The sequence below is a fragment of the Crocuta crocuta genome, unplaced genomic scaffold (genome assembly GCF_008692635.1).
Source record: "Crocuta crocuta isolate KB4526 unplaced genomic scaffold, BGI_CrCroc_1.0 scaffold334, whole genome shotgun sequence".
NCBI lineage: Eukaryota > Metazoa > Chordata > Mammalia > Carnivora > Hyaenidae > Crocuta > Crocuta crocuta.
Window position 1 is genome coordinate 991155 of NW_027533260.1, and position 68929 is coordinate 1060083.

Consider the following 68929-nt stretch of genomic DNA (forward strand, 5'->3'; position numbering starts at 1 on the left):
TCTCTCTCTCTCTCTCTCTCTCTCTCTCTCCACTTCCTTTGCTCATGCTCTCTTTCTGTCAAAATAAATAAATAAAACTTAAAAAAAAGAAGAACTCNCTCTCTCTCTCTCTCTCTCTCTCCCTTTCCTTTGCTCATGCTCTCTTTCTGTCAAAATAAATAAATAAAACTTAAAAAAAAGAAGAACTCCTTACCCTCTTCACTGGCTTCCTCCCCCCGAAAGGTCAGGTACGATCACCTACTTTGTAATACACTTGGCTTTTTCTTGCCACTGTCAGGTCCCTGGAACTGTGCTGGGTGTTAGTAATAGTGGCTGAAGATACTCACTGCCCCAGGCAGGGTGGGGGTGGGGCTGGGGTGCTGAGCACTGGCTCCCATGTCTACCGGTGTTAATCAGGCAGGCTCCTTAACCCCTCTGAGTTTCATTATCCCTCCCTACAGCAGGGGGATAGTGATGGCACCCACCTCACAGCATTGGGATGGGGATCAAAGGGTGGGGCCAGTTTTACACGTGAACTTGGCCAGGGCCAGAGTTCCTCATCAAACCTCCACCTAGTGTTACGCGAAAGGTATTTCGTATGTGTGACTGACATCTTTAATCAGCTGAGATAATTCTCAATAATCTGGGTGGGCTTGATTCAATCAGTTGAAAGGTCTTTAGAGCAGACTGGAGGATTCCCAGGAGGAGAAATTCGGCGTGGGGACAACGGCTTCACGTGCCTGAGGGCCTCCTGACGGCCTGCCCTCCGGATGTCAGACGTGCCTAGCCAGCCCCAGTCACATACGCCAATTCCGTTCAATAAACCTTTTTTAAAAATTTATTTTTGAGAGAGAGAGGCAGAGAGAGAGGGAGACACAGAATCCTACGCAGGCTCCAGGCTCTGAGCTAGCTGTCAGCAAAGAGCCCGATACGGGGCTTGAACCCAGAAACCGTGAGATCATGACCTGAGCTGAAGTCGGATGCTTAGCTGACTGAGCCACTCAGGCGCCCCCACAATAAGTCTCTTAACATGGATGGGCTACTACTGGTTCTGTTTCCTGGGTTGGACTCTGGTGGATACAAACGGGAGCATCTTGATGGGCTTAGAATGGGGCCTGGAGCAGACAAAGAGCTGGACAGAGGAGAGCTGCCAGACGGTGCCCTCAGCTTCACGGCAGGTGTCAGGTAGCTGTGAACACATTCCCCCCTCACAGCGATGCAGGATGTTATGCTTCCGTTCCTCAGATGAAGCTGGGGATGGGGGACCCCACTGGCGTACGCTCAGGGCAGCGCTGGGATCCTGGAGAGGCAGGGACAGGCAGGTGGCCATCCTCTAAACCTAGCAGGGGCCAGGCACACATAGGGTTAACTGAGAATGGACTGGGATGGGGGAGGGCCTGTGAGATGGGTGGGGAGTCAGGACCAGCTCCTGCAGGGTCCTTCCCAGGCCTGGCTCGGCCTTTCTCTTTTCCCAGGAGAAGAAGCTGGCTTCCAGGCAGGGATTCAGGGATGGCTGGGAAGGACCCTCCCCTTTCTGAATGTCAGCTTCCTTGTGGGAAAAAGTGGGGGACTAGTCCCTGTCTCATAATGTGGAGGTGTGACTTTAGGGAGGTTGCTTAACCTCTCTGGGCCTCAGTTTCCTCCTCTGTAAAATGAACGTGATGTCCAGACATGTTCCACAGGGTTGCTGGGTTGTGGGAATGAAGGGGCTTGATGGGGGCTTGTTCCTCCCTGGATGCCGGCCAGTGCCACCATCGCAGGGCTGCTCCCATCCTCTCCTGAAGGAACAGAGGAGGGTTATTTATAACGGCCACCTCCCCTCGATCTGCTCTTTGGGTTGAGTGAGCAAACGGCAAGATGAAGCCTGTGATGCTCCTGACTGCTGCCCGCATAATCAGACCCGGGAAGCCTGTTCCAAGGACCCAGACCTGCTCTCTGGTCCAGATGTGGTGTCCGGAGGGGCGACAGTCACCTGGTCTTCTGCGGGGACAGATAATGGACCCACGGAGAAGGGGTCTTGGCTGCTTAGGCCAGTTAGCATCCACCTGCGAGCCTCAGTGGGCCCCCCCACTCACAGCACCCCACCCCCCTCCGCATGCGTCTGTCCCAGTGTGGACAGGGAGGGGCCTGATGCGCCTGCAGCCACATAGTGCTCAGCGAGCGAATGAGAAAGTGTAAGACAGACAGACTGGGAGGAACACAGGGAGCGGGAGAGACTGAGGCAGGGAGTGACGAGGACAGGTCGGGGGATTCACCAGAGACTCTGGAGAAAGAGGTAGGCCCCGCCGCCACTCCTTGGCCGATGAGGTGCCTTCCAACCTCATCTTTATTTGTGGAGCTGCTGCGGGCTCCCCGCCACCCCCACCCTGCCACCCACCCGCGGGGACAGCACGCCTTTCCTGAACTAGTATCTCTGCGTCCATGAATCCTTAACCTGCTGGCCGCTGGGCCGCTGAAGTTGAAGGTGCCATGTGTGTCTTCTAGGCGTCAGTCCCTCTAGCTTCTCCGAGAGTGGGCTGGGTGACTGTGGCCTTTTGCCCAGCTCCTTTCTCCCTGTCGTCGGCCCCTTGTGGGAGCGCTCCGGCCTCCTGGTTTCCATCCTGTGGCTTCCCCTGCCCCCAGCACGTCTGCCCAGCTCCCAGCAGGGGCCTCACGCTCTCTTCCCAGGGCTGGCCCCTGCCCCTCCCCCTCCCAGATGCTCCCCAGATGCAGCCCTGGCTGTGTCGGCCCCTGCGCAGGTCCTGGGCCTCACCCATCTGTGTCCCCAGCCCACAGGGACACACACGGGGCCACTGCAGTCATTTGTGGCACACGAGGGGATGAATTCTTGGAATGTCTTTCTCCACCCAAATAATTCTTCCTCATCCGTCCACACCCAGGCCTCTTCCCAGGGTCTGGGGATTGTTTCCACAGGGCAAGGTGCTTGCATTCCGAATGACCAACCTCCTCTGGGCAGGGGGTGTGTTTGGAGAAAATGGGTCTCCTCCAGGTCTATGCTCCTGATAGACTTGCAAGTGATAGGTCCACATATGGCTTTACACGGACCCATGCTGCTTTTTTATTTTTAAGTTTATTCATTTTGAGGTAGAGAGAGAGCATGCGACTGGGAAAGGATGGACGGGGAGAGAGAGACAGAATCCCAAGCAGGCTCCATGCTGTCAGCACAGAGCCTGACGAACCATGAGATCATGACCTGAGCCAAAATCGAGTTGGACACCTGACTGAGCCACTCAGGTGCCCCAGGACCCATGGTGCTTTTTAAACAGTTACTAACATGTTTGCATCCAGAAATTTCACACTATAATCTAGGTGTTTGGATTCTTCTGAAAATACAGACAGATAGATAGACAGGTGATAGACAGATAGATAGATAGATGATACATATGGGTAGATGACAGATAAAACAAAAACCAGAAGACCCAGTAGTTCAGATCTTACTCCTGCTGGGAGGGAAGAGTTGGAGCTGAGTTCGCTGCTGCTGGCGCCCCCTTCAGGTGGGGAGCCTGATCTCAAGGTGGACGAGGTCCTCACCAGGCCAACTGCACCCGTTTGTTATCTGCGGGGCCAGTGGGGGCTCTTGAATTTGTAACTTCTGCACTAGAGTCTTATAAGGTCAGGAGAAAATGGCCGGGGCCAGGGAGAGCTGCTCCAGGGACCAAGGGTCCTGGGGTGGACGGGTCTTGGGCAGTGTGCTTGCAGTGTGCACTGAGGCACTCTGAGCCTCAGTCTCCCCATTTGCAATGTGGGGGTGTGGAGGACGGGCTTCATGACCCCCACTGTCCCTGCAGAGAGGCCTCTGGGGCTTTCAGGAGCTTCCCTCCAAAGGTATCCATTTCTCTCTGCAGAGCGCTGAGGCTGGATTTGCTCGGCAGTGCCTGAGGCCTCAGGAGGGTGACTGTCACTCTGAGTCACAGTGCCTGTGTGGCCTCTGAAATAGCATTAGCCCATTTCCTAGTGCTGCCTCCCCCAGACTCCTCTGTCCGTCCCTGCTGGCCCAGTCACTGCTCATGGGCAGGAAGCAGGCATGTCCCTGGTGGGGGCGGACCGAGAGGCCCAGCACACAGGAGAGCAGTCTGGCTGGGCGAGTAGGTCTCTGAGTCTTCGAGCCATGCCTGTGTCTTGATCCGTCTGGGAGTTTGTCTGTCCACAGTCTGTCCTTCTCTCTCAGGAGCCCTAGGCTGTGAGAAAAGCGGATTCTGGCGTTCCCCTGTCCTGGCCAAGCCCTTCCCCTTTCTGGGTCCCCAAATAGCTGAATCGGGTCCACCCACCGCCAAGTTCGTATGTTGAAGCCCTGATCCCCAGCACCTCACAGCAGGATTGCATTTGGAGACAGGGCCTTTAAAGAGATGATTAAGTTAACATGAGGCCATTAGGGTGTCTTAATCCATTATGACTGGTGTCCTCATACATAGAGGAGATTAGGACAGAGATACCCACAGGGAAGGCCACGTGAAGACACAGAGAGAAGATGGCTGCCTGTAAGCCAGGGAGAGAGGCCTCCAAAGGAGCCAGCCCTGTGGACACCTTGATCTTGGTCTTCTGGCCTCTGGAACTGTGAAGATAAACCTCTGGTGCTTAAGCTTCCCAGCCTGCGGTACTTTGTTACCGCAGCTCGGAGCAGACGGATAAGGCCCCACCCTCTGGTATTGACTGGTCTCTCCTGGCAGGGCAGCAGCCACTTGTGGCCAAGGCTGCCTCCCCAAGTGGGGCAGGAGCTGGGCCTGGAGCCCCACGGGTCCTCACCATCCATGGCACGGATTTGGCTTGAGGAACCAGACAGATACTCTGTTAAGGCCCAGCCGTGTGAGTGGCCACGACTGGGAATGCATAGGAGAGACTGCCCCCCTCTGGCCTCTGACCCTGGGGAATTGGGTTCGCAGGTCCAGGGACCCTCGAGAAGCTTTGTTTCTAACCAGTGCTCCCTGGTGGTGCTGCCAGGCAGTGGGTGAGTTCTGGCAGCTCGTGGAGTTCAGCTGGCCACAGCTGGGCAGCAGCCCGGCTGGTGGCCCTGCCGAGCCCAGGGACTGACCTCCAATCCAGGCCCAGGCGTTTTGGCTTCAGACTCCACAGTTGTCTCTGGCTCCTCCGGCAGCCCTGGCTTCTTAATTGGGGCTTCTCTGGCCTTGGGAATGTGACTGTCCTCCCACCATTGAAGAATCTTCATTCTAGGGCAACAAGCCCTGTGAATAACACTGCTCAGTCACCCCCCAACCCTCGCCTCTTCCCCGTTCCCTGGGCAGGGGGCCAGAAGACGAATTTTCCCTCCATCTTCTCATTCTGTGACCAGCACTTCCCTCGCCTCAACAAGTGGGGATACAAACCCCTTTTCTCTTAAGCTGGACCCTCTTCCTAGCCTCTTTCCTGGCCTCATGCCCCAGAGCTAGCCTGCCTCCCCGCTGCTCCCGGCCCTCCCATGGCTCCCCAGTACTCCCAGCACAAATTCTCAGCCCTCCCGCATGCCTCTCCTCAGCTTCTCTTCCAGTGCTGTAATGTCTCAATATATATGATTTTTTTCTAGACAAATCTTTTTTGCACCTTTCCTCTTAGTATTTCTGGCATATTTGTGCGTATGAGTATACAGGGAGCTTCCTTGGTCAGTCAGGAGTGGGAAGGAGTGAGGGGGAAGCATGTGTGGGAGCTTTTACTGTGGTTTCCATGGGACTGGAACAGCACAGTACGCGGGCTTAGGACTGGCCCACCAAAGGACCAAAGTACTCTGCACCTGGACAGGCCATTTGTTGAGGATGGGCCTGTGACTCAAGCAGGGACAATCAGAATCTTCTCTGGGATTGATGTATCACCAAGAGGAAGACAAGCTCTCTTTCAGCTAGAGTTGCTGAGATTGGAGGACATAATCATGGGGCTGCTTTGCCATCTTGCCACTAGGTGGAAAGAGCCTCCAGAGGTCAAGTGAACACAGAAGGAAGCAGAGCAAAGACACGGAGGCAGCAGACTCTTAATAATGTCATGTGTGGGGCGCCTGGGTGGCTCAGTTGGTTAAGCATCTAACTCTTGATTTCAGGTTAGGTCATGATCTCATGGTTTGTGAGATCCAGCCCCACATCGGGCTCTCTGCTGATGGTGTGAGGCCTGCTTGGGATTCTCTCTCTCCCTCCCCTCTCTCTCTGCTCTTCTCCTGCTTGTTCTCTCTCTGTCTCAAAATAAATAAATAAACATAAAAAAAATTAAAAGAAAAAAGGTAATTAAGGTAAAATGAGCTCATGTGGACCGGCCCTAATTGATAGGACTGTATTTGGATAGGGCCTTCGATGAAGTGTAAGTTAAACTGAGGCAGTGAGGTGGGGTCCTAGTACAATATGACTGCTGTCCTTGTAAGGCTGACAAGGGTGTGCATGCACACAGGGATGCCCATGTGACGATGCAAGAGGGTGGCCATCTTCAAGCCAAGGAGAAGAATCTCTGCAGAAACCAATCCTCCTGGCATTTAGATCTTGGGACTTTGAGCCTCCAGAACCATGAGAAAATGAATCTCTGCTGTTGAAGTCTTCGACTTAACAGATGGTCAATGTGTTCCTGTAGCAGATTACAGATGGCTGCAGGTTTCTGGCACTCTGCCCATGGAGAAATGGGGTCTCAAATTTTCTCTTCCCCTTGAATCTTGGCTAGGCTCTGACTTTCTCAAAGAGAATATGATGGAAGTGACACTGTTAATTCCAAGCCTAGCCTTAAAGAGGGCTGCTGACTTCTGCCTTGGAAGAGATCATGATAAAAGAGGCCTTCATACCCCATGGAAAATAAGAGGGGCCCAGATGAGCCCAGTCTTCTGGCTGTCCCCAGCAAAATGTCAGGCACATGAATGAAGGCACCTGTGACCCTCCAGCCCAGCCAGCCCAGCCTCTAGATAAATACCACCAAGTGACCTCTGTGGATACCACAGAAACTGAAGAATCATTCAGGTGGACCCCCATTGTTTAAGGGCACTAAGTTTAGGGGACTATGATAGAGCAACAAATAACTATTCCCTCGTTCCTTGAGCTTGCCGAGTTCAGCTCTTGTCACTCATAACTGGAAGAGTCCTGACTAATGTCACTTATCTCCTTTAACTATTATCCCATATGCATCATCCCCCCCAAACTTTTCCACCTAGGACAGTTTAAAGTGCAATAACCCCATGCTCTGCCTAGTTCTGTTCCATCCAGCTTTTTTGTTAAGTTTATTTATTTATCTTGAGAAGAGGAGACCATGGGCATGTGAGCAGGGGAGGGGCAAAAAGTTGGGAAGAGAGAGAGAGAATCCCAAGCAGGCTCTGTGTTGTCAGCACAGAGCCCAATGTGGGGCTCAGTCTCACGAACTGTGAGATCATGACCTGAGCCAAAATCAAGAGTTGGACACCTAGCCGACTGAGCCACCCAGGAGCCCCTGTTCTATTCAGCTTTCTTGTGCTCTCATCCAGTCTTGTGTTTCTGTTCTTTGATCTTACAGATGGAGGCTTCAGATCCGAGACACCACACCCACTAGCGCTTGTGAAGACCCTCCTGGTTTATCTTCCTTACCTCCCACCCCACTGGGTACAACAGCTGCCCACTTGATGTACCCTCTCCCTCTAGTTTCCACAGTCTGTCTGACCTCTCATCCCGTCACCCTTCCATAGCACTCTGCCTGCCAAGACCCAAACCCAGATCAACACTGCCATTCACGCCTTCCTTTCCAATACCGCTGCTGGGAGGAAAACCACACAGCAATGACGCTCAGTGCCACTGACAATGAGTAACCTGCAGTCACAATTGCTGTTGGCATCACCATCCCCACTCTTCCTGATCCCTTCCCCTCACCCCTGCCCCCACCCACATCACTTTCAGCAGACAGCCTCACCATACTTCTTCATGCTGTGTGGGGGGAAAAAAGCCCATGTGTAGGAGGGCCTTCCCACCCTCCACCAGAATCATAAACGCCACGTAAAGTGAACAAGAAAAATATAGAACATCTGCCATTGGATCCTGAGAATAATTTTGAGAGTAAGGATAACTGGCTGCCTAAGACAGTGCCATTTCAGTGGCTTGGTGGAGAGCAGACAGCAGGGGATTGAAAAATGTAAGGGTGAGGAGAATCAGGCAGCGGGTGTAAGCTATTCTCTCTCAAAAAAAAAATTGGATGGTACATAGAGGGAGTTTGTGGGGTTGAGGTAAGAGAGATTTGGGCATGTTTATATCCTTTAGAGAAAGAGCCCCTGAAGAAAGAATGACTGAAAATTTAGGAGACAGAAAGGATGATTAATGGAGTGTGGAGGAGATGGATTCCCAGCCAAAGGAGGTGAGGCTAACCTTGGACAGGAAGAGGGATGCTTCTTTCTCTGAAAAAGGCAAGGAGTAAATCATCAGTGCCAGTGGCAATAACTGTAGGTGTTGGGGAGTTGCTTTTTTCCCTATAAAGCAGGTAAAACTTATTGCTGAGAGTGAGGGGAAGGAGATAAGAGAGTTGGGGAAGGAAAGAAAACATCTGTGATACTGACAGAGCATCATGTTGGAGAGAGCTCCCCAGGGTTGGGTGGGAGGATTTCTAGGTGGTATGGATGCTACCCTCCCCTGCAAAGATGGGAGATTCTGAAGTGGTAGAGTCCTCTTGGCATCTCCCTTGTACAGACCTCTAACCTAGCACTTGTCTACATCCTTGGAAAATACGGGACACAGAGCAAGAGGTAAAACAGGAAAAATAAAGTCTGAGGATATTAAATGAGAAGCCCACAGTGAAAGGAAAGGGTGGTTGCAGTAATGTATGCAACAATGGCTGAAAACTTTCCAGAACAGATAAAAGACACCAAATCACAGATGAAAAAGGCCAGATGTACAAAACAACAAACAAACAAAAAAAGATATCCACACTTAGTCACATCCAAGTAGAACCATTAACACTGACAATATCTGAAAGCCCAGACAGCGGCAGGGCCCTTGAAAAGGCACCCATCCCAGGTGCCAGAGAAAGTTTCCTGGAGTGCATGATGGGAGGGCTGTGAGCTGAGCCCTAAATGATGAGTAAATGTCAGCCAGGTGAGAGAGGGGGGCTGGGATGGTAGTCAATGTGCAGAGAAGGGGACCAAGCAGAAGTCACAGTACTTAGAGAAAACGTACACACAATCAACGAACTTGATTTAAAGGCTGCATATCAATGGAACACTGCCTTCGACAAATATAAGATACACATTTTTAAGCCCATGTGGAATATTTATAAAAACTACACAAAAACTGTGCCACAAAGAAAATAAAGAATTGAAATCATGCATAATATATTCTTTGTAGCTATTGGATTTAAGCTAGAAATAAAGAAAAGAGGATTATTAGAAAACACTGGCATGTCTGGAAAAAAAAACCATAGGTCAAAAAATCATAATGGAAATTAGAAATATTTAACTAAGTGATACTAAAATACTTTATATTAAAATTTGTGAGATGCAGCTATCGTGGTGCTAAGAGGGAAATTTATAGCCTTAAAATGCAAAGACTGGAGAAGAATGGAAGGAAATAAGGGACATAAATAAATGTAGTAGGTGTTGAAAAAGGCTTGATGGTGAATTTTAACTTGATACTCACACGAGGAGGACAAGGAAGAAGAAGAACAGTGCCGATGCAATGAATCCATACACAATGCCCTGGGTCAGCCCTTTCATGAACACACTGTAAACTGAATGCTTATCTGAAATCAGAGGGAAATGAGAGTGTTTTTTCTCCTAAGGCTGTGAAGTCTGAGCTACCCTCTTTCCCTCTGGCCCTGTGCCCATCCTCATCTTGGTGTTGCGGTTCAAGCTCGGTCAGTAGTCCCCTGTGTACTTACCTGGTAGGAGGAAGATGCTTGAAGTATGGATTCCATATTGGTTCTTCCCCTCACAGCGGAGACTCATGACTATTTCTGGCTCCCCGATGAGGCTGATGGTGCTGTTGGCCCAGGGGCCAATTATGGTGGAAGTTACCTGGAGGATGTTGTTTGTGCTGTTCACATTCACAGGAACACCTTCCATCAGCCATTGCACAGAGGGTGTGGGGATCCCATGGAAGGAACAGTTGCACCGTAGAGTCTTCTCCAAGGAACAAGATGAATAGAGCAGCCTAGTGGGTGCTACGGGAAGGGAGGGTCAGCAATCAGCAAGATTTCTGACTTCCTTTCCCCAGTTCCGCCAGCACCCAGCCTTCTCCTTATTCATGATTCCCAAGGAGATTTGGAAAGACTTTCTGGAAGCCCAGAGGAGCCAAGCTCCACAGACCAGTTCCCCTACATCCTCTTTCCTCATCTATCTCTGACTCTGGCTCAGCTCTTACCTCTGGCCTTTCAGCCATAGAAGCCCTGAGAAGATGTGACACCTTCCCAGACTCCTCTCAGCCAACCCCACCCCAAGACTCAGGAATTTCTCTTGGGCCCACCATTTCTCCCAGACTCTGGATCTTCCTTTGCCCACCAGTACTCACAGACCGCCCGGAGCATGACCATGCTACTTCTGGTCAACTTAGCTAGGGAGAAGTTCAAATGACATCTGGGAGTGGTGCCATAATCCTGAGGTTTCGGGGTGAAGTGCAGCACCAGGAGGGGGAGCTGCTGGAGCCAGCTGCATTGGAAGACATGGTTGGGCCAATTCCACGAAAGTGAAAGGGCTTTGGTTTCTTTGCACAGGTGCCTTTGATGGTACAGGTCAAGGCCACAAGATCTCCAGATACAAGAACCTCTAGGTTGTGGAGCTCTGGTTTCTCGGTCTGGTCTGAAGGGAAAGATATATTGGGACTGAAACAAGGGACCCTCATGGACACTTACCTGATGCACCATATTTGCAGGTTACAAAGTGGTTTCTCACCTACAGCTCACTTGGTACTCCTCCCCTCTACCCCAATAACCTCATGGAACCTGGGATTGATGGATTTTCACAGGTGTATTTCCCTTCTCTGCATTGTCTAGGTGAGCGAACTGAGGAGACTTGCTGAAGGAGGAAGAGCTTGAACCTGGACACTGGACTCTGAAGACTAAGGGTGAGTGCCTTTTCTGAGCATCTACATTGCCTATGATTCCTTACCCGTCCCCCAATCCAGACCTCCTAGGGCCAGCTCCTATGCTGTCTTCCCTTCCAATCCAACTCCCCCCTCAAGCACTGCCCCTTCCCAGATCTGTGATCACTTCCCCCCTCCTCCTCTTATTTGCTGGATGTTGTTGTGTAAGTCACTTCCTCTCCCTGTGCCATTTTTACTTAGAAAAATAAAGTCATCAATTATACCTATGTCACTGTATTCTTGTTGTAAAAATGAAATACCTAAGGTTTAAAAAGCCCTGTGCCCCATGAGGTAGAAACCACACAATTACCAGAACATCTTCTTGGAGTTCCTCCTTTACAAACCACCCACTGCAGGAGACTGAATATCACCTGATATGGAGAGTTCAATATCCTCCCACAGAAAGAACTCTTGTGTTCCAGATCTGCACAGAATAAGTGTGTCATGATGTCCCCTTTAAGTACATTGTGGATCAGCAGGGTACAGTCTTGTGCTTCAAGATTCCAAATAGTGTGGAATCTGCCCTTGGTGTTATCATCTATAGTAGCATTGGGTTGATTTATAGCTACAGGGGAGCTGATATTTTTATTAAGCCAGTAGGCCACAGGCACAGAGTTGCTTGGGGATTCCTTGGGAAGTTCAAATATTCAAAAGATTATACTTCTTCCACTGGTACCTTCTTGACTTCCACCAAAACACAGAAAGTAACCCCATGGGGAGGGATTCCAGTTGAAAAACTGACATATCTAGTGCCCTCCAGTATCCTACTTGTGCATTAAAGGATTAACCTTACCCTAGAAAGGTTTGGCCCCTGCTCAGCTCCAAGGAGGAGCTCTAAGTCCTTGGGATGTCTACCTGATAAGAGTGTCTATTTACCTCGGTGCATGGACCATGCCAGATAGTCTACATGAACAATGTGATTTTTGGTGGGGACCTATGGTATCAGCTTGACCTCTGAAGTAGCTGGAGACTAAGGTCAGCCATGCCTATGGGACCAGGCCCCCAATAAAAACCCTGGACACTAAAGCTTGGTGAATTTCTGTGCTGGCCAACACTGTGCATATTGCCAAACATTATTGCCAAGAGAAGTAAACACTGTACGCACAACTCTACTGGGAAAAGACAGCTAAAAGCTCATTCTTGGCCTCTCCTAGGTCCTGCCCTACCTGTCCCTTCCCTCTGCTGAATTCAATCTCCATTCACTTGCTATAATAAACTGTAACTAAATATAACAGTTCTGCTGAGTTCTGGGAGGCTTTCTCGCAAATCACTGAACCTGGGGGTGCTCCTGTGGACTCCTAACTGTACCACCCCCAATGTACTCTACTGGGTTTTTTGTTTTTATTGTTGTTGGTAGTAATTTCATCCTGTGAAGTTGGTCATGTAGCTCCATTTCTGAATCTCTGTTTCTCAATCAGAAAAGTGGGCACAATACCGGTGTTGCAATGTTGTGAAAATGAGAGATATTAACCATGGCACATGGTGACCTATTATAGTTGTAGATTATAACTTAGCTGTTGGCTCTTAGGTGGACAATTATTCTCTTCCCTTCTTTCTTCATTTCCCAGATGACAGCTCTCTCATGTACAAAATAGATGGGTGGTGAACTTCATGGTTCTTGAAGCTACTTCTAGTAATGCCATCTTAAAATTACGGCAGCAATACTGACCTGGGTAAGTGTTTACAGATTTCTCAACACTTTCATAGAAATCAGCTTAAGCCACCCTCATGAAGATTTTATTATAGTCCCTTAGACATATCAGGAAACTGGGGCTCAGAGAGGTTAAGGGCATTGGTCCAGGTTACAGAGAAAGGAGTAACAGCATCAGGCCTGGGACCGGCTTTCCACATGTTAGGTCCAGTACTCCAAAACACTATCACCAGGGATCCTAACACTCTTGGTTCTGGAACACCATACTGTCTCTCTGCTCTAAGATGTGACTTAATGACACTCACCATACAGATGATGGTGTTTAGAGGGCAGATATGTATACATTTACTATCGCTGAAGTTCTAGAGTGGCATGGCACTAAAATGGAACTAGGAGTCAGAAGAGCTGGGCAATCCAATAGAGAAATTTCTAGGCAAGTTGTTGAACCTCGCAGAGTCTGCTTCCTCATCTGTGAAACAAGGGCCATAACGCCTCATGGAGTTGTTGGGTAGATGAAATGGGACACATGGTGGGTCACAGAATATGCACATGGAAGATGTCTATTACTTATTATTTATAAAGTACTTAATTCTTTATGTCCTCACCTTTTCACCTTACTTCAGCCCTGCCTGTCTTCCATCCCCACCCGTAACCACCTCACCCCTACCCGTTAGTGGCTTCCTCAGACACCTCCCACCTTACCTCTCATTCCACTTACTGAACCGTGACAGTGGCAATGCTATCAGCACCAACAGGATCTCAGGGAAAAGAGAGGGCCAGGTCCTAGCCTGCTGCTAACTCTGGCATCAGATCTGTATGCTGTGGAGGGCAGGGTTTGGAATGGATGAGGAGAGGGTCACAAGGAAGAGGCATGAGGTGGAGACAGAAGTAAATTCATAGCCTACTAGGGGCTTTTGTTTCTTCAATCACTCTTAGGTTCCATTTGCCTTGAGAATCAGGAGGCTCATGGAAACAGAGGCTTAGGAGCTTCAAGGATAGAGCAGTGTCTCCACGACTCTCTCTAGAGTCCCAACACCATGTCTTTCTTCTTGACCCTCTCGCCTTCACCCCCAGGTCCTTCCCCCTTTGAAGGACCTCAAATGCCAGGTTGAGAAGCCTGGACTCTCTCCCAAGTTGATGTGGAAGTCATGGAAACCACAGAAAGTTTTTGAACCACGGGGAACAGGTCCGGGTGTCATAAAGATCACTATGGATCTGCATCCAGGAGAAAGAAATAGTTCAAGGGAAAGATAACGTGGCCTGAGCTGGAACAGTAGCTCTGGGGATAGAGAGGACAGGATATATTTAAGAAGTATTTGAACAATGGGGCACTAGGGTGGCTCAGTTGATTTCAGCTCAGGTCATGATCTCATCGTTTGTGAGATCAAGCCCCACGGTGAGCTCTGTGCTAACAGCGTGGAGCCTGCTTGGGACTCTCTTCCTCTTCCTCTCTCTCTGCCCCTCCCCAACTCTCTCTCTCTCAAAATAAATAATAAATAAACTTAAAACAGAGGTATTTGAGCAATAAAAGACATTTCTATGGCAGACGGGATAAATTCCAAACCCCTTTGCCTGACATTTAAGGCTGTCCATGATTTTGCCCCACACCTGCCCTATCTCCACTGCTCCCTTCCCTAGCCTCTGCCATTCTTTGCCTACCAAAGAGAAAAGTACCTTTCCGGATATAGCCTATACATTCCTGTCTCTGTATGTTTACTCAGGCCACTCCCCTTTTCATGGCATCCTTCTGCAACTCTCCCTTCTGCCCACATTCAAATCCTGTCTCTCAGAATTTCTGAGTCCACGTCAAGTTTAACTTCCTTCAGGTTATCCTTCAGGAATCCTTCAGATTCCTGTCCAGGATCTCCACAACCAGAAAGAAGTTTCCTTTCCAGGACTCTCTTAAGCACCCCTATATGTCCATCTCTTTTAGGGCAATGTCTCAGACAAACTCCCTGACAACCACCCTCCTGTCTATCCCTATTATTTCTGATCTGTTCAGGTGATCAACTCTTCAGCTGAAAAAAAAAATAACTATTTTTCTGCCTCATGTACACCCAGGAGTGGCTCTATGACAAAGCTGTGGCCAGTAGGCCAGGTAAAAGAAAAATGCTATTAAAATACCGACAGCAAATAAAAGCCTATTCAGCCTTTACCACACTTTCTTTACCATCAAAATTGAGCTCTGAAGGTCTGTTTTCTGCATATGATCCTAGCTAATGGAATTCCAGAGCCTGGTTTTAAAAAAATAAGTTTTCATAATAAAGGAAACAAGTCTCAGAAAGAATTGAAAAAGATGTTCACTTCCCCTGCAGCTATAAATCAAAAGATATTGTTCTGTGTTATAAAAGGGCTCAAGGAATCTGATTTGATATTGTACAAAAACGAGAATGTTTATAAGAATATAATTTATGTTCTCCATTGCAATATACAGTTTTGTATGAATATTCATGACTGTTACTAACTTGTTCTGTTCTCTGTTGATACAAATCCGCCCTTGGAAGAACAATTTAAACAAAGTGGTCTTATGAGACTCTAAAGACATTCGAAATTATTCCATGTCTTATGAAAATGATATCCAAATAAAATGGAATTCTGACCAGTTGTCTTACTTGATAATTTCTTGCTCCGGTAACAATAACATTATAACTGACAACTCTGTTTTCTTAAATTGTATACCTATCTGTTAGGATTGTACTCTTCTCTTCTCCCAAACGTATGATGCAAAATAAAAACCTTGGACTCTGCTCGATTTATTATTAAGCAAATATTTTGAGAGACTTATTTTCTTAAAATACCAACCATGCTGAAGGCTTTGGGGAGTTCTGCTTTTCTGATATTAGCACCACTTTCCGTTGTTGCTTTCTTCTCTTTCCCTTTCTCTCTTGCTCCTCCTCCTTCTCTTTCTTGGAATATGGATGTGATGCTGGAGGTGGAGCAGCCATCTGGTAACCATGAGATAGCCATAAGGATCAAAGCCACAGATTGAGGATGTTGTTGACAATAGCCGGAGAGCTCTGGTCTCCTGCCAGCCTGATGGAGCCGCTACATTCACCACGCACAGCCTACTGTCATGCTTCCTCTTCATTTGGTTGTTGTTCTAGTCGGGAAACTGATGAAATATCCTACTCGGGGAACTATCCAAGGGTGAGATCCTTGAGAGAAAGCCCTTCATCAAACAGATCTTTGTGTCCTCCACAGTGCTTAGAAAGGTTCTTGTCTGATAAATATTCACTGAAGAAAAATGTACAGGCACAAATCGTAATGATTTTCCAACTATTCGTTTCCAGTTTAATTCCACTATGGTTAGAGAAAATACTTTATACGACTTCAATTCATTTAAATTTGTTGAGACTTGCTTTATAGCTCAGAATATATTCTAAGTGTTCCATGAGCCCTTGAATAGAATATGTATTCTATTATTGGACTATTCTAATAAATGTCACTTAAGGCAATTTGGTTGATGGTATCTATATCCTCACTAATTTTTTCATCTCGTTGCTCAGTTCCTGGAAAAGGAGAGTTGAACTGACTAGTTCTTACTTCAGTTAGATTGTTTTTTTTTTAACTTTTGAAATTAAAAATTCTAGTTAGAAATTAATTCTCAGAAGCTAATTGGATATAGTGATTTATTTACAACCTCGGATCGAAGACTGAGGAGAGCTCTGTGGTGGCTCCAGATCCGGCTTTGCAGGTCACACGCTGGAAATTTTAGGCAAGAGCTGTTTCCTCTTTGGTTCTCCTCCCCCATTTCCCCATCTATAAAATGAGGTGTTTTAGCCCAATGTGTAATGATCCTTCTGACTTCAAATTTCTGACATCTCCCAACTCTCATTCCCTTCTCCAGGGCCTGGCACAGCCACGGGTTGTCTCCACAGGGAACCTCTTTCCCCTCCCGCTAAACTATTATCTCCTTTTCCAGACTCACCCCCTCGTCTTGGGTTCCCACAGGCCAACCAGGACCCACCGCAGCAGGTGTCCGCTTGGCTACTTCCCCGACGACTGGCTGACTCGCTATCTACGGTAACTTCCTGTTCCCATAGGGAACGAACTGATTGGCTGATTTAAAGCACCCACTGACGCGTGGAACAAGCATGTGTACGACTATTGGTGACTCACCAGGAAGGGACGAAGGGAGAGGAAGGCTAACCCATCAGCTGACTCATAACGAGTTCAGTTGGCCGCCAGTGAGTCCTCATCCTCCCCAACGTCCGCTAGCCACAGGTCACGTGAGGATGCCGCCCCGCGGAGCCCCGCCCCTCAGGCCCTGCCAGTGGGCACACGTGAATCCGCCGGAGCCAATCAGGGCCTAACAACGCGCGAGGGTGCTGCTGGGACGGGGAGGGACCGTGAAGTGGAACACTGAGGTCTCCGAGTCGGAGGCAATCTGGAGGAAGCGACACTCCGTTTATTTTTTTTTTTAAATATTTTTATTTATTTCTAGGAGAGAGGGAGAGAGACAGCGTGAGCAAGGGAGGGTCAGAGAGAGAGGGAGACACAGACTCTGAAACAGGCTCCAGGCTCTGAGCTGGCAGTCAGCACAGAGCCCGACGCGGGGCTCGAACCGACGAACCGCGAGATCATGACCTAAGCGAAAGTCGGGCGCTTAACCGACTAAGCCACCCAGGCGCCCCATCACACTTCGTTTATCTTGGGCCGGAGGTTATAGACCCCTACCAGCCCTGTGGACTGCAGGCCTAACCAGCCTTTAAGGGACCCTCCTTCCTCAAGCCGGTACTGTGGGCAAGCAGGTGATGGGCGGTGAATTGAAAGCCATCGACCAAGGAACCAGGGTCATGTGCTCGACCCTCAGGGCCGACCAGGAGGCATCTTGGCCCCGTTTCCCTTCCTGTAAGCGAGGTCCTTATCACGAACAAAGCGAGAAACGTGAGGAAGACCCAGCTCTCCATTCTCTTGTTAAAACCCATCCCCAACCTGTTCCCAACCCAATTCCCATCCTCTATCCCAGTTCTTGTCTAGATGGCATTCTCTGTTCCTGAGGAGCACACTTCCCAAAGTTACAGAGCACACGAGGAAATAACCCTCTGTGAGTGAGGCCCTGAAAGATCTGGCACCTCCGGAGCTCACCCTTCCACCTGAGCTCCAGGGCACAGACCATCCCTGGGCTCTTAGACTCCCTAAACTTCTCCCATCGCAGAGCCTAGAATCTGCTGTCCCTCTGAGCAACCCCTGATAATCCTTTCGGTCTCTCAGCGCAAATGTCACTTTCTCAGGCCCTACTCTGATTCTCTAATCCAAACTGGGTTCTTCCCCTGGTCCCTCATACTTTCTCATAGTATTATATCCTTTTTCTTCCTAGCTCTTGTCAACATTTTAAGCTGCAGTTTTGTGTTTATTTCTCCATTGTCTGTGTATGTGTGTAGATCACGAGCCCCACGGAGGCAGGGCCTGTCTGGTTCACCACACTATCCGGCACAAGGTGGATGCTCATATTTCTGTGGAATGTGTGAACTGTATGCCAAAGAAGCGTCCCTACATTAGGGTTTATATAAACATCTGCTCTTGAGTACAGGATGACCATCGCATTGGTGCTGGATGGAGAACCACTGGATTTACGCACAAATAATGCCTCCAGGAAGAAATGACCCTTTTTTGCAACCTCTAAAAATTACCAGCATCTGGCTCCTGAAGGGAGGATGTCATCCATTCAGAGGGGAACAATACACAGCCATAGTCCATCCTTATGCCAGATCCCTGTTCTCATTTCTTGTGTGCCTGCCTTCCAGCCAAGAGATACTGCACTAACCTCTTAACGAGGCTCTTTGCCTCCAGTCTTCTATCTTCTAAGTTGAATAACTACTCCTAGAATGATTTTACTATGTATGTATGTTATGTATGTATTCTTTGCTTCAAACCTTGCAACAGATTATCATTCATTCATCCATTCAATTATTCAACAAACATTTTCAAGAGTCTATTATATTTTAGGAACCATTCTAGGTGCTGGTGGTTCAAATAGAAAACCAGACAGACAAGATCCCTGTTCTTGTGGAACGTACATTCTAAGGGAATCAGGATTAATAGCCTACCAGATAAAGCTCCAATGACTTATCTTGGAATTCATTCCCACCCATTGGGATGGTCTTTGTGTCTTTTCTCCAACTGCACCTCCGGATACTACTTTTCACTCACTCTCTACCCACGTATCCCTCAGGTGAGGATACTGAAGTTCAAAGGGGGCAGGGGTGAAGGTCTTATCCAAAGACATATAGCCACTGGGCATTAAAGTTGGGATTCAATCCATATATAATGGGTCCAAAGCCTGGTGCTCTTGTATGTATATTCCAAGTTCTGGGCATACAATAGGGGCTCAAAACTACTTCTGGACCATAGTCTCACATTTATTTTTCCTTCCTTTGACACCATCCCAGGCCAGAGCATACTTCTTCTGGTTAACCTGAACAACAGATCATAGAGTTTGCTTTCAAAGTTTCCAAGACGAGGTCCCAGAGTAACTCTGTTCAATGGAGAGCCAGTCAGTGTGAGGGACAGGTGGGGCCTTGAGAGGGCTTTGTGAGCTGAGGAGACTCCTGGGATCCCGGTTTGTTATAGACTCCAGGATTCTGTGGACTTTGGTAATCCCACAGATATTGGAGACTGCAGGTAGGCACATAGTTTTCATAGGCTTCATGAGCTCTGGTTTACCTTGCTTTTTCTGGAAGTTTAAGGTACGTGGTGCTAGAGAAAGGTAAAGAAAGAAGAATGTTGGAATAAGTCTAGAAGTGAGGTATCCAATTCTTTTTTTTTTCACAAATAGTTTATTGTCAAGCTGTTTTCCATATAACACCCAGTGCTCATCCCCACAAGTGCCCTCCTCCATGCCCATCTCCCCCTTCCCCCACACCCATCAGTCCTCGGTTTGTTCTCAGCATTCAAGTGAGGTATCCAATTCTTAAATGGACAGAATCCTATGTCTCCCTGTGAGCACAGAATTACAGCAACGTGGAGCAGGCATTGTCGTCACCTTTTCTCAGAACCCCATGATCTGCAAACCTGTTTGCTCTCACTGTACCTTCCTGTGCATTCCCAGCACTAGGAGCCACCTGATGTTCCCCAAAGTCTTCTGGGGAGTTCTGCCTGACTTCCCCAGGGAGGGTCAGTCCCTCCCTCCTCAACCACAACCCCTGTCTCAGCCCTGTTGCTGCAAGGCTGCCTTCCCACCAGCCTGCTTGCTCTCTGAGGACAGGGGCCTGAGTCTGACCCATTTCTGAGGCCCCGGCATTGCCCAGCATGGGGGTTGGGAGATACTGCAGGATATCTTGGTGGAATTTAACAGCTGCATGGTTTATCCACAAAGGGACACCAGCTTCTGGTGCAGGGCTACAGGAGGGCAGCAGAGCATTTCCAGTCCTAGAGAACTCGAAATGGTACATAACAGTGAGGCCTGCCTCTTCCAAGCCCTGCTGAGGATATGGGGTGCAAGGTAAATGAAGGAATACCTTGGCTTTGGTCTGCTCTCCAAGCACTTCAGGCTAACTTGGGCCTATGGTATCTACATACCGTGTTGACCACAGTCTACCAAACGCTCAGAGACCAAAGCCTTTGGCTTCTATTCTGATGCCACAAACACTGTTAGGGGTTCTTTCAACCCTGGTCTCAATGGGGACTCAGTGTAAAGGTGTGTGTGTGTGTGTGTGTGTGTGTGTGTGTGTACTTCCTGCTGATTCTAATTACCCTTAAGAGTTATTTCTCTTAATTTTCATCCTTCTTCCCCTCTGTGGGCCTTGGCTTCACCATCTATAAAATAATCTGCAAGCACATTCTGGCATTCTAGATGCCCTATAGGACTGATGGTGGTGACTCCTTTAAACACTGTATGTGCCTCTCCTCATGAGTCTTATTGCCATTATGCTGATAGACTAGACTAGACACAATGGGTACCCACCAATATCTGGCTCTCTGAAGATGGAGTGATTGCGGATTTTTCTGGCTCCTTAGGCTTCAGAGACATCTTGGGTTCTTGGCATGCTCTGACTTTTGGGCTCTTTTCTGCTTTGACTGCTGCAATTTTCTTTGCCAGCTTCCTTCTGATATGTTTCATTCTAAGAAAATGACCCCCCTCCCCCGATCAGTTCTGGCTCTCTGTCCCCCCACCCCCAGTGGGCTCTGGTCTTGACCAGAAGTTTTGGTTAGCTTCAACGACACCACTGGCTTGCTGTGTTATCTAGGGCAAGCCACACAACCTCTCTGGGAATTGGTTTTGTCCTCTGTACAATTGGGAAACCTCGCTTATTGTGGCTCTTCTTTCTCACCCCTGATAGCCAGTTAGTCCCAAGTACCATCATCTCTCTGACTGCCCCTCATCACTTACCCAGCCCACACTGGGCTCTGTGCTGTGTAGTCTTCCTGCCTGGCCTCATGCCTCTGGCTCTTGCCCTCTGCTCTGTGTACAGACACCCTGCACTAGGAGCTTTTCTTCCCAGCTTAGCACTGTTCCATGGCTCCCAACTGAGGATCAAGTCCAAGATACTTTGACTGGCCAGAGGCCTCCCTGTGCCAAGCTCTCTGGCCTGACCTCTGGCCTCCTTACTCTGGGCTTCTAGCCAAAACATTTAGCCGAGTTGCAAGAGTCTTTATGAACTAACACCAAGAAGCTTTTTCAACTTCATGTTTAGCCATTTCCTGTCACTCTCAATGCACCTGACATTGCACAGAGACACCGGCAATTCCTCAAATGTGTCTCTGGGGTCTGCATATACTACTTTCCACCCAGCAAATGAGCACTCAGCCCCTCAGGACTACTTCAGACAGCACCCTGGGGAGCTCTGCTGGCTTTTCCGTGGCTGCCACTTCCTCTTTTGCTTTCTCCTTTATGAAATTCACTGAAATTTCCCTTGGGCCTTGTTTGTGGCTCAGCATAGTCCTGGATGGCCCTGGACTGTGGTGACCATGTTTGGTGCCTCCTTCCCTTGCTAGACCCTTAGCTCCTTGGGGCCAACCGTTCTGTCTTTCCCTTTCCCTGCCAGCACTGAGGCCAGGGCCTGCTGGGAATGGTTTTAGCCCTGGTGCTCACATGAGTGGGATGAGGCAGAAGAACAGAAGTGCAGCAGCAATGGCTCCATAGACCACGCCCTGGATCAGCCCTTCCATGAAAGTCTGGGGAAGAAAAGAACTCTTTCCTGGAAGAAGAGAGCATGTGAGACAGGCTTCTCTCCTGAGAGCCTGGAGTCAGAGTCTGAGCTCTGCACCCTCCCCATCCCACTTCCTCACCCAGGCACTGTGCCCCCTCTACCCTCACTTGGCATCAATAGGATGCTCAAAGCATGGGTTCCATTTTGGTTCTTCCCCTCACAGAGAAGGCTCGTGCTCATTTTTGGCTGCTCTGTCAGGCTGATGGTGCTGTTGGCCCAGGGGGCGATTATGGTGGAAGTCACCTGGACACTGCTATCCACACTGTTCACACCCACGGGAGCCCCTCCCATCCACCACTGCACAGAGGGTGTGGGGATCCCATAGAAGGAACAGCTGCACAGAAGAGTCTTCTCCAAGGAACAGGAAGAATAGAGCAGGCTGGCAGGTGCTGTGGGGAAGAGGGTCAGCAATCAGCAAGCATCCTGACTTCCTGACTTCCACTTCCTCCAGGACCCAGCCTTCTCCTTATTCATGACTTCCAAGGAGCTTCCAAAAGACTTTCTGGAAGCCCAGAGGAGCTGGGCTTCACAGACAAGCTCCCCTTCATTCTTTCCCCTCACCTGGCCTCAAAGTGAACGTTGGACCTGACTAATGGCAAGGGAACTTCCTGAGAATCTACACTGCCTCTGAGCCCTTACCTGACCCCCACCCCCACCCCCAGACTCTTCCTTCCATCCCTCAGGCTCTGCTCCTTCCCAGCTCCCTCTGTGATCAAGTTCTCCCACTCTCTTTTACTGTCCAGATGCTGTTGGGCAAGTCACTTCCCCTCTCTTTGCTCTTTCCCAGTTTGGAAAATAGGGGTATTCGCTGAACCTGTATCATGATATCATCAATGTAAGTATAAATGCCCTGGGGCACCTGGGTGAATTGGTTTTGGCTCAGGTCATGATCTCACAGTTTGTGAGTTTGAGCCCCACACTGAGCTGTGCGCTGACAACGTGGAGTCTGCTTGGGATTCTCTCTCTACCCCTCTCCCGCTCTCTCTGCACCCCACCCCCCAAAATAAATAAACTTAAAAAAAAGAATGAATTCCCGGTGGTTGGCAGAGTTCCTAGCTGAGTCCATGGTAAAGAGTTCCCCATTCAATAAATAGAACACTTTGCTAGATTTTCTTCTTCCCAGTCCCAAGTGGCCTTGGAGCACTCATCCTAAGCAGAGATCACTATGGCACTTTCTGGGTAAGAACACTGAGCCTGCTTCACGCTACACAGAACAGGTGGGATATGGTATCCACTTGGTGACTTTCGTCAGTTAATAGGGAACAGTCACCCTCTTCAAGGTCTCTAATGAGGAATCAGTTCTTAATATTACTGACAATGCATATATTGTCACTGGGAGTTGTTTGAGATTACTGGAAGAAAGGGGTCATTTCCCCCTAAACAGTAGCCTTTGATCTTGGACTTTACATCTGGGTCACACAGGGGCGGGGGAGAGGAGTTTGCAGGGATTCTCTCCCACTGCTGTCCTCTGGATTATGTATTTTTACCATCTGAGAAAGCATGCCTGTGGACAGTTACTGACAAACCCAGGAAAACTGACTAACTCTGGGTCTTCCAGCATTTTGTGCTCTCATACGTTCAACCTCCCTGGCTGAGCGCCCACTCTCACCCCTAACTCCGCTCCCTGGCTCAATCTGCTCTTCAGGACCCGACACACAGATGTCTAATCTGTGTTGGTTATTTGGTACCTTACACCCTTATGTCCTCTTCTGAGACCCTGTAGCCCAGCTCACCCTGGTCCTGGCACCTCAGACACCTCCAGCGCTGCCTCTCGCCACTACTCACCCATCTGCAGCAGCAATGGTCCTCAGGAAGAGGAGGGGCCCAGGGTCTTTGCCTCAGCTGGCTCTCACATCAGAGCCATGTGGTTCAGGAGGGATGAGATGGCGAATAACTGAAAGAGGATGTGGGTGGGAGAATAGAAAGTATTCTTAGCAAGCTAGGGGCTTGTGTCTCAGGTCATCCTGGAGGTCTGTCCATCCTCAGAAGCCGGAATTACATGGGGTGAGATGTTCAAGAGCATCTAGGGACAGGAAGCACCCCTATAGCCTCTGGGAGACCCCAATGCCACATCTCTTTCTCTCTCCCCTGGTCTTTCCCTCCCAGACCCAGCCCACTTGGGAGAAACTCAGTTACCATATCCCTTGGATTCTGTCTCAAGGCAAATAGGGTTTCATGGAAGGGCTGTGTATCTCAGGGGGACAGGGCCAGTCTGGGCATTCCCATAGGAGCCACAAGAGGAACTGCCTAGAACAGGAGCGACTCAGGCCAGGTGGCCAGGGAGGAGTGATGGTCCGGAAAGAAAGACATGCTTGAGTTGGTATGTGGGCCATGAGGGATGGAGAGGATGGGACAGCTTTCTTTCTTTCTTTTTAAGTTTATTTATTTCTGAGAGAGAGAGAGGGAGAGAGAGCACATGTAGGGAAAGGGCAGAGAGAGAGGGGAACAGAGGCTCTGAAGAAGGCTCTGCACCAACAGCAGTGAGCTGGATGCAAGGCTCAAACTCACAAACCGTGAGATCATGACCTGAGCCAAAGTCAGACGCTCAACTGACTGAGCCACCCAGGTGCCCCAAGGAGGGGACAACCTTAGATCCTTTGGGAAAATGGAAATGGACAGGAACTCCTACTGCTGATAGGATAAGTTCCAAACTTCTTCGCTTTGCAAATGCGATTCTCCACAATTTTGCCTCCCCCTTGCTTTCTGCCCCACCCCCTGTGCCTTTCCCAACATTTTCCACACCAAAGGGAAAGTGCTGCCTTCTCCAGTGTTCACCTTACACATCGTTCCCTTTTCACAGCTTTTCCTCTGGCAACTCTGCTCCGCGCACCTTCAAATCCTACTTCAGTTTCAAAGCTGAGCTCAGTGCCACTTCCTGCATCTCCTGATCTCTCTGCCAGGTCAGAAGTGCAGAAATCTCTCCCTTTCCAGAAGGACCCAAGTATTTCCTTTGTAGTTTCTTGAGGAAAGAGTCTGTTTTTCCCTCCTAGTGGAGTTGTTTTATGCAGCCAAACAACAACTATCCACCCTGCTCTTCATTACTAACAAACCCAACTTTGTTTATGGGTGCATTGGTGCAAGTTAAAGCACTGTTTTGTCCTCCTTTGCAGTTAACTGGTGGCACCTGACATTGTTCTATTGGAAGTGGGCTGGGGTTCCTGGGAAAGTCTTCCTTTCCTGATACTGTCATTTCCTTCTTCCTTGCCACTTTCTTCTCCTTCCTCCCTAGAATATGGATGTGATCCTGGAGGTAGAGCAGCCATTTGGCAGCCATGAGGTGACTACGAGGACGAACACCACTCATGAAGGATATTCTAGCAGAACAGTTTTGAGGAGCCCAATCCCTGATGGCTACACCAGCCTCTGCACAGCCTATCTCTGTACATCTCTTTGGGTGAGGAAGACAAACTCTTATTTGGTTAGGTCACTCTAGTTGGGAAGCTAATGAAATATTTTAGTAGAGGATCTGCCTGAGACTGAGCCCTTTAAGGGAAGGCCCTACATCAAACAGACCCTTGTGACCTCAGAAGAGCTTAGAAAATGACCTTGCTTGGGGTGCCTGGGTGGCTCAGTGGGTTAAACATCTGACTCTTTTTTTTTTAAGTTCATTTATTTTGAGAGAGAGAGAGAGAGAGAGAGAGAGAGAGAGAATCAAAATCAGGCTGCATGTGGACAGCTCGGAGCCCAACGTGGGGCTCCAACTCACAGACTGTTAGATTGTGACCTGAGCCAAAATCAAGAGACGGGCACTTAACAAACTGAGCCACCCAGGCACCCCAAGGGTCCTACCCTTGATCTTGGCTCAGGTCACAATCTCACAGTTTGTGAGAGCGAGCCCTGTGTCGGGCTCTGTGCTGACAGTGCAGAGCTTACTTGGGATTCTCTCTCTCCCTCTCGATCTGCTCCTCCCCCCTTCAAAATAAATAAGTAAACATTAAAAAAGAAAGAAAGAAAATGACCTTGTTTTATAGTCACTGATAAAATATTCACCTGTCCATCTTGCCTTTCCTCAAACTATCAGGGGTGGTGTGGTGTGGGGGGAATAGTTTAAATAAAGAGTCGACTTAAGAGCAGGGACCCTGGATTTGAGCACTGATTATATAAGTTATGTCACTGATTCACTGGAGGACCACAGACAAATCCTTTCCTTCTCTGGGCCATGAGTCCTTCATTTCTGAGTAAATTCCTGGAAAAGGCAGGATGAGGGGAAGTGTCCCTAGTCTGTAACACCTTGTGGCAGACGCTGCTGGCTTCTGGCCCAGGAGGTATCCCCACACCATTATCCCTGTTGTCTCCACTACAGAGACCAAAAATAATAAATATTATTGTTCCCAGGTTTCCTCATGTGAATGTCCCGCTAGTCGGGTGACACAGTTTTGGTCAAGGAAAAATAAAACAACCTTTCCAACGATATTGATATTTTACTGTTCAGAAAGGTCACTCAAACCTAGAAGGGAAAAAGAAAGCAAAACCCTAAAATTGAACACAAACAAGATCTAGTAAACAAATTAAAACAATGATAACAGAACCATCCTGAAAGAATATCTACTTGAAGTAACCTTGGAATGCAGTGCTCTGATGGTACTGTCTTAAGGGAGACAAGCTATCAATACAAACCCTTGGCTTAAAAGAACAAATTCTATTTCCATATTCTGTTCATTGAAAGAGCCTAGAAGTAATGGCATATCCCTAGTGATAAACATGCCTAGCACCTATGTCGTGGTTTCTAAACAATATCCATCAGTGGGATGGAGCCTGCGTAAACCAGCTTTAAAAAGCTGATTATTAAATTTTCAAAAATGTTACAAGCTGGTTGTCAAACACAGCCATTATTAAAAATTAAGCTGTATAAACTTACAAACAAATCATATTAAAAACAAAGGTAATAAGCACTCAAAACTGATTACTTCATGATTTTTCTATTGCATTTTACAGTTATCTGTGTCCTTGAGGTTATTCACACCGTACTGTATCTGTGTGATGGAAATACCACATAACGGTGTGCTACTGTATCTCTTCTTAACTCTATATGATGATGAGTTGGTGGCTTGAAACTGTCTCCAGTGAGAGTTTCTACACAGCAGAATTCAGGGTTTCTTTTCCCCTTTGGAGATCTGGCTAGTAAATATTTACTAGCATACCATTGTTAATATTTCCCACTCAAAGGATTCATGTTGAAACAGCCTTCCATAAACCAAGCAGCTCTTTATTGGCCAATTGAGAGCGACTCACTGTCACCACCCAAGTGGCAGCTCTTCAGGTGATAAAAGGAAAGGAAAGAGGTCACCTGCTCACGAATACGATGCCTACCTCCTCACATTCCCACGGTCCCACGTTCCTCTATAAACCGTTTCCATGTATTACTGAACTCTTCTGGACCTGGTCTTCCTTATTAGCACGTGTGTCCAACATTACCAAAGGTATCATGGGTATTTCAGGTTTCAGGATTATTTTACTTCCCTCAGTCCTATGGGCAGTTTCCATCAGAGTTCAATAGCCAGCTAGTTGTACGTCTCTCAAATGGAAATTTCCTGATTAAAAAAAAAAAAAAAAAAAAAAAAAATCCCAGTGCTTCCCACAGGGTGGTGCTCGCTGGCTATTGCCATAAAATGCAGTCTGCATAAAGACTCCAAGACTTCACTCTAGTGGTTTTATGGTTAGGAGTTGGCCATATTCCCAAATGTAGAATATGTGTCACCCAAAATCTAAATCATTCAAACGCTGACTTCTGATATGTTGGGTTTTTTTTCCCCCACCGGGTATCCTATATTTTTCTAATTAACAACCTGTGTGGGCTTGGGCAATTTTATTGGTTCCCATTTAGCATATGCTGGCTGAAGGGAGGATTTACATGCCTCCTGTTTCATAATAGTAGGTAAGGGAGGTGTTTCCCAGTCAGGCGCAGTATGTACGTACATTAAGATGAGGGAGGAGACACAATGGATTCACATAAAATCTGTTCAAGTATTATATTTTTCATCTAAACCTCCACTTTAACTCCCTTAATCCTTCTATTCCTGTATCTTCCCAATCTAACTATAACTCCCACTAGGACTCACAATGCATGGGGGCCCCAGCTTAAGGAATCCCAGAAGCATCTCTTCTCATGACCATTTTACCACAAATGTGCATGTGGCTTTGAGTCTCCGGCTGGGCATGGAGCCAATGAACCCAGGCCCTTTTACCAATCATCATCTTTTATTTCTTTTAAAGAATATTTATTTATTTTGAGAGAGCAAGCACACATTGGGGACAGGCAGAGAGAGAAGGAGAGAGAGAATTCCAAGCAGGTCCTGCACTGTCACTGCAGAGCTGGACTCCGGGCTTGATCCCACAAACTGCAAGATCATGACCTGAGCTGAAGTCAAGAGTAGGTTGCTCAAACAACTGAGCCACCCACGCACCCCTGACCAATCATCATATTGATTAAATCATGGGCCATGACCACAAGCAACTTGAAGTTCAGGTCCCAGTGTCATAGTTGCCTTTGGGCTTGTGAAATTCTTCCACACTAGGGCAACTAGAACAGATTTTATTGGGATCCTTCAAAGTTGGGGGGATATCTGAGGGTCCATCCAAACTCCAAGAGCACTGCACTGAGACCTTTGTTTTGAGCCCATCAATTTCCATTTTATTCATTCAGTTTCTTTATTTTTTTAATGTTTACTTTTGAGAGAGAGAGAGAGAGAGAGAGAGAACATGAGCAGGGGAGGGGCAGAGAGAGAGGGAGACATAGAATCTGAAGCAGATTCCAGGCTCTGAGCTGGCAGCACAGAACCTGACGTGGGGCTCAAACTTACAAACCATGAGATCATGACCTGAGCCAAAGTTGGAGGCTTAACTGACTGAGCCACCGAGGTGCCTTATTCATTCAATTTCTTCATAACTGTTTAAAGATTTTCCTCTCTGTTGAGATGAGTCCCTTTGACACTCCCTTTATCTTTCTCCATTGTCTTGTGAATCACTTTAATTTTCTCGGCTACCTATTGTTCCAGTGGTAGCCCTGAGACCAGCAGCCATAGCTCAGACTGGACAGAACCCAAGCTTGGACTAGCATTAGGATCCACTCAGCTCTTTACTTTCATTATAGATCTTACAGATAAAGGCAGCCAAGGGATTGTTATATTTAGCTTGTTTCTTGAGATTTTGAATTTCCTTATGCATCTAGTGAGTCAACTTCTTCAGAGTTGGATCCATAATTTAAAAAACCAAAAAACATTGGTAACTTTAACTTCCTGTAACTAATTGCAGAACAGTTGTATTTTCATGCTCATGAGTGACTTTGGGGACATACAGGAATGAAAGGTTCCTCATCCCCTGATTTCACATCTTTGCTCTCCCCAAACCATATGTATCACTGAGTTAAGGTTTTCACAAACCTCATTTCTGAGGCCAACTGCAAAATTAGGGAACAGTTCCAAAAACATACCCTCACTTTTTTTTTAATGTTTACTTATTTTTGAGAGAGAGAGAGAGATACAGAGTGAGAGTGGGGAAAGGAAAGAGAGAGAGGGAGACACCAAATGTGAAGCAGGCTCCAGGCTCTGAGTTTTCAGCACAGAGCCCAATGTGGGGCTCAAACTCGCAAACCATGAGATCATGACCTGAGCTGAAGTCAGAAGCTTACCGACTGAGTCACTCTTTGGGCTCCCTAAAAGGCCCTCACTTCTGATACCAATTGTAGACTTTAGAGGTCTCTAAAACCACCCTCACTTCTAAAGGGAATGCCAGCTTCCCTATTTTTTGCCCCTGCTTCCAGTCCAGAACCAAAGTAGACTCTGCTCCCCAATTCAATCACATGAGATACTCCCACCCCTTCCTTCCTTCCTTCCTTCCTTCCTTCCTTCCTTCCTTCCTTCCTTCCTTCCTTCGAGAGAGAGAGAGAGAGAGCCACAGGGCAGAGGGAGAGAAAGAGAATCTTAATCTTAAGGCACGCCTGGAGCCTGTCACAAGGGCTTGATCCCATGACCCTGGGATCATGACCTGAGCCAAAACCAAGAGTCAGATGCTCAACTGACTGAGCTACCCAAGCGCCCCTAAATTGCCCCTACTTCCAATTAGCTAACCTCCAGCTTCCCCATGATAACAATCTCCAATCTCCAATCAGACCCTGTCTGAAATCCTTCTTTTTATGCTGCTTCCCTTTGAGTTGTTGCCAAATGCAAGTGATGGTGGCTGACTCTCCTGCTACAGCAAACTCTGAATAAGTAACTTGTTTGTTCTCATTTGGGTCATCTTTGCTTGTTTCCAGGAACCCTGAGGAATTAAGTCTTACAGTTTCCTCAAACTGAAGCTCAAGCAAAGAAGTGATTTTCCCAGAGCATTGATCCAGTGTAGTTAGAGATGGATTTAAAACTCAAGTTCCTCTTGCTCCAGATCAACCTTCCAAGAAGCAGAAAATGTATAAACTACCTACATTCTTTGGCCTGTAGGCAACAGAGCAAGGGTAAAAAGTAATATTAAAAGTTCAAACATCCTTGGTCTCATCTCAGAAAAAGGAAAAAAGAAAAACACCAATCACCTAAAACTTAGGAAACATGTCTCTAAATCAAATGAAATAGTACCTAGGAAGAAATCAAGAGTCTAAACCTTCCAGTCCTTTGTGACTACTCTCTTTTCTCTCATGGCCGGCAGCCATGTTGGAAAATCCTGTGGGCATTGCTTTCAAAATACACTCAAGGGGCACCTGGGTGGCTCAGTTGGTTAAGCGTCCGACTTTGGCTTAGGTCATGATCTCGTGGTTCGTGGGTTTGAGCTCCACATCAGGTTCTGTGCTGGCAGCTCAGAGCCTGGAACCTGCTTCAGATTCTGTGTCTTCGTCTCTGCCCCTCTTCTGCTCACACTCTATCTCTCTCTCCTTCAAAAATAAATACATTAAAAAACTTTTAAAACCACACACAAAAAAAACAAAATACACTCAAAACCTCACCACTTCTCGTCACCTCCACTGCTGCCACCCTGGCCCAAGCCACCAGCCTCGCTCACCCAGACCACTGCAGGGACCTGCTTACTAGCCTTGCTGCTTTGCCTTAGTCCCTGTCCATTCTATTCCCTGTGTTGTGGCCAGAGGAAGCCTATCAACACCTCAGTAAGAGCCTGCCCCTTCTCTGCTCCAAACTCTCCAGTGGCTCTCACCTCCTTCGGAGTAAAAGCCAAAGCTCTGCATGAGGTAGCCCCTCTCCCTTTACCTCTCTGACCTCACCTCCTGCCACTCTACAGAGGCTCTGGTTTCTACTTCAAAGCACAGTCTGCGGGCACCTGGGTAGCTGAGTTGGCTAAGCGTATGACTCTTGGTTTCCACTCAGGTCACAATCGCACAGTCTGTGAGATCAAGCCCTGCGTGGGGCTCTGCGCTGACAGCTTGGAGCCTGCTTGGGATTCTCTCTCTCTCTCTCTCTCTCTCTCTCTGCCCCCCCCCAAAACAAATAAACATTAAAAAACAAACAAATAAACCACCATTTGGATGTTGGAATGAGCCCTGTCTGGGTCCTCGCCCAGGCTTTGCTAGTAAATCACTGAATAGACTTGGTCAAATATTTTCTTTCTTCTCTCTGGTTTTCCTTTGATTTCCTCATCTGTAACATGAGTGGGTTTTTAATTTGAGGTTGAGTGATACATCTAGCTCTAAAATTCCAATTTCTTCTTGCTTTTCTCCTGTCAGGCTGTAGAGATACGGGGGATGACTCCTCATGCACCCTCTTTTTTCCCTCCCCTTTATACTTCCTTTGCCCATCATTTTACCTTTGGCTCTTCTTCCAAGGGCTCCAGGATATTTTTCGTCCTCAGCACACTTCCGACCGTGTATGTCCTTGACAGAGTCTAAATCCTACAAAGGGCTTTTCCGACTTGCTGCGGGAACACCCACTTTTGGATGACTGGCCTACTTATGCTAACTGGAAAGCTGATTTTCTAGGGACGCCAAGGACTAACAGTGAAACTCATTAACCGGCTTACACTCGGGATAACCGAGAGACTAATGACTGAGCGCCTCACAAGGGGATTAATTTATTAAGAGAAGGATTCAGAGCGAGCATAATTAACAGACGAGCAGGGCTGGCTACGAAGTGGGTGGATTATCAGATTCACTGATTAATTGGTTTGCAAGGGGACCTGTTCGACTCATAAGGACGCTAATCTGATCTTTAATCAACAGACCGCTTGGCGGGCTTATTAGACCGGTGACCCCCCCTGGCTGCCCTTGAGGCCGACCTGGTGATCGACTTGGTGGCAGGCTGAATGCAGACAAGCTCCTGGCGAACTGACTGAGCCTCCGCAGACGAGCGATCCAAACTAGTCTCTGCCACCGACAGGCTCCAGGGGGCCTCTCAGCTGGGAGAACCGCCCTGGTGCCCAACCGACCCCCAGTGACTGCCGAGCCCAGGACCGTCTGACTGACAGGGAAGCCCCGTCTTTAGGGTAGCCCAGTTTCGGCCCTCTCAACGCCAAGCAGCTCACTCAACGGTAGCCAGGAAAGAGAAGAGGCCAGGAGAGGGCGTCCGATGCTCGTGGGCTTCCGTCGGTGGCGCGGGGAAGGTTGCCGCGCGGCTGGAGTCCCCGGGTCCTGCCTTCCAGCCTTGCCTGGGGCGTGGCTACCCTGAAGCCAATCAGCGGCTGCACGGGAGTATCCCGCAACCAATCAGCGGCTGCACGCGCCCTTCCGCTGCACCCAATCAAGGAGGCCGCTGAAGCTTGGCAATCCCTGGGAACAATCTTGAGAACTTGAACCAATCCGCACAGTGGGCGAACCCGTGGGCATGTGGGTGCCCGTTTTCTTCGGAGAGGCCCTTCTCGATGATGCTGATGAAAACTCTTCTACCCTCCCTGACTCTGCTGGCTAAAACTCCTCGATGCACTCGTTAAATACTTTCTTAGCCATTAAACGTTTTCAGGGGCCGCCTGGCTGGCTCAGTCAGGAGGGGCATCGACTCCTGATCTAGGGGGTGTGAGTCGGAGCCCCACATTGGGAGTAGACAATACCTAAAAATAAAATATTAAAAAAATTTGGGGTGGGGCACCTGGATGGCTCAGTCGGTTGAGCGTCGGACTCCGGCTCAGATCATGATCTCACTGTTCGTGGGTTCGAGCCCCGCGTCGGGCTCTGTGCTGACAGCTAGCTCAGAGCCTGGAGCCTGTTTCAGATTCTGTGTCTCCCTCTCTCTCTGACCCTCCCCTGCTCACGCTGCCACTCTCTCTCTCAGAAATAAATAAAGCATTAAAAAAAAAATTTTTTTTTCAGGAGTGCCTGGGTGGCTCAGCCGGTTGAGCCTCCTACTCTTGATTTCTGCTGGAATCTTGATCTCACGGTCAGTGGGTGGGTTAGAGCCCTGACTGCGGCTCTGTGATGTCAGTAGGAGCCTGCTTGGGATTCTCTCCCTCTCTCTCTGAACCTCACCTGCTTGTGCTTCCTCGCTCGCTCACTGTCTCTCTCAAAAATAAATAAAAATAAACATTAAAAAAACATTTTTGGGACACCTGGGTAGCTCAGTTGGTTAAGCTTCTGATTCTTGGTTTCAGCTCAGGTTGTGATCTCAGGGTTCATGGGTTCAACCCGGAGTAGGGCTCTTCACTGTCAGTGTGGAGCCTGCTTGTGATGCTACCTCTCTCTCCCTCTCTCTCTGGCCCTCACTGGCTCATGCGCCCTCTCTCTCAAAATAAATAAATAAACTTAAATTTTTTTTTCAGAATACTTTTTGCTACTAAATTAAAGTTTTGCTTATAGTCTGACTACTTCACTAGAATGTAAGCTCACTGTGGGCAGAGTTGTTCTGTTTTTTCAACGGGTTTACCACATGCTTGGTATAGTGAGGATATCTACTATTCATCAATAAGTTTTCCTTTAATTGTGAACAGGCTGAAGGGACAGGAACTCAAAGTTTCATGTTAGGTGTATGTTTATTAGTTGGTCACATACTGCCAAAGAATTTTCTGAAGTGAATGAGCCAGCTCAAACTTGCGCCAGCAACCTATGAGAATTGCAGATGCTTCACATCCTTGCCAACACGTGAAAACAGCTGATCTTTAATTTTAGCCATTCTGGTATTTGTGTAATGATACTTAATTGCAGTTTTAATTTGCACATCCCTGAGGGGTAATGTTATGTTTATTTTTTTTTAATTGAAGCATAATCAATATACAGTGTTAAATTAGTTTTAGATGTACAATATAGTTATTTAATGCACACAGTATGTTATCACCATAAGTGTACACACACAGTGCTCATCACCATAAGCATATATCTTAATCACCTTTATCTATTTCACTCATCCTCCCCTCTTGCAACCACTATTTTGTGCTTTAAAAGTCTACTCTTTTCTTCTTTTCTTTATTCATTTGTTGTGTTTCTTAAATATCACATATGAGTGAAATCATATGGTCTTTGTCTTTCTCTGTCTGATTTATTTCATTTAGCGTAATACACTTAGCTCCATGAAATTTGTTGCAAATGGCAAGATTTCATTCTTTTTTTTTTATGACTGAGTAATGTTCCATTGTATATATGTACCACATCTTCTTTATCCGTTCATCTACGAATGGACATTTTGGTTACTTCCATGTCTTCGCTATTGTAAATAACACTACAATAAGCATAGCAGTTCACTTACTTTTTTAATGTTGGGATTTTTTTTTTATTTCTAGGAGAGAGAGAGAGAGACAGCGTGAGGGGAGGGTCAGAGAGAGAGGGAGTCACAGACTCTGAAACAGGCTCCAGGCTCTGAGCTGGCAGTCAGCACAGAGCACGACGCGGGGCTCAAACCCACGAACCGCAAGATCATGACCTAAGTGAAAGTCGGACGCTTAACCAACTAAGCCACCCAGGCGCCCCCATACTTTTTTAAATTAGTATTTTTGTTTTCTTTGGCTAAATACCCACTGTGGAATTCCTGGATATATGATAATTCTATGTTTAATTTTTTGAGGAAACTCCATACTGTTTTCCACAGCAGCTGCAGCCTTCTGCACTCTCACCAGCAAAGCACAAGGTTCCCAGCTTCTCCAAAACCTTATCAACCTTGTTTTTTCTGGTTTTGATAATAGCCATCCTCATGAGCATGAAATGGTATCTCATTCTGATCTTGATTTGCATTTCCCTAATGTCTAGTGATGCTGAGCATCTTTTCAAGTGTTTTCTGGCCATTTATATATCTTCTTTGATGAAATGTTTATTCAAGTTCTTTACCATTAAAAAAATTGGGTTATCGTATTTGTTGTTGAGTTGTAGGATCCCCTTCTATTATCTGTTAATCCTTTATCAGATATCTGACTTGCAAATGCTTTTTTCCGTTCTATGGGTTGCTTTTTCACAATGTCCAAAGAGTCATTAGATGCACGAAAAACTTCAAATCTCCTGAAGTCCAATTTATCTACTTTTTCTTTTGTTACCTGGGTTTTGGTGCCATGCCTGAAGGGTATTGGTTTATAGTTTCATTTTCTTGTAGTGTCTTTGTCTGGCTTTGGTATCAGGATAAAGTTGGCCTCATAGAATAGTTAAGAAGTGTTCTCTCCTCTTTGATTTTTTGGAAGAGTTTGAGAAGAGGTGGTATTAATTCTTTATTTATTACTATTTTCTAGAGGTTTTATTTTTAAGTAATCTCTACAGCCAAGGTGGGGCTTGAATTTACAATGCTGAGATCAAGAGCCACACGCTTTATCAACTGAGCAAGCCAAGTGCCCCTAATTCTTCTTTAATGTTTGGTAGAACTCACTCATGAAGTCATCTGGTGCTCAGCTTTTCTTTGTTAAAAGGTTTTTGATTCCCGATTCAATCTTACTAGTTATAGGTCTATCAGATTTTTTATTTCTTTATGATTGAGTCTTGCCAGATTGTGTATTTCTAGGAAACACATTTACCTAGGTTACCCTATTTGTTGGTGTACAATTGACCATAGTACTCTCTTATAATATTTTTTTATTTTTGTAGAATCCGTAGCAATGTCCCTACTTTCATTCCTCATTTTGTAATTTGAGTCTTTTTCTTTCTTAGTTGATCTAGCTAAAAGTTGGCCAATTTTGTTGATCTCTTCAAAGAATCAACTCTTGGTCTTGTTGATTTTCTTTATTGTTATTCTATTCTCTTTCATAATATCCATTCTAATCTTTATTATTTTGTTCCTTTTGCTAGCTTGAGGCTTAATTTATTTTTCTTTGTCTAGTTCCTTAATATGTGAAATTAAGCAATTTATTTGAAATCCTTCTTCCTTTTTAACTTGAGCATTTACAGTTTTATATTTCTCTCTGATCACTGCTTTCACTGCATCCCATGAATTTTGGCAGGGTGTATATTAGTTTTCACTTGTCTGCAGTATTATCTGGTTTTCCTTATGATTTTTTCATTGACCCAATGGTTGCTTAGGAGCATGTTATTTTAATTTCCACATATTTGTGAGTTTTCCAGTTTCCCTTCTTATCATCAATTTCTAGTTGTGTTCCACAGTGATCAGAAAAGATGCTTTGTGTCATTTCCATCTTTTCAGATTCATCTGGACTGGTTTTGTAGCAAGAGGAGTCCTCCTTCCCCTTTTGCAATAATCTCCTTTTCTTATGGCAATAATCCTTTTGGACAAACTCTTGCTTTGTCTAAATCCAAGTTCAGTTTTTTTATGTGGCAGACTGAAGGATGAAGTCCAGCCCCCTTACCCTAGAGACAGGGCCTTTGGAGAGCAAGGGCAAGACCCCAGCCAGAGTTTCCAGGAGGAAATTAATCTGGTCTCCTTCACCCCAGGTTCCAGCTAGTGCAGACTGACTGGTCTTGCCCAAAAGCTGCCAGGTCATCTCCTACTTCCTTGCGCCCGATGTTATCACTCCTCATGCTGCTTTTCCTCTCCTCTGCTTGGCCAACTCCTGCTTGCCCATCAAGGTGTGGCTTGAAAGAGGTTTCCTCAGAAAAGCTTTCTCTTTTTTCTTTTTCTTTTAAAAATAAAATTTATTTATTTATTTTGAAAGAGAGAGACAGCATGACTGGGGGAGGGGCAGAGAGAGAGGGAGTGAGAGAGAATCCCAAGCAGGCTGTGTACCATCAGCACAGAGTTCGATGCAGGGCTTGAACCCATGAGCTGTGAGATCATGACCTGAGCCAAAATCAAGAGTTGGACACTTAACTGAATAGTCACCCACCTGCCCCTGAAAAGCTTTTTGTTATTTATTTATTATTATTTTTTTTTTAGTTTTGAGAGAGAAAGAGGCAGAGTGAGCAGGGGAGGGGCAGAGAAAGGAGACACAGAATATAAAGCAGGCTCCGGGCTCTGAGCTGTCAGCACAGAGACAGACGCAGGGCTCGAACTCATGAACCTCAAGATCATGACCTGAGCCGAGGTTAGGTGCTTAACTGACTGAACCACCTAAACGCCCCTTGAAAAGCTTTTTCTAACCCTCTTTTCACCCGTGAAGCAGAGGTCAGAGCTTTTGCCTTTGGGTCCTCAGACCATGGGCTCTACTTATCTGTTTAATATCCCATGTCCATCTTTATAGAAGCCTAATCACACTGTGGTGTTTTTTTTTTTAAGTTATTTACTCATTTTGAGAGAGAATGTGTGCCTGCAAGTGGGGGAGGGGCAGAGAGAGAGAGAGAGAGAGAGAGAGAGTCCCAAGCAGGCTCCACTCTGTCAGCACAGAGCCTCATGTGGGGCTCAAACTCATGAGATCATGACCCAAGCCAAAGTCAGACACTTAACCAACTGAGCCACCCAGGCGCCCTCACACTGTGTTCTAGTAGTTTGCATATTTCTGTCCCTTCCCCAAATCCTACCCATGAAACTGAGCTTTTCTGAGGCAGGAACTGAATCTTCTTCCTCTTGGAAGAAGTGTTCCCATCACATAATGGGCATGCAGCAAAAGTATAGAGAACAAAGAAATGGGAAGAAAAGCAGGGATTTCCCAAGGCTCCCCTCATGAATGTGATGTAAAGGAACAGAAATGCACTTAATTGTTTTGTAACTGGCCAGGAGTCAAGTGGTGTCTGTGGTAACCTTGAGAAGAACTGGAGAAAGTTGTTGGTCATTCTGTATGTGTGAGTGTATAGGAGGTCAGTTCTAACTCAGTGGTTCTCAACTGGGGACATTTGTGCACCACCCCCACCATGGACATTTGGCAATGACATTTTTGGTTGTCAAAAATAGGTGTGGGAAGCTCCTGGCATCTTGTGGGTAGAGACCAGAGCTGCTGCTTAACATCCAAAATGTACAGGGCAGCCCCCTCCCCTCTGCACCGCCACAATGCAGAATGATTCAGCCCCTCATATCCACATATCAATAAGGCTGAGGTTGGTAAACAATGCCTTAACCCAACCCGTGGGAGAATGCAGGGTTGCGGGGGTGGGGGGGTCAGGTAGGATATGCAGCTTGTCTGAGGAGGTGGTATTTGAGCCAGATCTCAAAGGGTAAGTGTGTGCCGTGAAGATGGAGAAAGGGGATAATATCACAGTGAGATGGAAGCATGTGAAGAAAGCATGGAGAGCACAAGGGGCTGGAGATGTTCAGGAAGTGGCAAGGATGTGGCTGGAGATGTGTGAGGTGTGGTGGCTGAGGGAAAAGAGTGAGGCAGGTGACTGTGGGATTGTGGAAATTCTTGAGTAGCCCTCATTGGAGAGGACACCTCATATGGAGGGAAAGGCATGGGGCAGTTAGCAAGTGAGGGACAGACGGGCTGATGGGGAACCCAGAGGCTGGGGAGGTGGCTGTTTCAGTGGTCTGGGAGTTGTGGGAGAGGTCAAGTGAGACCTGATTTGGGGATGCAGAGGAGGGGACAAACCAGGAACTTGGTGACTCATAAGAATGGGCACTGAAAGAGGCGGAAGTGAAACTAAACCCTAGCAGTGAAGACTTGAAATAGGCCTTATACTTCTTATTTTCTCACTTGCACATCACTGGCCTTTCTCTGGGACCACAGAGTTGCCCACTCAATCCGGGTGTGTGCAGAGAATCTGACATCACGTGTCTACACAGGTTGAAGCCTAGAGGTTGTTCAGCCAGTGGAATGATTACCTGGGCAGCGTTTGTCCCTTGGCTGAGTGGACTTCGATGGGGCTCCTGGAGCTCACCAGACACCGGGCACAATGCCACCCTGTGCGCATTGATTCCCTGCCTTCTCAGAACCACTTGTTGTTATTGTTATCCTCACTTGATGGAGGAGCAAGTGTAAACATCAAGAGGTCAAGTGGTGAAGTGGGCATTCGAATCCTGGCAGAATGACTTTGAAGAACGTAAATTATTTTTTTTTAATCACGAGGAAATTATGTTACATAAAATTAATGAAATTTAAAATTAATTAATTATTTTTATTTTATTTTATTTTTACTTCTAGGAGAGAGGGAGGGGCAGAGAGAGAGGGAGTCACAGACTCTGAAACAGGCTCCAGGCTCTGAGGTGGCAGTCAGCACAGAGCCCGATGCGGGGCTCGAACCCACGAACCACGAGATCATGACCTAAGCGAAAGTTGGACGCTTAACCGACTAAGCCACCCAGGCGCCCTGTAATTAATTATTTTTTAAAGATTTCTTTTGAGAGTGAAAGACAGGGGGATCGGGGAGGGGTAAAGAGAGAGGAGGCAGAGCATCTAAAGCAGGCTCTGTGCTGACAGCAGTGAGCCCGATGTGGGGCTCAAACTCATGTACTGTGAGATCATGACCTTAACTGTGAGATCAGGACCTGAGCTGAAGTTGGATGCTTTACTGACGGAGCCACCCAGGAGATCCCAAATTAACGATTTTAAAGCAAACGATTTAGTGGCATTTAGTACGTTCACAATACTGTGTAACTACCACCTCTATCTGATTCCAGAACATTTTTATCACCCCAAAAAGAAACCCCTACACCCATTAGAACAGTCACTCTCCCTTCCCTCCTCTCCACAGCCCTGGCAGCCCCTTGTCTGCTCTCTGTCTCTATGAATTTACCTATTTTGTGTATTTCATAGAAATGGAATCATACAATATGTGACCTTTGTGTATGGTGTATTTCATTTAACATATTTTTGAGGTTCATGCATGTTGTATGTATCAGGGCTTCAGTTCTTTTTATGGTTGAATAAAATTCCATTACACGGATAGACCACATTTTGTTCATCCATTCATCCATTGATGGACATTTGGGTTGTTTCTACTTTTTGGCTATTATGAAGGGCCTTAAACATTCAACTGCTTTCCCCTACCACCTTCGTAAAGACCACAAAGATGGTCTCTAGATCCTGTGATTAAACTACAGTGGAGAGATGAATGGGGTCTGTGGGGTTCCAGAGAAAGAAGTTCCAGAATCTTCCTCAAGATAGCAGGAAGGGGTAGAAGAAGGTTTCATGCAGGAAATTGGGCCTTGAGTACTAGTGGACCTTGGGGGCATCTTATATCATGGCCAAGGGGGCCTCATAGCCTCTAGTGGGGGAGAAGAAGACAGACTCACCAGATTCAGGAAGTGGTTCACACAGTGGCCTCTTAGATGAACAGGCAGAAAAGACCCTAATTTGGGGCCTGTGAGTTTGAGAAGGGGAAGAGGCCTGTTTTGCAAGATCCCACTCAGTGCCAGACCAGAAGTTGTGCTCTGGTGGGAAGTTGCAGCTAATACAGGCACAAGAGTGTGAGACTCTCCTTGAAGAGATAGCGGGCACCATGCTGGTGGATGGACATTCTCACATCCTGGGTGGAGTACCGAAGGGAGAAGCCCACTTAAGGGAAGACATGGAGCCAATTTGGGATGCATTGTAAGTGAGGAGTCTGTGGTCCTTCAGGGAGAGAGATGTCCAGGAAGACATAAGGCTTTATCCAGGAAGACATAAGGCTTTAGTTTAGGAGAGAGTCCTGGGCTGGAGGTACAAGTTGAAGGCCCCAGCAGAGCCCATGGACATCGTCCCCTTGCACTCAAGGGCAAGGCATTTCAGAGGTTCCCTGGCCCACTGCATGTGCTGTGTCCAAAGCTGGGCTCTGAAAACAAAGGGCCAGATGTAGTGCTGTCCCTGCCCTGGGAGAGCTTATAGTCTCGTGGAAATCAGAGTTGGATATTTACAAGGATAATCTTTTCTTTTAAATTTTTAAAAAATGTTTTATTTATTTCTGAGAGAGAGAGAGAGAGAGAGACAGCATGTGCAGGGGAGGGTCACAGAGAGAGAGAGAGACACAGAATCTGAAACAGGCTCCAGGCTCTGAGCTAGCTGTCAGCACAGAGCCCGACGTGGGGCTCAAACCCACAAACCGTGAGATCACAACCTGAGCCGAAGTCGGACACTTAACCGACTGAGCCACCCAGGAGCCCCAAGGATAATCTTTTTTTAAAATTTTTTTAATTTTTTTTTATTTATTTCTAGGAGAGAGAGAGAGAGAGACAGCGTGAGTAGGGGAGGGCCAGAGAGAGAGGGAGTCACAGACCGAAACAGGCTCCAGGCTCCGAGCTGGCAGCCAGCAAAGAGCCCGACACGGGGCTCGAACCCACGAACCGCGAGATCATGACCCAAGTGAAAGTCGGGCGCCTAACCAACTAAGCCACCCAGGCGCCCCAAGGATAGTCTTTTTTTAAAAACGTGAATGTGTAGTGGAGCCTGGGTGGCTCAGTCAATTAAACATCCAACTCTTGGTTTCAGCCCAGGTCATGATCTCATGGTTTCAGGAGATCAAGCCTCATGTTGGATTCTGGGTTGGCAGCATGGCGCCTGCTTGGGGTTCTCTCTCTCTCTCTCTCTCTCTCTCTCTCTCTCTCTCTCTCTCTCTCCCCCTCTCTTCNTCTTCCCCCACTCACACTGTTTCTGTCAATAAATAAATAAATAAATAAATAAATAAAGGTGAATGCAAATTTCATTAAAGAGTACTATTCAAATAGAAAAGAGCACAAATCACAAGTGTGTTACTTAAAAATATTTCACAGAGTGACCTCATCTGAGCAATTAAGACCCAGATCAAGACACAGATCTTACCTGGAACCCCCAGAACATCCCCACTGTCCCCTCCAGTCACTATCCCCCAACAGCAACTAGTATCTTGACTTCTAACACCAAAGATTAGCTTTGTCTGTTTCTAACCTTGTAAAGAGGCTGTCACATCGCGGGGAACTCTTGTGTCTGCGTTCTTCACTCCACATTAGGTTTGTAAGATTCTCCCCTTTACTTATTCCATGGCATGACTACTCTGCAGTTTATCTACCTGTCTTACTGCTGGTGGGCATTTGGACAGGTTCCATTTTTCATCCATTGCAACTACAGCTGCCAAGAACTTTCTCGCACACATTTGGTGATTGTTTGTATGCACTTCTGTTGGATACACACCTTGCAGTGAAATTATTGGCTTGTGCACTCAGTGTTAGTAGAGAGTGACATTTTTCCAAATGGTTGTACCAATTCTCACTCTCTTATCCTTGTACAGGGGCCACACTAATAATCTTCTCCAGATCTTTCCACTTTTTGTATATGTGCTGCTGAAGCACACCTGATATTCTTTAGGGAAAAAAAAATTTTAAGTTTTTAATTATTTTTTAAATTTTATTATCTAATTTTATTTTTATCTTTATTTTATATTCATTTTACTTATTATTTTATTATTTATTACGGTTAAGTTTTATTTATTTATTTAGTAATCTCTACACCCAATGCGGAGCTCAAACTCACAACCTTGAGATCAAGAATCACATGCTCTTCTGACTGAGCCAGCCAGGCACCCAAAGGGAAAAAAAAAGTGTTTATTGTGGTAAAGTATATACTGTTTTAACTGTACAATGAGTGGCATTAAGTACATTCACATTGTGCAATCATCACCACCATCCATCCCTAGAATTTTCTAAACTGAAATTCTGTACCCATTACATATTAACTACCCACCCACTCCCCCAACCTCTCTACCCCTTGGTGACCACTATATATATTACTTGGTTTTATTGTGGTAAACAAAACAAAACAAAACAAAACAACATAAAAATCTACCATCTGAAACTTTTTTTTAGAGAGAGAAAGAAAGCACACACACGCAAGAAGCGGAGGGGTGGACAGAGAGAGAGAGAGAGAAAGAATCTTAAGCAGGCTCCAGGCTCAGCTAGAAGACTGATGCTGGCTCAATCCACAACTGTGAGATCATGACCTGAGCTGAAATCAAAAGTCAGACACTTCACTGTCTGAGCCACCTAGGTGCCCTAATCTTAAACATTTTTAAGTGTACAATTCAGCAGTGTTAACTATATGCACATCATTGATTTCTAGAAAACCTTCATCTTGCAGAACTAAAACTCTACCTATTGCATTGCAGCTTCCTATCTGCCAACCCCCACCCCCTCCCAACTCTCTCTACCTTTGTATCTAAGAATTTGATTACTTTAGATACTTTGTATAACTGGAATCATGCAGTATTTGTCTTTTGGTGAAGGCTTATTTCCCTTAATGTAATGTCTCCAACACTTGATATTGTTTTTAAAAAAAAAAATTTTTTTTTTACGTTTATTCTTGAGAGGCAGAGACACAGTGTGAGTGGGGAAAGGGCTGAGAGAGGGAGGCACAGAATCCAAAGCAGGCTGTCTGTGCTGACAGCCCAGGGCCTGACATGGGGCTCGGACTCACAAACCATGAGATCATGACCTGAGCTGGAGTCGGATGCTCAACCGACTGAGCCACTCAGGAGCCCCAACACTTGATATTCTTGATATTGTTTTTATTATTTTCGCCAATGTGGTGGCCATGCAATAGCACAGCATTGGGGTTTTTATTTGCCTTTCCTTGACAGCTACTGAAGTTAAACACTTATCTATCTGCTAATTGGCCCTCTGAATATTTTGCTTTTTATTGGGTTATCTGCCTTTTTCTTATATATTCTTTTTATACTGTGGGTGAATCCTTTGTTAGATACACGTATTGGGAAATATCTTCTCCTGCTAGAGGGTTACATTTAGAAATAGATTTACTGGGCCGCCTAGGTGGCTCAGTCAGTTAAACATCTGACTTCAGCTCAGGTCATGATCTCACAGTCTATGGGTTTGACACCCCTGCATCGGGCTCTGTGCTGACAGCTCAGAGCCTGGAGTCTGCTTCAGATTCTGTGTCTCCTTTTCTCTCTGCCCCTCCCCTGCTCATGCTCTCTTTCTCCTTCAAAATTAATAAACATTAAAAAAAATTTAGGGGCACCCGGATGGCTCAATCTGTTGCGCATCTGACTTTGGCTCAGGTCATGATCTCATGGTTTGTGGGTTCGAACCCTGTGTCAGGATCTGCACTGAGAGCTCAGAGCCTGGAGCCTACTTCCGATTCTCTGTCTCCCTCTCTCTGGCACTCCCCTGCTTGTGCTCTGTCTCTCAATAAATAAACATTTAAAAAAATTTTAAATAAAAATGAAGAATCAGTGCCTGGTACACATTTCCTCAAAGATGCCTTGTCTGGGCTCCCAAGGGGGGGTCGTGGGTGGGGCTGTCAGTCTGGATCTTGATCTCTGCATACTCCGTGGTTTCCCATTCCTGGAAGTTGTGTGGCCTCAGCCCTTGGAAGGTGAGGGAGGCGTAGTAGAGCTCCTCCTGCCCCTTCTCTGGGAGGGAGGCAGCTGGGTCTGGGGGCGGGGGGGCTGACGGGCTGTCTGACGGGCTGTCTGACCAGGGTTTGTCCAGGTGACCCTGAATGGGACGAGAGAAAGGCATCGGAGCTGGCCTTTCGATTTGGAGAAGGAAAGTAGGGGCTTGGGGGACACTTACCCATTTACCACTTCATGCCCATTTCCTGAGCGTTCATTCATTCATTCACTCACTCATTCATTCATTTGTAGCTTTAACAAATTTTCATCATAATGGCATTGATTCCTTGTAAATCCCCTCACTCCCCTGTGGATGATACAGCTGTTATCCTTTCATTTTACAGATATGGAAACAGAGTGAGCAAGGTCAAGAAACTCTTGTGGACACACCATCTCTGACCTCAGACAGCCTATCAGGACAAGGAGTCAGTATTCGTTTGTCTTTCTCTCTCACACACACGCGTGCGCATACACACACACACACACACACACACTTATCTAATTGCACATTGTGATTTGGTGGGCAGAAGAAGGGCGTTAGGAGTGTGGGTGAGAATCACTGAGGTTTGCAGAAGCCCTGCCAACCCCCACCCCCCCCACAACCCAGGGGCTCACAGGGTGTTGGGGACAGGCCTGTGGTTACTACAAGGAGGCATGATGACAGTTTGCCTGCATAGGGAAAGGGAATATTTAAACTGGAGCATGAAAGGCATTTAGGGGTCTGGCTAATGCAAATGGAGAGGAACAGAGGAAATCATGCATGCAAACACACAGAATTAACAGAGAATGAGCCTTGCCTGGGGACGGGGAGCTCATTTTCAGGGCAGAGGCAGGAAGTGGGCTGGAGGACTCAGCAGGGAACAGATCACAGAACACCAGCCCGAGGAAACTGTGTAAAATATGTGTAAAATACAGTAGCTCCTAGCCACCTGTGGCTACTGAGTATGTGATTCATGGCGATTCCAAATGGAGCTGTGCCATGAGTGTGAAATAAACCCTGGGTTTCAAAGACTTGGTACCAAAGGAAGAAGAAGAAGAAGAAAGAGAATGCAAACTATCTCATTAATAATCTATACATTGATTATTTATGATATGATGGTGAAGTGATATTTTGAATATACTGTGTTAAATAAACATTATATTAAAATCGATCTCATGCTTCTCTCTATTTAAAAAAGTTTTTTTATGTTTATTTATTTTTGAGAGAGAGAGAGCTAGAAACAGAGCATGAGTGGGGAGGGGCAGAGGGAGAGGGAGACACAGAATTCAAAGCAAGCTCTGGACTCTGAGCTGTCTGCACAGAGCCCCATGCCGAGTTTGAGCCCATGAACCATGAGATCATGACTGGAGCCGAAGTCGGATGCTTAACCGACTGAGCCACCCAGGTGTTCCTCTCTATTTTTTAAATGTGGCCACTAGTAACTTTTAAGCCAGGCACATGGCTCACATTATATTCTTGGTGGTCTGTGCTGATCTAGACAGTGGCAGGCACAGGAGTGAGAGCTGTTTGGGGAATTTCTTGCCCAAAGCTTGGGAGGAGAGGTGAGTCCGAGAAGGGTGAGGCCAGTGCCCCAGGAAGGGAGAAAGTGAGGGCTCAGCAGGGAAGGGGCAAAATGGAATGAAGCTTTGTTGAAAGGGAGTTGGGTGGGAGAGGAAAATGTGGCTCTCGGGTCTCTGAGCTGAGTGCAGCTGGAAATCCCGAGGGAGGACCTCACAGCCTAGTCCCCATGCCTGATGGAAAGATGCCCATGTCACTCACCTGGGAGTCATCCCTGTGCGCTGATTTCTGGGTTGATTTCTGCCTGTAGGTCTTCACTCTGAGGAGAGAGATCGAGGCCCTTCAGTCTGGCTGGCTCACTGCTGGGAGCCTGGGAAGATGACTGAGGCAGCTGTCTGGCTGCAGAGACCATGAGGAGAACGTATATTGCCTCCTCACAACCACCCCATGTGGGGAACACACCCCTCCCTGGCCACCGAAGGGTCAGGGCGCTGAATTTCTGATGCTTTGACGCACTGCGCTCCTCCAGCTCTGGGCTTTGAGTTCAGGAGATTTTCTCTCAGTCCCCTCTCTGCCCAAACTCGTGAGGCCCTCACCCAAACCGGGGTCACCACTTACACGAAGAAGGTGATGAAGCAGAGACACAGAGCAAGCAGGGCTGTGACACCAGCTCCCCAGATCGCCCCGTGAAGTGCACCTGTCCCGGGCCCTGGTCTCCCTGCAGGTAAGAGGCACCTTGAAGCAGGCACCTGAGCGTTCAGCCTTCTGGAGCCCCTGACCCCGTGGTGCGCCCACTTCTATCCAGGACTGGCTCCTCGGTCCCCCGCCCCTCCATGGGATCCCAGCCTCCTGTTCCCCAGCCCCTCCCCCACCAACCTTCAGGTGACTCTGACCTCTGGTGCCCCTTGGCCCAGAGTCAGAGGCACTTCTCTGCTCAGCGTCTTCTAGGATCCTGCCTCCTGCACCCCCTTCCTCCAGGCATCACCCTCCCCCCACCCCGACACAGCCCCCTGACCTGGCAGCAGCTGGACCACGGCGCTCTGTTCCCCGTGTGCGTTCCAGGCCTCGCAGCTGAGTCTGAGGCTGGAGCCCAGCGGCTCCATGAAGCTCAGGTTGCTGTTGGCCCAGGGCCCCTCCGAGCTGGAGGTGACGGTCAAGGAGGCGTTGCTGTGGTTCACCTCCAGCAGCCCCTCCCCCAGCCGCCAGTGCAGAGAGGGGGGCAGCTGGGATTGAGCCGAGCAGGTGCAGTGCAGCCCCTCGCCCTCCCAGGAGCAGGAGGGACCAAACAGCTTTGGGGGGTCTGTGGAACGACAGGAGAGGGATCAGAAGAGCCCCACCTCCCCAGGACCCAGGCATCCTTTATAGGTATGTTCCAACTCACTCTTCACAAGGAGGCTCAGGGACGCCTCCAGAGAGCCCAGCGCGTGCTGAGCTTGGCAGACGTATTTCCCATGGTCCCCCAATTCCACCCGGGGCAGCTGCAGGACCCCAGGATCTGAGGGTTGCAGAGGCTGTAGGGTCAGGCTGCCCCGGATCCAGCGCAGCCTGGCAGGGGGGTTACTGTCGTAGACACAGACCAGGTGCAGGGACTGGCCCTCCTGGACTGGGAGAGACGAGCCGTTGCCCAGAGCCTCAGGTGCTGGCAAGACAGAGAGAAAGTTAAGCCCCAGCCCTCAGCGGGGGGTATTCTGTCTCTATCTCTCTCTTTCCCTCACATCATTTAAGTCTGTTTCTTCTCTTCCACTGCATTATGGGCTTCTACGTTTGGGGTCAGCCCCAGGGGACAGAGCTGGGAGCGGGCACTACAGCCTTTCCAGGGGTCCCTCGTGCTTTCATCTGAACCACCTCGTTTCTCACCTGCCTACCTCTGTCATCTGTGCCAACGCAGATCCCATATTGGCCTCCAAGAACCTGGCCGTTCTGCCTTTCACGGAGTTCACTAAGACCCATCTCATTTAGTTGGATCTGAGAGTTCAGTCTTATGAGTTAGATACCCCAGAATCACTGTGATGTGTTTTGTGACGGGGGCCCATTGTTCAGAGGAAGCCCTGTGGATGGTTGTTCAGTGAGACCGGCAGAGCAGGGAGGGCTTCCTGCAAGAGGAGAGGCTACGGCGGAGCATGAGAGGGGCTGGGAGCTGGCTGGAGGACGATGCTGGCATGGAAGGGCAACTGCAGGAAGCAGACATAGAAAGTGCAGCTACGGCGGGGGTGTGAGATGGTCTATATGTCAGGGAAAATCACATAGTCCCGTAAGGCTTGAGTGAATGTGTATGTTTGGGAGTGTTTGCCTATGAGGCTCCTGGAGACTAAAAAAATAATATTAGACTAGGGAAAGACAGAGGTTTGAAAGGAAACATTGGTACCCATAACGATGCTTTACTGGTAAATGTTTAACAACCAGGTTATTGGGGAGGGCGGAGGGGAGGGAAAAGTAAAAGCCCTGATTTTTGTCATTTGCCAATTTCCTTGGTGTAAATACTTCCCTGCTGGCCAATTTCAAGCACCCAACTAGATGTCACTGAACCCAGAGTTGAGGAAACCTGGGCGTAATTGGCTCCCGTCCACCAGTGAAAGCCAACTCCAGGAGACCAATGAATGCAACACTTCCCCTCAAAAAAAAGGCATGTTTTTGCCTAACAAAGTCACCCCATGCTAAGTCAAAGAGGCCATTATTAGGCAAATAAATCCTTTCAACTAACACACAACTGATTTCCTTCATATAAAAAGCACTTCTTCAAATCACTAAGAAAAAGTCCACAAAGAAATACAAATGATTCTCAAATGTAATGGAAGATACATAACATTGTTTACAAAATGGTCATTCAATTAAAATGGCAGTCAGTTCACTTAATATATCAGCAAGGATGAAAGCGTTCAGCAGGTTGGGATTATCAACAGAACAACTTCCACACCACATGATTTGGCAGTATCTGTGGAAATTGCAAACACACATTTTGATCTGAAACTTTTCTTCTCGAGATAATTACCTTATGGACACATGTACACGTATGGGGAATGTTTGTACAAGTTATTTGTTGCAGTATTATTTGTCTTTTTTTATGTGGGTTTTGTGTGTGGTGTGTGTGTGTGTGAGAGAGAGAGAGAGAGAGACAGCGTGAGAAGGGGAGGGTCAGAGAGAGAGGGAGACACAGAATCCAAAGCAGGCTCCACAGGCTCCAGGCTCTGAGCTAGCTGTCAGCACAGAGCCCGACGCAGAGCCTGAACCCACAAACCGCGAGATCATGACCTGAGCCGAAGCCGGACACTTAACCTACTGAGCCACCCAGGCACCCCTGTTGCAGTATTATTTGTCTTAACAAAAGTCTGGAAACACCATGGCTTCCCACCAATGGGGGCTAATTAAGTACTTTACCTTGTAATACACTTCGAATTAGAAGACCGTGGAGTCATCAATAAGGGTTCTAACGTCTCTTAGTTGGGACAAACGTATCATGACGATGTAAGACTTTTAATGACAAGCAAAGCTAGGTGAGGGCTTTATGGAAACTCTGTGTACTATGTAAACCTAAAATTACTCCACAGCGAAATGTCTATTAAAAAATAATAGCTAAGTGAAATAAGTCAGTTAGAGAACAACAGGTACCATGTGATTTCACTCAGATGTGGAATTTCAGAAGCAAAACAAACGAGCAAAGGGGAAAAAAAGAGAGAGAGAGACAAACCAAGAGAACAAACTGATAGTTACCAGAGGGGAGGAGGTGGAGGTGGGGAAATTGGTGATGGGGATTAAGGAAGGCACTTGTAGGGGTGCCTGGGTGGCTTAGTGGGTTAAGCGTCTGACTTTCGCTTAGGTCATGATCTCGCGGTTCGTGGGTTTGAGCCCCGCATCGGGCTCTGTGCTGACTGCCAGCTCAGAGCCTGGAGCCTGTTTCAGAGACTGTGACTCCCTCTCTCTCTGACCCTCCCCTGCTCACACTGTCATTCTCTCTCTCTCTCTCCTAGAAATAAATAAAACATTAAAAAAATTTTTATAAAAAAAAAAGGAGGGCACTTGTGATGAGCACCAGGTGATGTGTGGAAGTGTTAAATCACTATTTCATACACTTGAGACTCATATTGTACGTTAACTAACTGGAATTTGAATAAAAACTTAAGAGCGGTGTATAGAGTATGGTGTGTATGTATGTGTGTGCTTTTAAATGGAGATACGTAGGGGCGCCTGGGTGGCTCAGTCAGTTAAGTGACCGACTTCGACTCAGGTCATGATCTCACAGTTCATGGGTTCAAGCCCCACGTCGGGCTCTGTGCTGACAGCTGGCTCAGAGCCTGGAGCCTGTTTCAGATTCTGTGTCTCCCTCTCTCTCTGACCCTCCCCTGCTCACGCTGTCTCTCTCTCTCTCTTTCTCTCTCTCTCTCTCAAAAATAAAGCATTAAACATTAAAATAAATAAATAACTGGAGATGCGTAAATGATGTTCGGAAAGATAACCAAGAGGGGAGATTCGCAGGTGCTGAACAGTATTTTATTCTTATTCCTAGTTTTGTTAGGGACTGGAATGTGTTCCCTTCAAGCTCAATGCCCAAGCCCTAACCCCCAATATGGTGGTATTTGGAGGTGTTTGGATGGGCCTTTGGGAGGTGATAGGGTTAGATGAAGTAATGAGAGTAGGGGCTTCAGGATGGGATTAGTGCTCTTGTAAGAAGAGACACCAGAGAGCTTTCTTTTTTTTTTTTTAATGTTCTAATGTTTATTTATTTTTGAGGGAGACAGAGAGAGAGAGAGCAGGGAAGGGAGAGAGAGAGAGAAAGACATAGAATCTGAAGCAGGCTCCAGGCTCTGAGCTGTCAGCACAGAGCCCAATGCGGGACTCGAACACACGAGCTGTAAGATCATGACCTAAGCCGAAGTCAGACACCCAACCAACGAGCCACCTGGGTGCCCTAGAGAGCTTTCTTTCTTTCAGATGCATGAGAGAAAACACGGCCGAAAAGCATCCCTCTCACCAGGAGTGAGCTCTCCCCAGGAGAAGCTCTCCCCCAGAACCATACTGGCTGGAACCTTGGAACCTTGACCTTGTGTATATTTGCCAGTCTCCAGAAACGTGAGGGATAAATGCCTGAATCTTAAGCCCCTCAGTCTGTGGTATTTTGTTATGGAAACCTGAGCAGACCAACACACTTTACGCTTACTATTTTAAACAATATCATTCTAATGTTGAAGGAAACTGCAGGAATAGGCAGGGTCCCGGTCCTGAGGGAACAGGGAGAGATTTGGGAGGGGACACACCCTCACATCCGGGAGCAGTACACCCATCAGGCATGGAGGTCATGCAAAACCCCTTGGGAATCGGGTCAGCAGTGGGAGGAAGGCAGTTTGTAAGCTGAGGAGCCAATGGGAGGTCTCCCACCTCCGCTGTCCCCACACCTGGCCTGAGCCTTTCTTCCATCTGAGTTCTAAATCCCCATCTCTGCTCTGAGGGGTGGAGACAGATGCCCCTTCCGTCAAAGCCCGAGAGGAGAGGTCGTGTCCTACCTGTGCCTTCTCTCCGGAAAACACTGATGGTCAGGTTCTGGGACGCATCTGCACAGATAGACACAAATGTTTTCATAGGCAGGAAGATGACTGTTGGCCCTATTCTCCCAGAAACTTCAGAAATAGGAAAAGGGTGGAGTCGGGTGTTCTCTTTCTTTCCTCTCCAGGATTCCAGACCCTCCTTCCCCCAAGCCCACTGCCCCCAGGGACCCTGGCGTCCTGGCCTGGCACTCACAGGAGACATTGAGCTGGATGGTTCTCTCTGTGCTCACATTAGCTCCAGGGAAGGTCACTCGACAGGTGAGGTTGGTGCCGTGGTCCTGGGGCCTCGGGATGAGGGTGAGCACCGAAGAGAAGTGTGTCCTGGGGTCCAGGGAGGTGAGGGCGTCCCCGATCCAGGAGAAGGTGGGGGCCGTCCCCCTCTGACAGGCCCAGGGCATGCTACAGGTAATGTTGCTGGGCTGGCCAGATTCTAGGGGCCCCTGGATGTGGATGTCCGGTGTCCGTGTCAGAGCTGACAGGGAGACAGAGAGGCTCTGAGTGTTCCCCAGAAGCAGCCTCTACCTCGGGCCAGCCGTTTCCTCCCCAGCCAGGATGGAGATCAGGAGGTCCCCTCCCAGGTCTGCCCTGGGGGCCCTCAGGACCCATGCATGTCCCCTCGTGGACCCCACTCCTTACCTGTCACACGCACGGAGAGCCAGTTCCATTGGTAATTATATCTCACATAAGGCCCTCTCTCCACCCTAAAGAAGTATGCCCCCGAGTCACTCCTCCGTGCGTCTCTGATGTCCAGGGAGCAGTTGTAGTCCTGGGGGTTTCCAAGGAGGTGGAATCGGCCTTGGGTCTCCTGCTCCACTTTTTGACCTGGGTTGTTTGTGGCCACTGGAGCACCGCGCCCTGTATGGGTCCCTTCACGGAACCAGTAGCCATGAGCTGGGTCACTGTCATTGTATTGGACTTGGGGGTGGGAGAAATCGCAGGGCACGAACACACACAGGCCCTCCTGCACCGTCACGGCCTTCTGCACTTTCAGGTGGAATCTGGGATCCTGAGCCTGGGACCCTGCAGGGAATGGGTGGTCAGTGGCAGTCCCAGCCCACCCGGCCCTCTCCCCTCGGCTCACTCACCGGCCCACAGCGGCAGCAGCAGCAGCGGCAGCATGTGTGGGGTAAGGGCCATGGTGCCTTTGTGTCGCAGGACGGAGAGGAAGCCCCGATAGGAAGCCCAGGGCCGATGTCTGGAAGGTGACTGTCCACAGAAGAGGAACTTGGCTCCAGCATTGCTCTCAGAGGTGGCGTGGCCCCTGAAGATTAACCACTCCTACTTTCCAGATAGGGTGCAAGCAATCTACCCCCATTCCCCGGTCCCTGTCCGTGCCCTGTCCCTCATGTGCCTCTGTCCCCACCAGGAGGGAAGGTACTACCTGGCCAATGACAGCTTCTAGAAGCCCAGAGGGTCAGTCCTGCCAATTGTGGGGCTCAGGAAGGGGTTTAACCACTCTGTGCAGGGGAAGCTTGAAGCATAAAAGATGGGGACAGGTTCCCCCCACACACCCCAGGTGAGGGAGATGATGATGAATGAATGAATGAATCAATGAATGTGATAAATGTATCATGAACAACTCCTTTCAGGGGAGTGGAGTCAGAAGGGAGATTGACAGACTTTGTGTCCGGTCTTGAGAACTTCCCTGACACCCAAGGAGATGGAGACACTCCAGCCCACACCAGCTCCTGCTGGGAGAGTGTGAGCTGTTAGGAGCAGGCCGGGGCTTGTAGGAAACTCCGTTGCTCTGTTGCTAGAAGGTGAGTTCCCAGGTCTGAATGGCCAGAGTGGACGGGACCAGGACTCTGAGGGGGGATCTTGGGCTTCCTGGATGGCTCATAGCCCCCTGCCTCAGGCTTCCCTGGGGTTACCTGCACCAGGCCATGCCTGGGAGTTGGGCATTTGCTGCAAGATGACAGCACAACATGACGTTGAGGGAGAATGTGCAGGTGTGCCTGACCCTCCTAGCCTCCAAGCCTCAGTCTCCCCAGGAGTCCCACGGAGAGATCACAATACTCAACACTTTGTCTGCGGGACAATCCCATAGGAGGACAGAGGCGGGCATTTGCGGCAGTCGCGGGTGTGACCATCTTGCATGTCAAATGTCTGGCCCTGTCCCTTCCTCAGAGGTCATTCTGAGTCCTGCCTTTAGTAAGAAGATTCTGGTGATCAGCCCTGCCCTAAGGCTTCTTCATCTATGGCCTCCAGTGAATGGATCAGGTTTCCTGGGACTGCACCAGATAGCTCCAGGCTCGGGCATGTCTCCCTAATGCTCAGTGTGCTGCCTTTAACCACTCTGCACAGTCAGATGCTTATGCTCACAGGGCCAAATGGTGTACCTCCAAAATTCATATGTTCGTTTCCTAATCCTCAGTACCTCCAAAAACCATTGTCTTTGGAGAAAGTCTTTAAAGAGATCATTGAGGTAAAATGAGGCCATTGGGACGGGCTGTGATTCAATAAGACTGGTGTCTTTACAAGAAGATTAGGGCACAGACACACAGACAGGTGGACACAGGGAGGAAAGGTACTGCCTTCAAGCCAAGGAGAGAGGCCTTAGGAGGAACCCGTTCTGCCCACAGCCCCAGCCTCTGGGGCTGGGTTATTTAAGCTGCAGGTTTCGTGGCACTGTGTTGTGACAGACCTAGCCAACCAGTGCATGGGGGGTTTTAAGAAGATGGATGCATTCACACATGGGAAGTGCTCCCAGCAGGCTGGCCTGGCCCACGCTGGACAAAGTCGGCACATTGGCCAGTGGCCAGTCTGTAGGATGGGGCTGATCTGAAGACGGAGGAAAAGGGAAGGGACAGATTTGGCAACTGGAGGAAACATCCACTGCTCTTCTGTGCTCGGATCTCTACCTCGCTCTTACTTAACCCCAGCCACACTTCCTCTTCTCTCCCCAGGATACGACAGGCTTCGTGGGCCTCTGTTCCGGCTGGTCCCTCCGCTGGCTGGGCTGCTCTGGTCTTCTGAGCAGGGGCTCCTGGAGGCTGGGCTGAGGCAAGGCTGACCTTGGAGGAGCAGCAGCCAGGGCCAGGATGGAAGAATCAGAGACACAGTCACAGCCTGGTGTGGACAGGGCTGACCAAGGAGGGAGGATGGGGCTTTTGGAGCCCAGAGGAGGGGGTGAGGATGTGCCTGGAGGATGGGACAGCTGAGCTGGAGCTGGAGGGTGAGAAGGGTTTTCTCGGAGGCAGGCTCGTCTTATTCCAGAGAGCAGGACCTCAGGCAAGCACGCTGGTGTGAGCAGACGGGGTGTCTGCCTGCAGCGCTGGCTGCAGCCTGCTCAGCCGCTGTTCCAGTCAGTCTTTCAGGCTCTCTGTTCCAGGGGCCAAGGAAATCCAGTCTGATCTCCTGAACCACCACATCCCCCCATCCCCTCCTCCTCCTCCCATCTTTCTCCCCTCCTCCTGTCTTCTCCCCCTCCTCCTCATCCCCTTTTCCTCCACATCTCCCTCCCCCTCTGCCTCCTCCTTCTCCCCCCCTCCCATCTTCCTCCTCATCCTCCTTCTGTTTGGGGAAAGAGAATGGTAACTGAAGCACCTGATGAGCTCTGTAGCCAATGAAGCTCATAGCTGTGTCAAGCAGGGGACCCTAATTCCCTCTGACCAGGTCTCTTCATCAACACACAGGTCCCCAGGAAGACACCTCAAGAGCTTCCTCAGGGAGCCCAGAGTCCGGCTGGAAGGAGTTGGAGTATCCAAAAGAGATGTTCTATTGGGCTGGGCTGGGCCCAGGAGCACGGGAAGAACTTTCTGAGCACCCTTGGGGGGCTCCCAGCATGTCCCACGAACTCCGCTCACACCCCATGGGGCCCTCAGAGCAAGACTGAGGAGGAGCTCCGGGGACAGAGCCACTTCGTCGTGCACGTGGGCCTCCCACGTTGGCCTGTGGCCCCAGAGCCCAGCCATTTTTGACCCCTGCTCTTTCAGTCCCCACTCCCTTTAGGTGAATTCACTTTGATTTGCACTTGTCCTGCCTGCATGTCCGTCTTCCAAAGGCTGAGAGACGTTTCCATCTTCCCTGTCCATTCCCTGGTGATCGGCCCGAGTGTGGACACAACTGTTCTTCCTGACACAGGCCAGCAGCTGGCTGGCGAGGTCTCGGGATCTGCTGGTTCAAGGACAGCAGGGACAGGTGGATGGTCATGCTGGTGGGCAGGGGAGGTGTGTACCGAGAACAAAAAGGTGGCCCACTTGGCAGAAAGTGGCCCAGAGTCACAGGGCACCTCGACCTTTCTCTTCTTCTAGGACATTGGATCTGTCTGGCCTGACCCAGAGCAAAGCTCTCTGTGTGGGGAGTCAGTGGCTAATGCCTCATCTTGTGTGGCTGTGATGTAAGTATTTATGAGTGTGTCTGTGGTGTTTGTGTATTGCAGTGTATGTGTCTGTGTATATGCATGTGTATTTGTGTCTGTAGTCTCTGTGTGTGCCTATGTTGTGTGTGTGTTTCTTTGGTCTTTGTATACGTGTGTGTGTTTGCTGTTTGTGTGTGCATGCCTGAGGCATGTGTGTCTGTGTATATTTGAAGTACGTATGTGTCTGTGTTTCTATGTGTGTCTGTGGGTTTTATGTGCACGTCTCTATTGTGTCTGTACATATGTGTGTATGATTTATGTGTGTGTATTTTGAGGTGTCTGTGATCTTTATATGTGTGCATATTTTTGAAGTACTTGTGTGTCTGTATTTGTATGTACATGTGTCTGTGTCCTCTGTGTGTGCATATTTGAGTTGTGTATATGTGTCTATATAAATGCCAGTGGTGCATCTGTATATATGTGTGCACACTCAACATCAGTTTCTCAATGATCACATTCATGGACAACATATTGAAGAGTATAATCCATTTCATATTCTCTGTATATCTTTCTCTTTTGTTTTTCTTCAAACTTCTTATCATGAATCAATATAACACATAGTCTACTTATTTATTGTCTGTCTCTCCTGTCACTAAAATGTAAGCATCACAAAAGAACTTGTATTTCCCATTTACTGCTGACTCCACTCTGGCTAGAAAGATGCTTGGCATACATTAGGTGATCAGTGAATACTTGCTTTGAGAAGTGTAAGGATATTGGGGTGCCTGGCTGGCTCGGTCCATGGAGCATGCACCCCTTCATCTTGGGGTTGTAGGTTCGAGCTCCACGTTGAGGGTAGAGACTACTTAAAAAATAAAATCTTAAAAAAAGAATAGGGGCGCATGGGTGTTTCGGTTGGTTAAATGTCTGACTTTGGCTCAGGTTATGATCTCGCAGTTTGTGGGTTCGAGCCCTGCATCAGGCTCTGTGCTGACAGTTAGCTCAGAGCCTGGAGCCTGCTTCAGATTCTGTCTCCCTCTCTCTGCTCCTCCTTCGCTTGCCCTCTGTCTCTATCTCTCTCAAAAATAAATGAACATTGAAAAAAAGAATTATAAGAATATTTAGAATAAGTGAAATAAGATAGCTGGCTGCCTCTAATGAAAAAGTATGTATTTTTTTTAATGTTTATTTTTGAGAGAGAGAGACAGCACAAGTGGGGGAGGGGCAGAGAGAGAGAGGGAGACGCGGAATCCGAAGCAGACTCCAGGCCCTGAGTTGTCAGCACAGAGCCCGACACTGGGCTCTGACTCACAAGAACCATAAGTTGGATGCTTAACCAGCCGAGCCACCCAGGCACCCTATTTCAAATGCTATAATTTATAGATAACTAATAGCAATGCAAATAGTTCTTGTCCATAGACATGCATATACATTCTGGCTGGCTGGGGAGGACCTGAATCCTCCTATAAAGCCAGTTTTACATGCCTTCACAAATTCATTTCAATATTCCTTTACTCCATATAAATTTGTGCATCTTTAATTTCTGCCTGGTCCTTTCATTCATAATGAGTTAAATAAAATGGGGCATTGCTGTTCAGTGGGTATAAAGTTTCAGTCATGCAAGGTGAAAAAGTTCTACAACATAGTGTCTATACTAGGCATATTAGTTAACACTAATGTACACTTAAAAGTTTGTTAAGAGTATAGATCTGATAGAGACTGGTTTTTTGCAAAATAAAAAAATCTCTTTTTTTAATTTAAATTTTAGTTAGTTAACATACAGGGCAATATTGGTTTCAGGAGTAGAATTTAGTGATTCATCACTTACATATAATACCTAGTGCTAAAAAAATCTTTAACACATGCTTATTTTCTATCTACATGAGGGTCATGATGTTGCCCTTAAAAATGTTATTCTTTGGGGTGCCTGGGTAGCTCAGTTGTTTGAGCATCCAACTTCAGCTCAGGTCATGAGTTCATGGTTTATGGATTTGAGCCCCACATCAGGCTGGTTGCTGTCAGCCTGTCAGTGTGGAGCCCACTTCAGAGCCTCTGTTCCCCTCTTGTTGCCCCTCCCCCAACTTGCACTTTTCCAAAAATAAATTTTTTTTTAAATTTTTATTCTTTGATAGAATAAATTAATCTGTGCTTCTGTGCATGTGTCAGCTATTGGCCTATGGTGTGCTTTAGGCATTAGAAACTGGTCCCTGCCCACCCTGAACCAAGTAAGATGGTCCATGTAACAGCTTGAGCTCATCTTAAAGGATTTTGTTATTTCCACTTGGGCAACTGAGAGCCAATGGAGTGTTAGAAGCTGGAAAGGACACTTGGATTTTTAGAATTCTCTCTGGCTTCTCTGTGGAGAACAGATTTGGAGGTGGGCAGAAAGCAGGTGAGAAGATGAATTTCCTTGACTGTATATTTATGTTCCCAAGATAGAAAGTGAGTCATTGGGACCAAGAATGTGCATTTCTCACAAGTAATTGTAGACTTGCCTTACATCCAGTAATGATAAATTTCATAGAATATGATAAATATGTGTCAAGTGGCAGTATTTACATAAAAGTAAACACACAAGTAGCAGAATCTTGCATAAAGTATAGCTTCAATTTTGGTAAAGATGACATATAAATGACTTTCCTCTCCTTGAATCTACTCACTAACAACCGTAGAGAATAGTTTGGGAGGCCAGAAGTGACAGGTGAACAAAAGCTTGTTTATTTATTTGTGTGTGTGCAGGGGCAAAGCCAAATCAGCAAAGTGCCTCTTGATTATGCAGAGGTGGGTTAGGGGTGGGGAGAGAGGTTTGGGAGACAATGATCACAGTGCCCCCAAGTCTAGCCTCTCCTTTGGGCTCCCATGTCCAGGACTTTACCCTATTCTAAGAGGCAAGGATCCTCAAGTTCTCATCTTTTTCCTTTTCTAGAAGTTTCCAACTCTGCCTGTGAAAACCTGAATGAGATCAGTGTCCTGTAGAATGCTGGCTGTAGTGGTGAACCCTGTTCTGGTGTTTGGGGGACTTGGATAAGGTGTTTCCTGGGTAGGAGCCTGATCACCTGGTGTAGTAGACCCTGGAGGGGCCACATGGGAGGAAGCCAGCCCTCACACGAGCACTCCTGAGCAGGGTGAGGACCAGGAAGGGGAACATATGAGGGAATGTTGAGTGGACATGAAATGGACCCAGGCTTCCTGCCACTTCCCAGCTCTGGCACTCAAGACATCCTGGGCTAGTAACTGCAAGAATTGCCTGGGTAGTTGAGGTGGGAGCCTAGGAGTGGTTGAGACCACGTATAGAGGAACATGAAGGCTCCAGACACAAGTGTGAGGAAACATAGAAAAAGGAAAAACCCACCCCAGACTGAAAGAGTGAACACAACTCAAATGAAGAAAAAAAAGCATCTCTGAAGTTATTCGGGCTTGGTAGGATGACAGCTACAAAATTAAATGGAAACCTTATTTCTCCCAAGGTCTTACAACAGGTCTAAATACCATAAGGACCTCCTCTTTGAGTGACTAATACTTGCCAGAAATTCCTCAAGACTGGCTTTATTATTCCATCTAATTACTGGAAACACTTCTGCTAAACCTCACCTCAGGACAGCACCTAATCCCTGGTTAACACCTTTTTGGGACAAAGAACCCAAGTCTGAGGATGGAAGCACACACTGCAAGGTCCCAGACACACCTGACCAACATCATTGACCTAGGATGTCACCAGACCCTTCCCCAGGCTCCTCCCACTTTGCACTGGGGGCTGATAAATGGCGCTCCAGGAGCTCTCCATCCACCAAGAGACCCTGACCCCTGAAGAGCCCCTGGCAGGGGAGCAGGTGCTGTCCGTGGTGCTGAAACAAGGTCGCACTTGGAGCTCAGATAGCTCCCAGCTCAGCAGAAGGGCCTGACCCGGATGCTTATGTTCCACTTTAGGGCCAGGAGATCAAAGGGATGGGGATGGATGGAGCCAGGGGAGCAGACAATCAAGAGTGAGTGGTGCTGGCCCTCTCTCTCTTCTCCACCTGCTACCTCTCCTGTTCACTCTCAGGCATTCTTCCTCCTGTGGATGACCTCTGTCTGCCCCATCTGGTTGAGCCTTCTTGTTAAGGCCCTTTGCTTACTGGCCTCTGTACGGCTCCTTAAAATAGCTTACTTCATCACACACACACACACACACACACACACACACACACACACCTTCTGAAAGTGAGGAGGCTAGTCTTCACATTTAACAAAGGAGAACTTAGGGTCAGGATCAGGAGTATTAGACAGCATACTTGGATCTTTTTTCCCTTTCTGTCCACATGCCTCAGTGTTTCTGGGCAGGAGGAGATATCTCCGGTCTGATGAGGAAGGTAAGTATTTCCTGGACACTTGTCTCCAGCTCCAGTTGATCTCCCTTGTGGTGGTGGTGGGCCTGCCTGATTGTCAGATGGCCTCCCCTTCCATCCAGGAGACAAATGAGCCTACCTAGCTGCCTCCTGTTTCTCAGTCAGGACTTGGGAAACAATGTGTCTGAGTGTCTTTCCCCTGATAGGTGGGGGGACCGAGATGTTCTGCCTCTGTATTGTTCCTCTGGTTCTGGGGTCCCAAGCCAATTCACCTTCCTCTTACAATGTTCCAGAATTCTCTTTATATATATAATTTATTTATAGGGGAGAGAGAGAGAGACAGCGTGAGCAGCGGAGGGTCAGAGAGAGAGGGAGTCACAGACTGAAACAGGCTCCAGGCTCTGAGCTGGCAGCCAGCACAGAGCCCGACGTGGGGCTCGAACCCACGAACCGCGAGATCATGACCTGAGCGAAAGTTGGACGCTTAACCGACTAAGCCACCCAGGCGCCCCTGGAATTCTCTTTTGGTTCTTGCACCATTTACAGGGTTTCTAGTTGTGAGTGGAGGGAGGAGCAATGGGTTGATGATAACTTGTCTGGATTGGAAGTAGAACTATCGACTTTTAATGTTTTCAACAGATGGTTGGCTCATGTCACCCAGCTTGACATGATCACAAACAGAAGTCTGACTCAGCCGTCCCTGCTGGATGTAAGGCAGAGAGAGTTAAGCCACAGATATTTTCTCACACCACACCAAAATCTTCCATTTGTTTTTAGGTGTCACTTTATGATTTTATGGCATTATGCTTTATCCCTGACATGGTGTTGGTGCTACTGTTGGGTTTGGGACTGTTTTATTCAAGATTATTTTTATTTTAAGTAAAATATTTGGGGACTTTTAGGAGGAAGATTACAACTTCCTGCTTGCCTTCACTATCTCAACCCTGACATCTATTTTTAAAGTTTATTTTGAAGGATAAGAAAGTGCCAAACAGATGATGACCTAGTGATGAGTCTTCCTGGAGGACAAATGTGGATGCATGAAGATGGTGAGGAATGCACAAACATGTGGACATTTACAGAATGGCATGAAGGATTGATGGGTTAGGATATGGAGATGCAGAAATAGACTGGGTGAGATTAAAAACAGCCTGGAACTGGGGAGATGGGGTGGCTCAGTCAGTTAAGTGTCTGACTTCAGCTCAGGTCATGATCTCACAGTTCGTGGGTTCGAACCCCGCATTGGGCTCTGTGCTGACAGCTCAGAGCCTGGAGCCTGCTTCGGATTCTGTGTCTCCATCTCTCTCTCTCTCTCTCTCTGCCCCTTCCTGGCTCCCACTCTGTCTCTCTCAAAAATAAAATAAACATTAAAAAAAGTAAAAAAATATAGAGTATCAAGTTGTCTGCGAAAAGTGAGTTTGACTTCTTTGCCAATTCTGATGACTTTTATTTCCTTTTGCTATTTGATTGCTGATGCTAGGACTTCCAGCACTATGTTAAACAACAGTAGTGAGAATGGACATCCCTGTAGTGTTCCTGATCTCTATGACCCAGCAATAGCACAGCTAGGAATTTACCCAAGGGATACAGGAGTGCTGATGCATAGAGGCACATGTACTCCAATGTTCATAGCAGCACTCTCAACAATAGCCAAAACATGGAAAGAGCCTAAGTGTCCATCAACTGACGAATGGATCAAGAAGATGTGGTTTATCTATACAATGGAATACTCCATGGCAATGAGAAAGAATGACATCTGGCCGTGTGTAGCAACGTGGATGGAACTTGAGGGTGTTATGCGGAGCGAAATAAGTCAGGCAGAGAAGGACAGATACCATATGTTTGCACATATAGGTGGATTAGGAGGAACTTAATGAAGGACCATGGGGGAGAAGAAGGGGAAAAATAGTGGGAGAGAGGGAGGGAGGCAAACCATGAGAGACTCTTGAATCCTGAGAACAAACTAGGGCTGATGGGGATGGGAGGGAGGGGAAGGGGGGTGATGGGCATGGAGGAGGGCACTTGTGGGGATGAGCACTGGATGTTATATGGAAACCAACTTGACAATAAACTATTAAAAAATAAAATAAAATAAAAATGAAAATTAAAAAAGTAAAAAAATAAATAAAATGTTATAAATAAATAAATAAATAAAATTACACAATGCTCTGTGTCAATTATATCTTAATAAAGCTGGAAAAAATAAACTCTAGATGCATGTGTATTACTTAATGATAAATGTTACTGAATATTTATTAGGCAAAGAAAGCCCTCCCCATGGATCCCCATGGTTCTCCGACTTGGCCTCCAGCGACATCCCTCTCCCCTCCCGAACCTCTCTTTCCTTCTCGCCTGCCTCCTACTAGTCCCGTTAGAGGCAAAAGCACATATTAACATTTACAGAATTTCCTAAAACTCAGAGATGACCACAGTCAAAATATCTCTCCATCCCCTCAGCCCCGAAGACTAATTTACAAGACTCTAATTTGACTTTCCAGATCAGGGGTCATGAGACCATGACCTGAGCCGAAGTCAGATGCTTAACCAACTGAGCCACCCAGGCGCCCCTACGTTGTGTAAGTTTAAAGTGTACAGTGTAATGATTTGATATATATGGTACATCCCAAAATGATCGCCACATGAGAGGGTTTTGAGTACAGAATGGGGCTAACTCATTGCTTAGGTGGTGTCCAGGACAGAACATACCCAGCCTCTAAGTGAAATGTCACTGACATCTTTCTGTTCAAGAGGGAAGGAACCAGTGCTCACCAAACTCTCACAATGCAGCAGGATTTGTACTGTGTATTTTCCATATTCACTTTTATTTAATCCTCACGGAAGCCCTTACATCCATTTTGCAAAGCAGAAAACCAAGACATGGAGGGGTAAAGTGGCTTCCTGACGTCGTACTGTTAATAAATGAAAGAGCCTGGATTCCATCCCAGGCCTCTCTGATTGCAAAGCCTTAGTTCCAACATGGCAAGAAACTCACATATAGTAGTTTGTAAATTCATTACCTATGGGGCTGGTAAGTCTCCAAGAATCAGCCTTTGGGTCTCCCTTCTTAGAGGATATGGACGCTCCCTCTGAGGCTGTTGCTCCAGGTGGTTCCTCACTTTGTCATGATCTCTGAGTATTCTTCGTAGGTGTTCTTCATCTTGTGAAAGCTGATGGAAGCATAATACAGTTCCTGTTCCATCTCCAAGGCGGGGGACACCCCTGCAGAACTTGTCTGCTTAGCAGGGAGGTCCTGCTCGGACTCTTGCTGGCAACCCTGTGTGGAGAGCAAAGAAGGGCTAAGAGCAGGGCTCTTGGGGTGCAGGGGGTGAGGTGGGAAGGCAGAGAGGGTCCATGAGGTTGTCTTGATTCGACAAGACATTGTTCTTTCTTCCATTCTTTTATCAAACATTTCTTATTTAGCAAATAGAGCACTATTGATTGCTTTCAAATTTTACTGAGAACTCACTCAGACCTATGTGGAAAATAGTTTACATAGAGAGAACCAAATTCTCAGAGAGGTTAGGTACTACCCAAGACCACACATCTGTTTATCATAAACTCAACCCTGTCATTCTGGCACAGGATACACAGGAGGGTGTTTATGAGAAGTTGACTTCTGGGTATGTCTCCTTTATTCTCACACTGTTCCCCACATACACAACACTTCTGACACCAGATGTGTGGGGTTTTCCCCGCACCAAGCAATTCTCCAACACCAGCTGGGTGGCCTGTAGTTCACTTCAATTCTGATGCTCTCTACCCAGAGGTAACGCCAGATCCCATAGATTAAGGGCTCAGTCTTACAAAGCTACCCCCAGCCCCACTTCATCTGTCAGTAGGAATTTAGGTTGTAATCTGTGCTTCTGACCAACTGGCTATGAATCAGTGGTTGCCACAACACTCATCTTAGGTTCCATTAATTTGCTAGAGTGGCTCATAGAATACAGGAATACAGTTTACTGTTACCAACTTATTATAAAAGGATGTGATAAAAGACACAGATGAACATCCAAATGGAAGAGGTGCCTAGGGTGAGGTGGGGGAAACAGGCAGGAGCTTCTACACCCTCTCCAAATGTACTCCTAGCATCTTGTGTTCACCAACTTGGAACTCCATACTTTTGGGTTTTTATGGAGACTTCATCACGTAGGCATGATGGATCACTAATTCCATTTTTAGTGATGGAGAATGGGGAGTGGGGATGAAAATACCAAGCTTCTAATCATGGCTTGGTCTTTCTTGTGATCAGCCCATCCAGGAACCCACCCAGAGTCACATTGTGAGAACAAAAGATGCTCCTATCTCCCAGAAAGCCTCAAGAGATTTAGAAGCATGACCGTTTTCTGCTGCAGATTAATTTCTCAAGATTTATGGCAACATTTCTCAAGAGGGTTTGCACTTCCTCTCCTCCTATTTTCTCTTGAACTTATTCCAATCAAGAAAACTTCCTCCACTGGGCAACCAGATCTGCTTTTCTCAAGATTAATTGTGACACCATGTGCTAAACTTAAATGGTCATTTCTCAGAACTGATCTTACTGGACTTATTAGCATGTGAAACAAATAAGCATTCTCTTCTCCTTGAAACCTCATCTCCCTTTGGCTACTAGGACCCAAATCTACACTCTTTAGGTCATTTCTTTCTTTTTTTTCCCTCAGTGGTCTTCTTGTTGTCTTCACCTTGTATCCTTGTTTCTCCCAGGGCTCTGTCTGTGGACCTCTCCTCTTCTTTATGGCTTCATCTCCTATCAAACTTTGATGTGGATGTCCCCCAAACCTCTTTGTCTCCTGAACTCTTCTTCTGAGCTCCAGACTTTTGCCCCATACTTATCTTCTTCACTGGGACATCTTAGAGGCACCTTAAGCTTATAGTAACCAAAATAAAGTTTGATCCCCTATGAGAAATATAATCCTGCAGAGACGGTAACTTAAGGAATTGGTGATTCAATTATATATATTGCTCAAGACAACCACACTAGAGTCCTATTTGGTGTCTATGAGCATGTCTGTACATGCATGGGGACATCTATGGATATTTATGACATCTATGACATCTGTGGACACCCGTGACATCTATGGAGTCATCTTTGGCATCTATCACACCCATGAGGTAGAAGCAGTGATCTACCTTTGCTCATACCACACACATACTCTACCACTCCATTAGCAACTCCTGATCCATCATGGTTACCCATTGGATTAAGTACGTCTTATGGACTGAATTCTGTCCCCTTGGATTTGTATGTTGAAGCTCTAACACCCAGTGCTGTATTTGGGGATGGAGGCTTTAAATAAGTATTTAGGTTTAAGTGAGGTCATTAAGGTAGGGCCCAAAATGACTTATGTCCTTATAAGAAGAAGAGACACTGGAGATGTGTGTGTATAGAGTAAAAGCCACGTAAGGACATAGAGAGAAGGCAGTCATCTGCAAGCCAAGGAGAGAGTTTTCAGGAGAAACTAACCCTGCTGTCATTTGATCTTGGACTTCCAGCCTTCAGAATTATAAAAAGCATATATGTTTCTGTAGTTTAAGCCACTCAGTCTATGATATCTTGTTATGGGAGCCTGCATTATCTTTTGCTTGGATTATTTGAGTTTCTTCCTTATTTGGTGTCTTCTTTTCCTAGACTGATATAGGTATTCTCAGCACAGCAGACAGGGCAATCCTATTAAAATGAGCATCAATTTATGTCTGTGAAATAATAAAAGATATATATGTATCAAAAGATTAGATAGATAGATAGATAGATAGATAGATAGATAGATAGATAGATAGATAGATCTAGTTCCTGCACAGATTTCTTAAAACTTTTATAACGTTTTAAGTTATAAGAGTGCTAGGAGCATCTTCTGGTCTAATGTTTGGTCTTTGACCCTGGTTCCTGACACAGAATACCTAAATCCCTTGGGATTTCCTGGATAACAGCAGTGTCTTTTGTTCTAATGATGTAAATCTTGCTTGGCTCCTGGATAGAGGCTGGTCGCAGAGAGACCACCAAGCCATGGTTCAAAGCGTGGAAATTTCAGCCCCATGTCCTCATCCCCCAGGAAGGAGAGAAGAGCCAGAAATAGAGGTAATGATCAATCATGACTATGTCCATAAAAATCCCAATAGTATGGGGTGGTAGTTAGGGAGCTTCTGGGTTGGTGAATTTGTGGAGAGTGCCATACCTGGAAAGGACTTGGAAGCTCCATGCATCTCTTCCATCTGGATGTTGATCTGTATCCTTCATCCTATCCTTTTATAATAAACTGGTACACACTAAATGAAATGCCTTTCTGAGTTCTTTGGGCCGCTCTGACAAAGTAATTAAACTGAGGAAGGGGATTGTGGGAACCTCTGATTTATAGCCAGTTGGTTAGAAGCACAGGTAACAACCTGAGCTTGTGGCTGGTGTCTGAAGGGGAGTGGGGCTGTCCTGTGGGTTGAGCCCTCATCTGTGGGATGTGATACTATCTCCAGATGTGTAGTGTCATAATTGTGTTGAGTTGCACAGTAAGTCATCCAGATGGTGTCAGAGACAACTATTTGGTGTGGAGAAAACCACAAACACATTTAGTGACCAAAGAGTCAAAAGTCAAGCGTCTTGGATGAGTAATAGTTCTGTGTGGTTTTTCTTTACATTATCACTCCTCTCAAAATACATATACAATTATGGTGAACTGCAGGGCCCTGTGTTATCTGCAACCCTCATGCATCTCCATCTTCGTTTCCTACCCACCATTACCCACTGCCCACCCCCGCACAGCTCTTCTCAAGCACACCGCCTAACTTGCTGTTTCTCCCACACACCAGGCATGCCCCAACCTCAGAACCCCCAAACCTGTTTTTAGAGCTTTAGTCATACTCTCAGGTCATGCTGTACTCCCTCACTTCTTGCAGGTGTCTTCTCAAAACTGTGCCAGGACTGACATCTCTCATTCTTCCATCTAAAGCCCCTCCATAGCACTATTTCCTGACAATTTCTTGCATATTTTCACTACTTATCTGTTCACTGTTTTCTACACATCCCCCCCCCCGCCCCAAATAAATGTAAGTCCTCAACAGCAGGGACATTTTATATTTGTAACATATGTATTTGTAAGAACACAGATACTACCCAAGCACCCAGAACAATCGACAAGTGGGAGATATTTGCAAAAGGAATGAATGAAGGTGTAGTGATTGTAGATCATGTGCTTAGAAACCTCAGTGGTGTCCACCTTAGTCAGAGTTTTAATAGATGAAAGTCAGAGCTTGGAGATGAGCAGGAGTAGGGCAGATTGACAAACACACATAAGAAGGCGAGCACAGCCAAGCAATAACTCTGAGATGCAAAAAGCTCACTGTGCTTGGGCAAGTGAGTGTCAGAGGGAGAGAAGCATTGAAGGGCACTCTGGGTTTCCTGCCCCAAATGTCAGACCAGGTTGTGTGGGCAACTGACTTTCAGCAGTGTGGAGAGGCCAGTGCCTTTCAGACTTGTGCATGTGGGACAAAGATTCTTCCTGGAGGTGGTGCTAATGTGCCGGGGAGGAGAAGCATGGAGGGCTGCAGCAGAGTAAGGACTAAGAGGGGAGCTCAGCTCAAAGGGAGTGGATGCATTACGCTGTACTGAGAAGAAGCACAGGCCTCAAACACATTGATGTGAGAAGTGCCGGGTTGGCGCAGGACAGAAGTAGGTCGCTGACAGGGTGACAAGTGCCATCAGGGAGGTGGATGACCAGCAAGAAGAGTGTGTTTAGGAGTGTATTAACCATATGTTTTCAATGCTTTGGCATCTGGGGTCTTGCTAATCCTAGAAGAACTGCCCCCGTCAGGACTGGCCAATCTCTAGCGATGGTGAAGGACTTGCCTTGCAAGCATCTCTTTCATATGCAAACCAATCCACCCAAATTTCATATCCCAAACCCTCCTTTATCCAGCTCTTACATTCTGGGTCACTATTCTTCCACCTAAACACCCAGGGGCCAGGTACCAAACAACTAGGGACAGCCCCAATACCCCAGAGCTTACTGAAGTGATTCAAACTAGCCAATCCTAAACCTATTTACCCCGTCTCACCATACCTTTCCCGTGGAAACCCCAATAAAGGCTCCCATGCATGTCTCCCTATGCCCCCTCTATGCCCTGTCCATGTGGTCTTGTATGTGATCATGTGCCCTTCTTCCTGGGAACTTGAGTAACAGAGTGTCTTTTCAGTGGCAATCACCTCTTGATCTACTGGCCTCAGACACCTGAATAACAAAACCTACATTTTCAAATAAGCAGGAAGGTGATGAGCTCACTTCTGGATGTGCTGAATGGAGCATGGCTGTGTGCCACCCCAGGAGATGCAGAGGACAGTCTGCACACCAGGATGCCCACATCACTCACCAGGGGAGCTGGCTCTACAGCTGAGTGGATGGCGTCCATGCCCACTGCTCTCCGGGATGCTGTCTTCCTACAGGTCTTCACTCTGGTGGGAGAACCAGGGTCTCTGACATAGGGTCACTCTCTTAAGGCTGGAGTGAGCAACTATGGCAGGTCAAGGATGTGGTGAGCCCAGGAGCCTTCATATCAAGACTTTGTAACAAGGTGGGGCGCCTGGGTGGCTCAGTCGGTTAAGCGACCGGCTTTGGCTCAGGTCATGATCTCACGGTTCGTGGGTTCGAGCCCCGCGTTGGGCTCTGTGCTGACAGCTCAAAGCCTGGAGTCTGTTTCAGATTCTGTGTCTCCCTCTCTCTCTGACCCTCCCCTGCTCACGCTGTCTCTCTCTCTCAGAAATAAATAAAACATTAAAAAAAAAATTAAGACTTTGTAACAAGATGCCCTGGCTCCTGGACCTCTGGGACCAGGCCTGGGAACACATTCATGCCTGGCTCAATGGCATCAGCTGGATTCTTACCACGACTCCACCTTTTGCCCACATCAACCCAGCTCACCCAAAGAAGATGAGGCAGAGGCAGAGAACAAGCAGTGTGGTGATACCAGCTCCCCAAATGGCACCTTTAATCATTCCTGCTCTGGTCTCCAGTTTCCCTGTAGAGAGAGACACTTGGGGTGAACTCTAATCTTGACAAGCATGCATGAGTCC

At 47.4% G+C, this 68929-nt stretch overlaps 4 protein-coding genes and 1 pseudogene across 10 annotated transcripts in view; all 5 read right to left on the bottom strand.

The window, feature by feature from the left end:
• Positions 1-3030: 3030 nt before the first annotated feature.
• On the bottom strand, positions 3031-16822 carry LOC144217755 (SIGLEC family-like protein 1). Of its 4 annotated transcripts, none has more exons than XM_077747433.1 (7): positions 16735-16822; positions 15418-15849; positions 10395-10681; positions 9766-10047; positions 9525-9627; positions 5009-5144; positions 3031-4157 (listed from the first exon to the last, which is right to left on the bottom strand). In XM_077747433.1, exons 3-7 carry the CDS (start codon positions 10414-10416, stop codon positions 3978-3980), a joined length of 723 nt encoding a protein of 240 aa, XP_077603559.1. In that variant the 5' UTR covers positions 10417-10681; positions 15418-15849; positions 16735-16822; the 3' UTR covers positions 3031-3977. The 4 variants fall into 4 exon arrangements, with proteins under 4 accessions (XP_077603559.1, XP_077603560.1, XP_077603561.1 ...); XM_077747434.1 differs by lacking the exon at positions 16735-16822 and adding an exon at positions 16544-16612; XM_077747435.1 differs by lacking the exon at positions 15418-15849.
• Positions 16823-18558: 1736 nt separating this feature from the next.
• LOC144217756 (SIGLEC family-like protein 1) lies at positions 18559-32252 on the bottom strand. Of its 2 annotated transcripts, XM_077747438.1 has the most exons (7): positions 31509-32252; positions 27078-27298; positions 23553-23661; positions 21875-22156; positions 21650-21755; positions 20522-20678; positions 18559-19314 (listed from the first exon to the last, which is right to left on the bottom strand). In XM_077747438.1, exons 3-7 carry the CDS (start codon positions 23554-23556, stop codon positions 19300-19302), a joined length of 564 nt encoding a protein of 187 aa, XP_077603564.1. In that variant the 5' UTR covers positions 23557-23661; positions 27078-27298; positions 31509-32252; the 3' UTR covers positions 18559-19299. The 2 variants fall into 2 exon arrangements, with proteins under 2 accessions (XP_077603564.1, XP_077603563.1); XM_077747437.1 differs by lacking the exon at positions 27078-27298.
• A 9807-nt stretch (positions 32253-42059) lies between these two features.
• LOC144217812 (U6 spliceosomal RNA) lies at positions 42060-42160 on the bottom strand (annotated as a pseudogene).
• Positions 42161-42423: 263 nt separating this feature from the next.
• On the bottom strand, positions 42424-52443 carry LOC144217464 (sialic acid-binding Ig-like lectin 13). Its single transcript, XM_077747051.1, has 9 exons — positions 52338-52443; positions 51889-52272; positions 51446-51724; positions 51211-51258; positions 47097-47354; positions 46731-47015; positions 46334-46433; positions 45977-46034; positions 42424-44320 (listed from the first exon to the last, which is right to left on the bottom strand). Exons 1-9 carry the CDS (start codon positions 52387-52389, stop codon positions 44075-44077), a joined length of 1710 nt encoding a protein of 569 aa, XP_077603177.1. The 5' UTR covers positions 52390-52443; the 3' UTR covers positions 42424-44074.
• Positions 52444-62669: 10226 nt separating this feature from the next.
• LOC144217465 (myeloid cell surface antigen CD33-like) overlaps positions 62670-68929 on the bottom strand; it is an 8639-nt gene continuing 2379 nt past the window's right edge. For all 3 annotated transcript variants that reach the window (XM_077747053.1, XM_077747054.1, XM_077747052.1), the window contains 3 exons: positions 68778-68874; positions 68230-68311; positions 62670-63151 (listed from right to left, as the gene is read on the bottom strand). In XM_077747053.1, the coding sequence (XP_077603179.1) occupies positions 62990-63151; positions 68230-68311; positions 68778-68874 (341 nt within the window). In that variant the 3' untranslated portion in view covers positions 62670-62989. The remainder of the gene's footprint in view (positions 63152-68229; positions 68312-68777; positions 68875-68929) is intronic.

Coding starts and splice junctions, on each gene's coding strand:
- LOC144217756 (XM_077747437.1), bottom strand. Junction 21,756..21,874: donor GAGCATCCTATTGATGCCAA/GTGAGGGTAGAG, acceptor CTCTTCTTCCAG/GAAAGAGTTCTTTTCTTCCC. Junction 20,679..21,649: donor TTCTGCCTCATCCCACTCAT/GTGAGCACCAGG, acceptor TCATTTTCTTAG/AATGAAACATATCAGAAGGA.
- LOC144217464 (XM_077747051.1), bottom strand. CDS start 52,389: ATGGCCCTTACCCCACACATGCTGCCGCTGCTGCTGCTGCCGCTGTGG. Junction 51,725..51,888: donor GCTCTCCGTGCGTGTGACAG/GTAAGGAGTGGG, acceptor TCTCCCTGTCAG/CTCTGACACGGACACCGGAC. Junction 44,321..45,976: donor CGCACAGGGATGACTCCCAG/GTGAGTGACATG, acceptor CGTCCCATTCAG/GGTCACCTGGACAAACCCTG.
- LOC144217755 (XM_077747435.1), bottom strand. CDS start 10,416: ATGGTCATGCTCCGGGCGGTCT. Junction 10,048..10,394: donor GGTCATGCTCCGGGCGGTCT/GTGAGTACTGGT, acceptor CCCTTCCCGTAG/CACCCACTAGGCTGCTCTAT. Junction 4,158..5,008: donor CGCCTGGGCCTGGATTGGAG/GTCAGTCCCTGG, acceptor CTTTTCTCACAG/CCTAGGGCTCCTGAGAGAGA.